Source organism: Mytilus californianus, unplaced genomic scaffold, assembly GCF_021869535.1.
Source record: "Mytilus californianus isolate M0D057914Y unplaced genomic scaffold, xbMytCali1.0.p SCAF_4, whole genome shotgun sequence".
Taxonomy (NCBI): Eukaryota; Metazoa; Mollusca; class Bivalvia; order Mytilida; family Mytilidae; genus Mytilus; species Mytilus californianus.
The window spans coordinates 120,525,644-120,597,732 of NW_026262690.1; the positions used below are offsets into that span (position 1 = coordinate 120,525,644).

The window sequence follows — 72,089 nt, forward strand, 5'->3', positions numbered from 1 at the left end:
TAAGCATTAATAAAGCCAATAGCGAAAAGCAGTTAACTAATAAAGCTAAGCTAAGCTAAACAAAGCAAAATAACTAAGCTCATAAAATAATAAGCAACTACAACTGAAACACTCATTCTTACCTCGTATGAGGTACAAAGGTTATGCCTCAACGTATTACTACATCATATGCAGAACTCTGTCATAAAACCTGTATAATTGATACTAAATTATAGTTACTATGCACAGACTTTTATAGTACTTAAAATCTATTAATCTGAGACAAAAATGTTATAAAGACTCTGAAAAGTATTTATCAAGTTAACATTTTACTCATTTACTCTCGGACTCATTCTGCTCAAATATTCGCCATTCGTTACGTTTATCTTTACACTTATTTATTTCCAGGCTTTAATTATGTAACTCAAATGTAAAATAATAATGTGCCTGTCATAAAAGTTACGTTAACCATTTAAATAATTATAAAAATAATAGCGGTATACCATCTATTTCGCAAGTTTATTGTTTTCTGTTTTGTAATAAATTTATAATTAAGATCCATTTATTACATCGGTGATCCGTTTATTTGGCAATCGCTAATGGCAGTCAGCAGGGTTTAAGAAATTTGTTGTTCGACCTTTAGTCAAATGCGTTTTGTTAAAATATACTTTTTCACTTTTTTGGTCTTTTGAAAATGTTGTTTGTGCTGTACTTAGACCCCTCTAACAAGAAATTTGTTTTGCATGTACACGTATAAAAATTGCGGTTTTTATCCAACGCAATCATAGGTTTGAACGTTCTTTTCAATTTAGACTTTATATTTTTTCGTTTGGGCTTGTATTATATTTGCCTTCGGTTTTATATGATCCGTTCATCCTATTTTGACTCCTCAAAATTCAAGAGTCTATCCTAAATTGACGTAAATTGTATGGCTTTCCAAATACCGTTTCGATTCCTAACATCACTGAAGAGACATTAATTGTCGAAATCCGGATATGTTGTACAAAAACCTTTGCACCTTTTGTTAGCGGTATACCATCTTTTTCGCAAGTTTATTGTTTTCTGTTTTGTAATAAATTTATGATTAAGATCCATTTATTACATCGGTGATCCGTTTATTTGGCAATCGCTAATGACAGTCAGCAGGGTTTAAGAAATTTGTTGTTCGACCTTTAGTCAAAAGCGTTTTGTTAAAATATACTTTATCACTTTTTTGGTCTTTTGAAAATGTTGTTTGTGCTGTACTTAGACCCCTCTAACAAGAAATTTGTTTTGCATGTACACGTATAAAAATTGCGGTTTTTATCCAACGCAATCATAGGTTTGAACGTTCTTTTCAATTTAGACTTTATATTTTTTCGTTTGGGCTTGTATTATATTTGCCTTCGGTTTTATATGATCCGTTCATCCTATTTTGACTCCTCAAAATTCAAGAGTCTATCCTAAATTGACGTAAATTGTATGGCTTTCCAAATACCGTTTCGATTCCTAACATCACTGAAGAGACATTAATTGTCGAAATACGGATATGTTGTACAAAAACCTTTGCACCTTTTGTTAGCGGTATACCATCTTTTTCGCAAGTTTATTGTTTTCTGTTTTGTAATAAATTTATGATTAAGATCCATTTATTACATCGGTGATCCGTTTATTTGGCAATCGCTAATGGCAGTCAGCAGGGTTTAAGAAATTTGTTGTTCGACCTTTAGTCAAATGCGTTTTGTTAAAATATACTTTTTCACTTTTTTGGTCTTTTGAAAATGTTGTTTGTGCTGTACTTAGACCCCTCTAACAAGAAATTTGTTTTGCATGTACACGTATAAAAATTGCGGTTTTTATCCAACGCAATCATAGGTTTGAACGTTGTTTGCAATTTAGACTTGTTTATATGTTTTCGTTTGGGCTTGTATTATATTTGCCTTCGGGTTTATATGATCCGTTCATTCTATTTTGACTCCTCGAAATTCAAGAGTCTATCCTAAATTGAGGTAAATTGTATGGCTTTCCAAATACCGTTTCGATTCCAAATGTGCTAGGTAAGCGTGTATTTATTCATGATTGAATAAATATTGATATGATTTTGTAATTTGTATTTTATTTCTTATTTGAATTTACTTTAAAATAAAGATGATTTTATTCCTAATTCATATTTGTGTTTTCGTTTTCAAATAGATAAATTACGAATTGTAATTAATTATGAGTTGTACTATTCGTATTTTATATTCACAGACTTTGACGATTGACTAGTGTCGTTTTGATTGTTACTCACTTCTACTATTTTGATGGTCATTGTTTTACGCTTGATTTGACCGCACACTTTCTACTATTTCATTGGTTATATATCTTTTGGCGGTTTATTTCTATTGAAGTCTATAGTTAATTGTGGATTGATGTTCAAACCGAACAGCCGTTTGATATATTTTCTTCAGTCTTTATTTGCTGTCTCATATTTTGTATTATTTGTACTGAAGGAATTCCACGATTATTTCAGGTCAGTTTGCTTACTTATCACTTTAGATATTCTGTATATCTTATTTTCATCGTAATTTTATTACCGGATTAATCAGTATTTCACGCACGAGTAACTTTCCATTTTAGCATGACTTCGTAGTAAGAATGTGTATCGTTTGATTGGTGAATGAATGTTGTAAATTATTTAAATGGTTAACGTAACTTTTATGACAGGCACATTATTATTTTACATTTGAGTTACATAAATAAAGCCTGGAAATAAATAAGTGTAAAGATAAACGTAACGAATGGCGAATATTTGAGCAGAATGAGTCCGAGAGTAAATGAGTAAAATGTTAACTTGATAAATACTTTTCAGAGTCTTTATAACATTTTTGTCTCAGATTAATAGATTTTAAGTACTATAAAAGTCTGTGCATAGTAACTATAATTTAGTATTTGTTATACAGGTTTTATGACAGAGTTCTGCATATGATGTAGTAATACGTTGAGGCATAACCTTTGTACCTCATACGAGGTAAGAATGAGTGTTTCAGTTGTAGTTGCTTATTATTTTATGAGCTTAGTTATTTTGCTTTGTTTAGCTTAGCTTAGCTTTATTAGTTAACTGCTTTTCGCTATTGGCTTTATTAATGCTTATTTTGCTTAGACTGTTTGTTTATAGTTTTAACGGCTAATTCGTATATTATAATGTTATTGCTAAATGAGAAACTATATTTCTATTTTGCTCTTTTGACAAGTTAAATTCTGTTTCGAATGTCACAGGAAGTAATATTTTGATAAGATAAGGTTTAATTGTGCATTTTGTTAATTTCATGAACTGTGACGTATTTTACAGTCAATTGGTTAATTTTTGTAAGTATACAGATTACGTAAATTTATCATATTGATATAAAACATGTTTTAAAAGAATTAGTATATATACGTTGTTATTAAATGTGATATTATATTACAGGGTTTCATTTGATGCTTCTCGATAATAAAAACTATCCAGAACGCTACATAGTCTACTATTTATTTACGCCCCAGATAGTGCGACTACATTTTGGCGCCCACTTTTTTGGAGGATAGTGAAGGATTCACGACAAAACATCAAGATAGAAAAGGATCCGTTGGCTCCGACCGGAATATTCCAAGGAAGAGAAAATAGTGAAACCGTATCTCCGGCCGGCGTATTCTAGAATTTGTAACCGAGTGTGGCCATTGTTGACAGGTCGACATCCGGTACTCGAGTACGAAGACAACACATGGAAATTTGTGCACAATTCTATTCAAGAAAGGACCTGATATTTTGTGTTTATTCTTGTATTTGTAAGTTACTTTTCACTTATAATTGATGCATATATATATTTACCACATGACTATTGGTATTGAGTAGCGATTTATTCAGAATTTATTGAGAAATTTGAAAATATTGTCTTTGAAAATTTTGACGATTTTTCATTTGTAACTTTATTGAATATTTACACATAGATTAGAGACACTTTAGAATAGGTGACACTTGTCAAGCATTGAATGTTCATGTGAACATCACTTGGTGTTGATTGATTATATGTACATGTATGTTTACACTTTTACTTTACATTGTGATTGATACTTGATCACCGGACCACAACCCCAACCCCCTTCGAGGTCAAATTGGGTCAACACAGGTCAAGGTCAACCGGAAGTACATACACATCTTCTATATATTATATACACATTGTGACATCTTATTATTGATTGATTGTTTGAAAATTAAAAATTGAATTTTCAATACACTGATTTGCAATAGTTTGCAATTTATTTGATTTAGTCACACGAAATAGTTGTTTTTGGTTATAGCGCATACACGCATACACTTTTGTGAGATAAAGCCTCACATATAGAGACTTTACGTACACATTCACACTTGCATATAACATACACGCATAACATTTGTGCGATTATTTTTTTTTCTTTTTCGTCATTTATACCATAACACATAGGTTGTAACTTTGCGCAACATTTATTTGTATATGCTGTTGAGGTGTGATGTTAGTTACATGTACATGAGAATTATTAGACATTTTTATTAGTATGTATATTGATTTAGTTGTCTAGTTTGAGTTATATTGTTGATTATTACATAGAATTTTCAGCACAGACTTAGAAAAAATTTGATATTAGTATATTTTTTTAATTTATTGACTATAAGTGATAAATAAGTTTGCATTTGATAAAACTTAGTGTGAATCTTGGTATATGATAGAGTTATAGTGCATGTTATATGGGTGATACCATCCTTTATTCCTTTGCATGTGAACCCATCCATATGTCTGCACACATACCTACTAACAATTGTACACTTACACTTGAGTGAGATCTTAGTTAGTTGTCTGTACTATTAGTTACCATCTTTGAGACTGTTTCTGCCAGCTATACAGTTTGTCTTAGGTTAGTGCTAGTAATCTCGATTTACTTTACTACTACCTGGTCTTTGATATTTCTGTACTTAGAGTATTTCCTAGACTGATCATTGGTATTGAGTGGACAGATTAGACTTGGACTTGAGCATAGCATAGTATATTACAGTTTATACAGTGAGTTATAGTAGTATATTAGATATAAATATATATTATCCGTAGTTGTCGTACCTTTTGATTTGCTTATTATACGCTGATTATTCGACCTTTATAGCTATACTCGGATATTTTGTACGCGCATATTTACAGTTGTTTTTTTTCAGTAATGCCTGATTGATTTTGATTTTGTTCTGGATTTTCACACTGGAATTTCTACTCAACATGGCTAATAAGTTCAAGGAAGAAGACATTGTTACTGAACAGCCAACAAGTTCAAAAACACCTACAGCTGAGATGATGAAGACTTTCGAGATGTTTGAAAAGATGGGAGCTAAACCGAAAGCTGATACCCTTGAGGACTTGAAGAATTGGATGATGGAATATCTGATTTCACAAGGAGCATTCAAGGAACAGAAACCTGAACCTACTCCAAATCTTCAACCATGATGATGATGAACCATCCAGCAAAGATACAAGGAACAGAACCAAAGGCAGGCGATACCACATATGAATTATGGAGACATGAAGTCCAGTGTTTACTGAAGCAGAACTATGAGCAAGATGCTATACTGAATGCAGTAAGAAGATCATTAAGAGGGGAAGCAGGACTTGTAGCTATGAGGTTGGAACTCAACGCAACTGTTAAGGATATAATCCAGAAATTAGATAGCATATATAGAAGCGTCGACAAGAAGGAAGAGCGTTTAGCTGAGTTTTATGGTTCGAGACAACGACCAACAGAAAGTGTAACAGCATGGAGTTGTAGACTGGAAGGAATTATTGGAAAAGCAGTAGATAGAGGACTTGTACGCAGACAGGATGTGGATAACATGCTTCATGCAATGATTTGGACAGGATTGAAACCACACCTGAAGGATATATCAGGACATAAATGTGATACCATTGGAGATTTTGATGGACTACGGGTAGCTTTAAGGCAGATAGAGAGCGACCATAGCAGCAGAAGTGAAACACTACCAACAGATACCAAGACACAGATAAGCAAGGCTATTACAACCCAACCTGAGGATGAAAGTCTACAAGAAATCAAAGGTTTGATTAATCAGATCCATACCAGACTGGATTCGAATGACAAAAGATGGGAGCAAGCACCATGGAACCATCAGCAACAACCTACACAACCATCACCATGGCAACCACCAAGTCAGCAACGTCAATGGCAGCAACCCAATCAGTCATCACCATGGCAACAACAACCACAGTTTAGACAACAGCAAAACAATATAGAGGTAGAGGAGGAAATAGAGGTAGAGGACAGAACAACTATAGAGGAGGCAGAGATAACCCAGACAGAGAATACCAATGCTGGAGATGTGGACAGACAGAACATCTGAAGATAGGATGCAAGGTTAGAATGGACCATAGTCGACAGCATTTAAACTCCAACAAGCCTATGCAGGGGGAACAACCATAGGTTTACAGAGCAGCAAGGTTCCCAAAGTCAGTCAGGTAAAGACACCACCAGGACTCTTTGGCCAGCCAACAGAAGTAAAGATGAATATAAATGGTATGGAAATATCAGCCTTATTAGATACCGGCTCAACAGATTCAACCGTCAGCCAATCTTTCTTCAACCAACATATACAGACACCATTAATGGAGATTAAAACCTTGCTGGATATAGAGTGTGCAGATGGGCAGCAGTTACCATACCTTGGTTATACTGAAACTTGCATACAGATACCAGGTCAACATCAGGATTACCCATGTATACTTCTAGTTATACCAGACAGTAGATACAACAAACGGGTACCGCTGCTATTAGGAACCAACACACTTTCAACCATCATAGATACACTAAAGGTAAGTATAGGAGATAGATTTTTACAGGAAAGCAGCTTGACTACACCATGGTACCTAGCACAAAGATGTATTATACTTACAGAGAAACAACTTACGAAGAACAGCAACCGTCTTGGAATTATCAGAAGTGGAGAGATCAAGTCTATAACAGTACCACCAAATTCATATATCACATTAACCGGCTACCTAGACAAAGAAATACCGTACCATGATTCACCAGCCATGTTACAGTCATCATTACTTGCCAAGAATTACAACGATTTAAACATGGAACCGACACTTATCAACTGCCAACACCGAAAGGATGGACCAGTGAATATAAGAATTTCCAACGTAACAACCAGAACCATCAGTATACCACCAAGAGCTATAGTTTGTGAATGCAGACAGTAACCATCGAATCACCACAGACAGCATCATCAGATGATGAAACAGAAGCTATTATGGACAAAATGGAGTTTACGCAGAGTGATCTTACTGATGAACAGTTTGAAGACGGACGTGCACTTATCCGTTCTTACATGGATATCTTTTCCAAAAGGGATGATGATGTGGGTCACACCAACACAGTACAGCACAGGATAGACCTTTTAGAAGACAAACCATTCAAGGAGAGATATCGCCACATACCACGAACAGCATATGATGAAGTCAGGGCACATTTGAGACAGCTACTAGATATGGGGATTATTCGACCATCACATAGTCCTTTTGCTTCCAATGTGGTACTAGTTAGGAAGAAAGACTCAAGCCTACGCCTATGTGTGGACTACAGGAAACTTAACCAGGCCACGAAAAAAGATAGCTACGCTCTTCCCAGAATAGAGGAACTATTGGATTGTTTGGCAGGATCGACCTACTACTCCGTTGTAGACATGAAGTCAGGATACCATCAGATTGAGATCTATGAACCACACAAAGAAAGAACAGCCTTCACAGTCGGTCTATTGGGTTTCTTTGAGTACAACAGAATGCCGTTTGGTCTAACCAACAGCCCAGCCACTTACCAGAGAATGATGGAGGACTGCCTAGCTGACTACAATCTGCGGATATGCTGTGTTTTCATAGATGACGTTATTATCTTTGGGAAGACGTATGAAGAACATCTGGAGAACCTGAAGCTAGTGATGGAGAGGATAAGGCAAGTCAACCTGAAGTTAGCGCCAAAGAAGTGTTCCTTCTTTAAGAGACGTGTGAAGTTTGTGGGCCACATAGTTTCAGAAGCAGGAAAGGAGATTGACCCAGAGAAGACGGACAAAGTTACTACTTGGCCGAAACCAACATCGCCAGAGGATGTCAGACGATTTCTTGGGTTTTTAGGCTACTACAGAAGATTCATCAGGAACTTCAGCCAGATTAGTAGACTACTCACTGATTTAATGCCATCACCAACAGGCAAGAAAGGAAACAAAGGTAAGACCAAGAAACAGATAGCATGGAACTGGGGACAAGACCAAGAGAAAGCTTTTGTCACCTTGAAGCGACTTCTTACATCAGCACCTATATTAGGATATGCCAATTCAACCTTACCATCTGAGTTGCACACAGATGCTTCAGGAATTAGATTAGGAGCAGTCCTATACCAGAAACAGCAGGGTGAAAAGCGTGTTATCAGCTATGCTAGCAGAGGTCTGACAAAAGCAGAGAAGAACTACCCGCCCCATTAACTGTAGTTTTTGGCATTGAAGTGGGCCATTACAGATAAGTTTAAAGATTACCTGTTTGGACAGCAATTTACAGTATGGACAGATAACAACCCACTCACATATGTTCTGACAACAGCAAAACTGGATGCTACAGGTCACCGTTGGTTAGCAGACTTAGCCAGCTACCACTTTAACATCAAGTACCGCCCTGGGAGAACCAACTCTGATGCAGATGGACTCAGTCGATTACCAGTAGCTGAAGATAGAGCAGACATCAACATTGATTCTGTACGTGCCATCTGTAGTGCGGTTGTACCAACACCTTTTGCAGAATGTTTAGCCATCAACCTTAACTTAGTTCAGGATGAAAAGGACAACGTGTTAAATGGACCATCAACCACTGACATCGTAAATTGGAAGAAAGCTCAACAGCAGGACAAGATGATAACACGTTGGATAGAGATGGTCGAGAAACAGCAGAAACCGAATCAAGGAGACCCGATATTGAGGAGACAATTTAACCACCTACAGATTATTGATGATATTCTATACAGAGTAGTTAACAGTGAAGATGAAGTGAAGAAACAATTTGTATTACCATCACAACTTATCACCACTATTTTACAGGCATACCACAATGATATAGGACACCAGGGAAAAGATAGGACTCTCTCACTACTCAGAGACCGCTTTTATTGGCCGGGTATGGCACTGTGGCAGATGTTTACGGAGGAAAACCATCCCTAATCACAGAGCACCGCTGGTAAGTATTCAGACCACCGCACCGTTACAGCTTGTATGCGTGGATTATCTAACCCTGGAACCATCGAAAGGAGGACAACAGTATGTCTTAGTTATTACAGACCATTTTACCAGGTTTGCACAAGCTATACCAACAAGGAATATGACAGCAAGAACAACAGCTGAAGCACTGTACAACCACTACATCGTTCACTATGGACTTCCTGAAAGACTCCACTCAGACCAAGGAGCACAGTTTGAGTCAAAGCTTATTAAGGAACTCTGTACCTTAACAGGAATGGTAAAATCCACCAGTTACCACCCACAAGGGAATGGACAATGCGAAAGGTTTAACCGGACGTTAATGAGTATGCTGGGAACCCTGGAGTTTGAACAGAAGAGAAACTGGAAGGCTTATGTTGGACCATTGGTATATTGTTACAACAGCACCAGACACGATTCAACTGGCTACTCACCATACTTCTTGATGTTTGGGAGAAATCCAAGATTGCCAGTGGATATTGCATTTGGATTAAGGAAGGAAGCGAAGAATCAAGACTACATCAACAACCTTAAAGATAGACTGGAGTATGCACACAAGGCTGCAGCAGAGATGTCGAAGAAATCTCAGTTGAAACAGAAAGGAGGTTATGATACTAAGGTTCGTGGTGCAATTATACAGAAGGGAGACAGAGTATTGGTACGAATCAACGCATTTGAAGGACGACACAAGCTCTCCGATAAATGGGAAAAGGATTCTTACCGTTTTCTTGATCAACCAAACAAGGACATTCCAGTTTATACAGTACCACCTGTAACGATACCTGATAGACCAGTACCAATTCAAGACTACAGGCAGAACGAATCTTCTGATGAAAAGTCAGTGGAATTGGTCAATATACATCCAAATGCTGATGATGACAGTGACTCATCCGTTACCGATCAACATCACAGCAGGAAGAGCAAAATGAGGTATTAGAGACAGAAGCTTCAGAATCTGATGGGTACGCCCTTTCTCAGGCTGATTCAGTTGCAACAGTTGATGAGATAGATTCCGAAGAAGAACAGAGAAGCACTTTAGATGGTAGAAATGACATAGAACAGCAGGAGAATCTACCTGAAGACAGTTCGTCGTCATCTTCTCCGACTATTAGACGGTCTACCAGGGAAAGTAGACAACCAGCTTGGATGCGGTCAGGTAAGTATGACACATCGCATTCAGCTAGTTTGGTTACAGAGAAGGATTAGTACCAGAGGATCCAGTGTATTACATACATCATTGGCAGGAACCAACTTATTTGAAGATCTACAAACAGAAGCAGCAAAGACGATTTTAGATATTGTTAAAACTCCACAGAGCAAATGACGGGACGTCATTTCAGATCAGGGAGGAGTATGTGCTAGCGTGTATTTATTCATGATTGAATAAATATTGATATGATTTTGTAATTTGTATTTTATTTCTTATTTGAATTTACTTTAAAATAAAGATGATTTTATTCCTAATTCATATTTGGTGTTTTCGTTTTCAAATAGATTAATTACGGATTGTAATTAATTATGAGTTGTACTATTCGTATTTTATATTCACAGACTTTGACGATTGACTAGTTTCGTCTTGATTGTTACTCACTTCTACTATTTTGACGGTCAGTGTTTTACGCTTGATTTGACCGCACACTTTCTACTATTTCATTGGTTATATATCTTTTGGCGGTTTATTTCTATTGAAGTCTATAGTTAATTGTGGATTGATGTTCAAACCGAACAGATGTTTCATATATTTTCTTCAGTCTTCATTTGCTGTCTCATATTTTGTATTATTTGTATTGGAGGAATTTCACGATTATTTCAGGTCAGTTTGCTTACTTGTCTCTTTAGATATTCTGTATATCTTATTTTCATCGTAATTTTATTACCGGATTAATCAGTATTTCACGCACGAGTAACTTTCCATTTTAGCATGACTTCGTAGTAAGAATGTGTATCGTTTGATTGGTGAATGAATGTTGTAAATTATTTAAATGGTTAACGTAACTTTTATGACAGGCACATTATTATTTTACATTTGAGTTACATAATTTAAGCCTGGAAATAAATAAGTGTAAAGATAAACGTAACGAATGGCGAATATTTGAGCAGGATGAGTCCGAGAGTAAATGAGTAAAATGTTAACTTGATAAATACTTTTCAGAGTCTTTATAACATTTTTGTCTCAGATTAATAGATTTTAAGTACTATAAAAATCTGTGCATAGTAACTATAATTTAGTATCAATTATACAGGTTTTATGACAGAGTTCTGCATATGATGTAGTAATACGTTGAGGCATAATCTTTGTACCTCATACGAGGTAAGAATGAGTGTTTCAGTTGTAGTTGCTTATTATTTTATTAACTTAGTTATTTTGCTTTGTTTAGCTTAGCTCAGCTTTATTAGTTAACTGCTTTTCGCTATTGGCTTTATTAATGCTTATTTTGCTTAGACTGTTTGTTTATAGTTTTAACGGCTAATTCGTATATTATAATGTTATTGCTAAATGAGAAACTATATTTCTATTTTGCTCTTTTGACACGGAAAATTCTGTTTCGAATGTCACAGGAAGTAATACTTTGATAAGATAAGGTTTAATTGTGCATTTTGTTAATTTCATTAACTGTGACGTATTTCACAGTCAATTGGTTAATTTTTGTAAGTACACAGATTACGTCAATTTATCAAATTGATATAAAACATGTTTTAAAAGAATTAGTATATATACGTTGCTATTAAATGTGATATTATATTACAGGGTTTCATTTGATGCTTCTCGATAATAAAAACTATCCAGAACGCTACATAGTCTACTATTTATTTACGCCCCAGATAGTGCGACTACACTAAAATCACTGAAGAGACATTAATTGCCGAAATCCGGATATGGTGTACAAAAACCTTTGCACCTTTGGTTTGCGGTATACCATCTTTTCCGCAAGTTTATTGTTTTCTGTTTAGTATTAAATTGATAATTAAGATCCATTTATTACATCGGTGATCCGTTTATTTGGCAATCGCCAATGGCAGTCAGCAGGGTTTAAGAACATGTGTAGTTCGACCTGTTAGTCAAATGCGTTTTGTTTAAAATATACTTTTTCACATTTTTTGGTCTTTTGGAAAATGTTGTTTGTGCTGTATTTAGACCCCTCTAACAAAAAATTTGTTTTGCATGCACACGTATAAAAATTGCGGTTTTTATCCAACGCAATCATAATAGCGGCGGCGGCGTTAGCTAACTTCTTAAAAGCTTTATATTTTAGAAGCTAGAAGACCTGGATGCTTCATACTTTGTATATAGATGCCTTATGTTACGAAGTTTCCGTCTGTCATATGTCCATTGTCCTTGACCTCATTTTCATGGTTCAGTGACTACTTGAAAAAAAAGTCAACATTTTTTGTAATGTTAATTTCTTTCTTATTATGAGTAATAGGATAACTATATTTAGTATGTGCGTACCTTGCAAGGTCCTCATGCTCGTCAGACAATTTTCATTTGACCTCGACCTCATTTCATGGATCAGTGAACAAGGTTAAGTTTTCGTGGTCAAGTCCATATATCAGATACTATAAGCAGTAGGTCTACTATATTTGGTATATGGAATGATTGAAAGGTGTACATGTCCAACTGGTAGGTGTCATCTGACCTTGACCTCATTTTGATGGTTCAGTCGTCAAAGTTAAGTTTTTGAGTTTTGGTCTTTTTTTCTAATACTATATGCAATAGGTCAAATATATTTGGTGTATGGAAATATTTTATGATGTACATGTCAGTCTCGCAGGTTTTATTTGACCTTGACCTCATTTCCGCGGTTCATTTCTCAGTGTTTAGTTTTTGTGTTTTGGTCTGTTTTTCTTCAACTATAAGCAATAGATCAACTATATTTGTTGTTTGGAAGGATTGTAAGGTGTATATGTCTGTCTGGCAGGTATCATCTTACCTTGACCTCATTTTCATGGTTCATTGGTCAATATTTAGTTTTCTTGGTTAAGATTGTTTCTTAGAAACTATAAGCAATAGGTCAACTATGTTTGGTTTATTGAATGATTGTAAGGTGTACATGTATTTCTTGTTTGGTTTATCTGACCTTGACCTCATTTTCTTGGATCATGTTAAGTTTATGTGTTACTTGTAGTAAAGCTTTATATTTAGGACTATCAACATAAAATCAATGGTTAGTAAAGAAGGCGAGACATTTCAGTGTGTGCACTCTTGTATATATATACATGTATACTATAGGATTGAGGTGCATTTTGGAGATTGATGCGCCCAATAACTTTGGTTCATCAATATTTTTTGATAAATTCAAATAATCTTGATGTCGTAAATTATTATCAAAACTAAGGTTTCAACTCTATGAGGCAAAGTTGACCTTAGATGGATTTAGTCATTTTTTTTATGTCCTTTTTAGTGATATATAGCTCTTCAACTGTTTGGGATCTTATACAACCTTGGCTTTCAAATATTCGGCATTGAGCGTTCCTGGTGAACGTAAATCCAGAAAAGCGCCTCGGAGGTAGGAAATTTATTACGAGTTGTTTTCATTTTTATACGTTAAGTCTCCTTCCTTTGATGAGCAACCAAAGTGTTTATACATGTATGAACTAATTTTATGACGTCAAAGTATTCCAGGTATAATATTCTGTGCATTGTATTGGAATTTTAAGTAATAAACGTTTGTTGTACAGAGTATATTTACTTTAAACTAAGTGATTTTTGTTGTTGTTGTACAGAGTATATTTACTATAAACTAAGTGATTTTTCCAATCGGAACTTTTGTTACATAGTAAAATTCTTTGGAATAAATATTATGCTGGAACTTTAGTAACAGATATGGATTCACATAACTCTTTGAGAGATACAATACATAGGAATATCAAAATTTTGTACAATTTGATTGTTCAATTGCAACCATTTATGTTAGTGACAATACTCATTTCAAAGCAACCAACAATCAATCGATCAATCATTTCAAAACATATTGCGTCCGTCCGGTCTGGTTAGCGCTCTCTTTTGATCAATTCTTGCCAGATTTTTATAAAACTTATATCATAGGTTTATATCAGCATGGTCTTGCACCTGTCCTAAGTCAGGAAACAGTCAGTGGTTGTCGTTTGTTGATGTGGTTCATAAATGTTTCTCGTTTCTCGTTTTTTATATAGATTATAACGTTGATTTTCCTGTTTGAATGGTTTTACAATAGTCATTTTTGGGGCCCTTTATAGCTCGCTGTTCGGTATGAGCCGTGTTCAAGGCCGTACTTTGACCTATAATGGTTTACTTTTACAAATTGTGACTTGGATGGAGAGTTGTCTCATTGGCACTCATACCACATCTTCTTATATCTATTGAACGAGTTTGAAAATCAGTTCCGATGAACTATTGTTAAAAGAGTTATGCCCCTTGGAAACATTCATTATATGGACAATTGCACCGTGAGCGCTCTCATGTGTAAAATTCTTGCCAGATTTTTATGAAACTTATATCGTAGGTTTATATCAGCAATGTCTCGGACGAGTTCAAAAAATCAGTGCCGATTATTAATTTTCAAAAGAGTTATGGCCCTTAGAAATATTAATGATATGGAGAATTGCATTTTTAGCGCTCTCATATGTACAATTCTAGCCAGATTTTTATGTAAGTTATATTGTAGTTTCGTATTAGCAATGTCTTGGCCGAGTTCGAAAATCAGTGCCGATCAATAATTTTTAAAAGAGTTATGGCTCTTAGACATATTAATAATATGGAAAATTGCAGCATTAACTCTCTCATTTATACAATTCTAGCCAGATTATGAAGAAACTTATAAGGTAGGTTTATATCAGCAATGTCCCAGACGAGTGTGAAAATCAGTGCCGATCAATTATTTTTAAAAGATTTCTGCCCATTAGAAATATTAATTATATGGAAATTTGCATTGTAAGCGCTCTCACATGTACAATTTCTGCCAGATTTTTATCAAATTCATATCAAAGGTTAATATCACCAATGTCATGAACAATTTCGAAAATAATTGCCAATCAAATATTTCAATGAGTTATACCCCTTGGAAATATTAAATATATAAGAAATCGTCTCAAGTTTTCAACTCTGTAAATAAAGGCAACAGTAGTATACCGCTGTTCGAAACTCATAAATCGATAGAGATAAAAACAAATCCGGGTTACAAACTAAAACTGAGGGAAACACATCAAATATAAGAGGAGAACAACGACACAACAGAAACACAACACTAAAATTCAACACACACAGAAACGAACTATAATATAACAATGGCCATTAGTCTTTTGTATAATTTCCGGTCATCCTAGCTAGGAACAGATTTTATTGGGCTTCATGATCCAGGAAACTGTTTTATGAAGAAGGATTAAATATTATATTACATTAGTTTTCAAGAATTTTTGTTATATACCATTTTTATTGCATGTGGAACATATATTATGCAAAATAAATTTTCAGTTAAAGACACCAATATGAATAAATTACTTTAAAATAACTTTGACGAGGTTTTAAATATATTTCTTCATTCTCCTTTAAGTTAATTTTTACATCTTGTACAGTTTCCTACAGCAATAAATTTATTCTCATTCAGATTCCAAATTGTGCAAAGGGAATGAAATGATATGTAAGTGAAGGAAATTCTAGAAAACAAAAACTTTTCTTGACTTTTAGTTTGATATCAAAGTTCAAGTCGCAGGAACTTAATACTTTTCATTCATATTTCCATGTATAAATAGACTAAAATTCAGTTTTAAAGTTTTGAGTCCTTTGCTAATTGATTAACTTGGTGAAAGGATGGATTTTGATAGTGTCGATTTTGTCAGTTTTGATGGAGTTTCAATCTTTTGAATTTACCTTGGAGTTATTTTTCATATACTTTTTAATAGTCCTAAAAACATGTGTTACTTTTTTACAGAAAATATTGGACATTTGATTTGAGATATCAACGTCAGACTTCCAAAGGGTGATATATCCTTCTGCATATCGACACAAAATAAACAAAAAGTTTCCCAACTAACTACATTTGCTATGACATTCCTTTGTCTTGTCTTGTGATGCAAACAATCTGCATTTCTGTATAAAGGATACAAAAATCAACAAGATGGCGTCTCTTTCTACAGAGGAAGAAAACTATGTAAGAATGAGTTTATTGCTGACAGGTATTTCTCCACGTGCAGCTAGAGCCTTGTTTGATCGTGAATTCCACCAATCATGTTTGGACTCATCTTTAAAGAAAGCATACAACAAACTGATGGACTTGAAAATGAAAAAAGTTATAAATAAAGCACAATGGAAACTCCTGTTCCCTCGTTTTCCTGGTAAGTGCAAAGCCTCGTTTTTGATTGGTCACTTCAATTTCAATCACAATCTGTATTAACCAATTAATGAGTAAATTGAAGTTCTGTGTGAAAAGTAAACTTTTTTTTATCTATGACAGCAATCTGTACTAAATATTCAGTCCTGTAATGATTCTGTTTACAGGTTTTATTGTATAATATGCTAGTCACAGTGAAACTTTCTAATTTTTGAACTTACGGTGCAACACAGGCAATGTGAGCTATTACCGTCACTTTGTGTCTGTCGACCGTCTGCTTTTCCTTGTTTGTCACTCAGCTGTCGGTTGTCCGTAAATGAACAATAAAAATCTTCTTAAGTGGAACTGTTCAAGTGATTGACACCAAGGTATTCTGCTTCATCTGTAGGATGTTAACTGTAAAGTTTGTGATGTTTGTTCAGGTTGATCAACCAACATGGCTACCATTGCTAAAATTGGTGGAACTAATGTTTTTGGGTAATATAGAACAAAAGAAATACATGTATAGAAACCATAGAAGAATAAGTAGGGAAAAATTTCAGAAAAACCTATTGACCTGTTTTAGAGTTTTTGCCACTGAAAAGATGACAAATTGTGCATGTGTTTGGCTGTTATTTTGAATATCTAAACAGCTAGGTTTAAAATCTTTAAAAACTAGATTTTTGCCCCTGATATTGCTATTTTAATAGTTTTATCCAGTTTTTGGATGTAACCAAAATAAATTACAGTAGCGTTTAAATTGCAAATTTAATCAGCAGCTAAAAAAATCTAACATCAGCAATAAAAGGTCCATACAAGCAGAATTCACTAGGTGATTGATTCAGGCACAGATGAGCCTCTTGTTGGTACAATGGAAATAGTATTGACCAATTACAACAGAACCTCCTATCTCAAACTACTTTTACTTACCATGAGGAAACCCTTATTTTAAGGATAGGTTATCAATGTGTGGTTCGTTTGATATCTTTCTTCCTTGGTCAAAATATCATATATCAAACTCGATATATACTCGATGCAGTGGTAGAATCATATGTTTTCTACCAAAACTATGATCAACTCCTAGGATAATATATTTTTTTTATGCATTCATGTTAGTCTGGCTTATATGTCATTTGGTCTGGTCTTCTTTTTAAGTAGTCATTTAGGTTTTTTGATTATGTGTATTCCATTATCTATGCATAATAGATCATGGCACAAGACTAACAGTCTCCGGGTGCAGAATTTTCTCGCTGTGTTGAAGACCCATTGGTGGCCTTCGGCTGTTTTCTGGTTTTCGGTCGGGTTGTTGTCTTTTTGACACATTCCCCGTTTTCATCCTCAATTTTAATTTTATATATATTTTCTATGTTAATTCTTGAAATGTACATATGCAGATACATATGACCTTTAACATATCATAAGTATAGTGATAAAAGATATTGTTCGCTTAGCATCTCCCATTGTTGGTCCTCCAATACAAAAATTAAAATCAGGAAAAATAAAAGGAACACCAAAACTGTAACGATACATAAACCAAGCAAATCAGCTCTGCATTGGGAAAATAACTGTATGATCTAAACAAATATGTATATTTAGAAGAAAAAAATTGTCAACTGATAAAAGTTTACAAATTCATGTCAAGCACACAATTTTCAAAAGCATTAAGAAATTGACAGGGTTGCAAATAAACAATCAATGAAGAGTCTTAGTCATTTGATAAGACTCTAGGCTGTCATGTCTGTTTCTTTCGAATTTTATAATGTTGACTGATGATCATACAGTTAATAAATGTCATTTAAATTATGACAAAAGATTATAAAAGATAATTATACAATGATAGTTTGTTTTCTTTTTGTACAACACATCATGGTTGTTGCCTTTTGACTTTCTGCACTGTCTCTTGCTTTTATTTTTAGATATTCCAGATTCGATTTTTATTCTTTATCAATGCCTATCTATATCATGTTTTATTATTTGTAGATGTTCCAGATTCTAAAACATTTGATATCACTTTAATGATAGCATTACTGAGAAATTTGACCACACTTTCCCCTCCTCTTCGTGAATTTGACTGTTTACCTTCTAACATTGAAACCACACCTGCAGCAGATTTAGCTAGAATCAAATACTACAGAAACTACATAGCTCACCTGAACGATGCGAAATTAGACTCTGTGATCTTCAATACTTATTGGAACGATATCACCAATGTATGTAGTGCTATTCAATTATATTCATCCCCCCTTTATCCAAACATTGGGTACTACTTACTCCTACAGTTTTCATGATTGAACATTTGATACTATGCAGGGTGTTATAACATATAGTAAGGCTTACTGTTCTTATCTCTGTTTATTTTTTTTTTAAATTTTCTAAAAATAACATTTAACTTTATGGTCATGCTTATGTTTTGTAGGTTGTTTTTTTTTAGCTTTGTTTTTGTCATTATGTTAGGTTTTGTTTTTTTGACTCTTTTGCTTTGGTAATTCCTGCCTTTTAAAAACAAATTGGTGAAAATATGTGTTTGGGATACATCATATTTCTGGCCAAACAGAACAATTCTCACGCTATATCTTTTTTATCATACTGGGTGTTTGGTCTTTAGGATGTCTTCTTTCTTATGTTGAATTCAATCGTAGGGTAATGATCAATTGTAAAATATGTAGATTGGATAGCTGCCAAGCGTTATTGGCATACTCATGATAAATATGATAAAGTGTTGGAAAGTACAACATTAATTGTTTCTTTTATAATTGAAAAAAAAACATGGCAAAATAAAGAAAAGTATGGATACTGATATCTATTGATTTCTTGTAAAAATCCAAAGAATTGTTTTATGATACGTTTTGAGTTTTCATTTAAAGGGGCCAAGTCATACCTTCTATGCTACGACTGATTTTCAATAAATATTTTGAAAAATCATTGTTAAAAGTTATAGAAGAATGCTCTGTTAGATATTTAGATTATTTGAAAAGTGTATTGTTTACATCTGAGTTAAACTATTTTGATCAATCATATCATTGGGAACAATTCAAACATTTATTATTTTTGATAACATGACATTTTATTGTATGCGCCAATTAAGCCCTAAATCATACCTTCTCTTTCTTAGGATCGATTAAAGCCATTACCACTAGACCAATTTCAAGCAAGCAAACTTGAACTGAATGATCCTTAGGGTATCAAATATTAAAACTGTGTTTATTGTTCCTGTCAAGATGACCACAATAGCTATACATAGTATATAAGGGTAAAATGCATTATTTCATTAATATTTTGCAAATCATAAGAGGGAAAATATGAAAAAGTATATAAATGCTCAGTTGTCAAGATCTAACTGCTACCCATTTCCATCAAAATTATCAGATATCTCCTTTAAAGATTCATGCTCTTTAAAAGATGATTTTGTTTTCCAATTTCGAGTGTTTGCCTATTACCTTGAAAACTATTAGAAACGGCAATTTTGATCAGCAATAAATTATACCAAAATACTGGTATGACTGAAACTATCTGATGACTGCTTTTTGAAATTATTTTTACTAGTTTTTCAAGTTTCTGCCTATTATCTCGAAATTTATTATAAACTCTAAAAAGAAAAAAATTAAAGCCAAAAAAAAAAAAAAAAAATCTTAAAAAATGTCAATATGAATAAAACCACTGGATGACTCCTGAAATGTCAATTTTGACCTATTTGTAAGTTTTGTCTCTTATCTCAAAACTATAATAGATCAGCAGAAACTAGGGATATCAACTATGTGACGAATTAATTACTGGTTGGTTTTGTGGTTCTTTATCTCAAGGGGTTTTAACCCCTCTGCATTATTATCTGGGACTAGATTATAGTCCCAGAAAATATATTTCATAATTTAAAGCTCATTAATCACAATCCAAATTAATTTAACAATAATTTTAATACAATTATCCAATAGATATAGGAAGATGTGGTATGAGTGCCAATTAGACAACTCTCCATCCAAGTTACAATTTATAAAAGTAAACCATTATAGGTCAAGGTACGGCCTTCAACACGGAGCATTGGCTCACACCGAACAGCAAGCTATAAAGGGCCCCAGAAAATTACTAGTGTAAAACCATTCAAACGGAAAAACCAACGGTCTAATCTATATAAAAACGAGAAACGAGAAACACGTATGAACTACATAAACAGACGACAACTACTGTAATCAGATTCCTGACTTAGGACAGGGGTAAACATTTGCAGCGGGATTAAACGTTTTAATGGTACCAAACAGTCTCCCTTTTCTGAAACAATAGTATAACATCACAACATAGACAAACACACTATAAAATATCAATTGGAAGGCTTTACTCAATCAAAAAACGTAAATTAACACACAATGAACGAATAAATTTGACCTGTGACACCTGAATGCAAATACACAGTTAATAAAAAATTACAAGGGATAAATAATTAAAGTCAAAAGTAAATAAACAGGTTTAAACAAAGTTAGAGTATGTTATCACTGTGAAATTTCAAACAATTTATAGAAAATCATCACTTTTGAAGAAACCTGCGTCATATTATACACAGGTTAATGAAAATAATTTTGTTGTTATGTATACTTCTTCTTCTGTGTGTATAAAATCTTCCGTTTAGGAATACCAAGAAATTTCTTTAATATCAATAAAACTAATCTAACACTTGGTACATATGGGGTGAATATCAACAATAAAAATATACAATTAGTGCTAGATAAAACTTCCTGTACAGGTCCAAGAATAGCATCTAAGGAAAAATGAAATAATTTTGATGTTCATAGTACGAAGAAGTGAAAATTTGTAGTAATTAAATACCAAATAATCAAAGCTGGTATATAGACAAGATCCATGTAATGAATACAAATTCTGATCAAACAACAGTTAAATTATGTGATCGTAAAAAAAACACATTTTCAAAGGCCAGATGATTGAAGTCACTGATGCATTTAACAATGCACTGAGAATCACAAGAGAGTCTCGAGCTTAACGTGAGACCAATTTTGTTTTCATTAAGAAATATTATCATGTCAATTATTCTAGGGAAGAGTCGTTTTTTTCAGTTCGTTTTTAACTGTCGTGCATATATAAAGTGCACAAAGATATCTAAGTGACATTCAAAACTCATTATTCAAAAAAATCTGACAACGGCATGGCAAAAAACGAAAGACGACAAAAAGACACACAAGTTCAATATGACATGTTTAGCCAAAAGTTAAGTCATAGGAAAGCTGCTTCCATGTGTAGACAACCTCTAGAATATATCTCAAAACTTCGTTAGAATGTCCGAAGGGAAGATGTTGGAGGCATTTTCAATGAAACTTTTGCACAAACATACGAAACGTAGTTTTTACGATGATTTATCAGTTTAATTTTTCGATGGGTGTTATGAAGAAAACACATTAAAAAAAGAAACCAATGCCCTAACAGGAAACCGATTACTGTAGTACATTTTCATATTCGATACTTTGAATTACTGAAGAAAACAAAATCAACAAAAATATCGAATTCAAGAAAATTTCAAAAGGGGAAGTCCATAAAACCTGAAAAAATCAAACGTCAGACTAAGCTCCAGTATTCGAGTTGTCGTTGATATCCCTAACTAAAACTGTAATCCACAAAAAAACGATCAGCAATTAAGGATCTTCAAAAGGACCTATATGATCGAAACAATTGGATGAATCATAGAATTAGTTGCCCTAAAAGATGATTATTTACTAATTTTCAGTCTATTGTCGCTTAAAATATAATCCCTTACCGAAAAATAAGCCCTGCGGCAAACATTTGCCGCAAGTTTGCAGCAAACATTGCCGCAAGCTTGCAGCAAACATTTGCTGCAAACTTGCCGCAACCATTTTACCATGCAAATGAAGGTTGCGGCAAGCTTGCTGCAAACATAATTATGCAAATTAGATTTGCCGCAAGCTTGCGGCAATTGTTTGTTGCAAACTTGCGGCAAACTTGCAGGAACTACACATATACCAATGTCATGTGTGTAGACACATTTAATTTATCTCGTCAAATTACACAGCAACATTTTTTAAAAGAATTCCTGCCTGTATACAAACAGTCATTGAAAGAATTCTTGCAAACTTAAAGATTTAAGGAAATACATACATGCATTTGAGTTTTGAAAAAGGGGGCAGGGGTCATTCTCAAATGACATCATATACCTGTAGTAAGAAATGAAAAAGGATAAATCTCAAATGTGTATTGGGTATAAAGCTAGGTTATAATTGCATAACAAAATTGAACTTAATTTTAATAAACATGGTACAGTACATCAGTTACAAAATTCAAACTTATAATAGCTAATGTTTTTTCGAACACACATATATATTATATTATATAGTTGCATGCTTACTTAATTATGTATGATGGTGACATTAATTATTTTATTAAAACATGCAGTTCTATGAATTATTTGTACTTACAAAATTACATATTAAATATCCTATATTATTGAACCAAAATGCCTCTTTGATCTGTTATATGTGAAATGCATTTTCCAAACACAATCAACATGACCTAGCCACAATTTCAAGTTGTTAGCTTCCAGGAAGTGCCAACTAGGCATGCCCAGTCAATATTGTGTAATTCTTGCAATGTTCTGGCAAACATATAGAATGGTCAAAGTTTTCTGCAATCTTGCGGCAAACATATAGAATGGTCAAAGTTTTCTGCAATCTTGCGGCAAACATTCTTTATTATTCTTAACTTTCTGGCAATCTTACGGCAAACATTGATGTTTCTGCAAATTTGCCGCAAGCTTGCAGCAAAAAGCTGCAATGTTTGCCGGAAGTTTGCAGCTAGCGGCCAACATCTGCAAACATTATTTTCTGTGTTCCTGCAAACGTTTTGTTTGCCGCAAGCTTGCAGCAAGTCTGCTGCAAGTTTGCGGCAAACAATTCAGTTCCATAAGGGATAGATACGCAAAATTTGTAACAGCAAAAATGATTAATAATACACATGATATTTTAGACAGGTGATAGATTCGGGCTCTTAGGAGAATGAAGATAGATGTTTAAATGGTTCCGTTGTGCTTTGGTTAGAGTGACATCTCCTTATGTTCAATATTAGGAAAATCCAAATTTATTTGCACCATCAGGCTATAACGGATGCAAGGTTGCATGGCTGTTTTATAAAATGATCCTATCAATCAAAATGTGATGAATGGTTACATGAGTGTTTTATACCATGGTCCTATCAGACAGTATAGAATGTTCGGCTGCATAGATGGCTTGGTTGTATGAGCGTTTAATAAAAAGTCCTATCAGGCAAAATTAGATGCTGGGTTGCATTGGTGTTTTATGAAAGGGTCTTATCAGGCAATATGGGATGTTATTTCATGGGTGTTTGAAAAAGTGTTCTCTTATGCAAATTGGGATACGTGGTTACGAGTGTGTTTTAAAGCAGGTCATAACAGGTAATGTTGGCTGTGTGGTTGCATGGGTGTTTTATAAAAGGGTCCTGTCAGGCAATATGGAAAAGGATGTTGCATGGGTGTTTATTTATATTTTTATTACTACATCAATCTTAAACATGTATTTGCTTTGTTACGAAAATCAATTCACAGACATGTTATTAATATTATTCCTTTCTTATGTAAATGCTGATGTTACTAGTATATGAATATAACAATGAAAAATGCTTCAATTGCTAAACTGTCACTTTTTACCTTTGGGTCACACAATTTAAGTGTATTAGAAACAATTTATAGTATATTCATATATTCAACTTACAGGCCATTGATAGATTAGGCGGACAGGAAATGAAGAAGGAGTGTGATCATCTGAAAACCAAAACTTTAGATCAGACCAATCAAGAAATAATGCTTGATATTAAACGGTCTAATGATGAAATCAGGGAGCTGAACGAATCTTTTGAAAGTATGAAGCTGTCACATACTGAAATGAAGAAGTCCCACGAATTATTACAAGAAGATCATGCAAATGTTACAAAAGAACTTCAAGAGATAAAAACCTCTCAGAAGGATACAGTACCATGGAATGTTAGAGGTAAACAGTGGGGACACATGTATTCTCTTTCTTTTATTTCAATCTAAAAATGTGATGCAGGAAGATTGAAACCGACTTCTTGGAATAATTTTGATTATCATTGAATGGTTAGGTTGTGTGCTAAGATTCTCCAACAAGAAACATTGATGTATCATGAAAGTTTATGATCAATTGGAATCGTTTTTGTTTCTCATTTGTTTTCTTGTTTTTTTTTTGTAGGTTAATTTTTAAAAAGGATTAATTTTTCGATCACTTGAATGAGATTTTGTTTGACCAACTTTCGACCTTATTTTAGCCATTAAGCGTAGGAAATGCCATTAAATCATGATTCTTTTGGGGGATATCCATCTGAAATATGTTATACCATTGTATGAAGTTATTTAATTAATTACCTTCGGCATCACCCCGTATGAATTTTACTAACCCTCTATTGATCCGAAAGGGGTCCATTGCCAACTATATAACTTATAGTAATGAACGCAGAAAACACTATGAGATGAAATTCCCCTTAATCAGTATAATATAAGGAGATGAGTAGTGATAACTAATGATACAACTATCCACAAGAGTCCAAATTATATGGATTTAAACACTTATAATTTACAATACGACATTCAACAATGAGCAAAACACATACAGCAAAGTCAGCTATAAAAGGCCGCGATATGTCAAATTGTGAAATATTTCAAATTTAAATCCAATGGCCTGATTTATGACAAAATAATAAACTAAAAAACTGTTGAGACAGAGATGTGTTTCGCTATTTTGAATTTTGGTAGTAAAATGCAAATGTTGAAATTAGAATGGCAACATTTAAACGTGTAAACTATGCAAAACAATCAAAGTCAATGAACCATTACTGAAGGTGCAGGGCAAGATAACCTCCATGGAAATGAGAAATGTATAAAACTGCATACCAAATACCATCGACTTATCATAAGTGGTTCTCTTTTCCCTTTAAACTTACATAAACACAACTTTTAACTTTTCAATTATGCGAAAGTTTTAAAGTCAATGAACTTTGATGATAGGATGGGCCATATAATCTTCATGGAAACGAGCTTGCAAATGCTTATACAACTGAATTACAAACATCATTGACTTACCACTAATGATTTCCTTTAATCTGACCTAATAACAAACTAAGAACAGCGGTATACTACTGTTGCCTTTATTTTATACATTGGTGACGCCGCCGCCAGCAGGCTCACCCTTTCGACTTAGACACAGCAACTAACGATAACCACAGAATTGCAGGCCCCTGACTTTGGACAGCTACGTTTAGAATATGACAAGGTTAAACATGTTTATGAGCGATCATCATTGCTTTTATATTCGTCATTTGAACTCTTGTGGATAGTTGTCTTATTGGCAATCATATCACATCTCCTTATGTTTATAACAAAGACACTAGATAAAAAGTACCGATCTAAGAGCACTCATAGTTTCTGAAAGCTGGTTCAAAGCCAATAACAACTACTGGATAAATTAAATTATGCGAGACTTATGTATAAATCAGTAAACATCCATGAAGTAAAGACGTATTAGTTTAGATCAGTCTAAGAAAATGCTTACCTTTTGCAATGCTTAGATTAAGGTACATAAAATCCAAAGGCTGTAGGACCGTAAGTTTTGTTTTAACTGTAAAGCAATACATCTTACGTAAGGTGTTCAAACCTATCTATCACAAGGTATAAGTTAGTCTTCTATATTAAAAAAGTTTTAACAAAAATAACGAGCTTCAAAGTAAATTAATAAAGCAAGAAATCCATAAAACCTAACAAAATCAAAAACTCGACTATATCTCTTGTGGGACCTAAAACTACAAATGATTTAATAAATAATTCTCGAAAATTCAAGAGGCTTTTCTGCATTTAATTTTTTATTCGCCAAAGCACAATTCTATTTTTAGCACACCGGGCCCTATGTGCAACACGAGTTCCTTACAGCAGTACGTGTTGTTGTGGTAAAAAATCTTTGAAATCAATTGATCAATTCCAACCATTTTTTTGTTTGGATGAATGATTCTTGGGGTATTCAGTATAAAGTGCCATTCAACCAACATAGCCGCCATGGCTAAACATGTAATATAAAGATTAACTGCAATAATTGCCTAAGAGGTGCGTAACCAACGATTTAGACAAACAAATGAATACATTATTTTTGTTTTGAACATTTATTATAGCCGAATTTAGAAAAAAAATATTTCGCTATTAGCAGTCAGTTTGATAAAATTTTGTAAATATAAGCTCAAAGACATCGCTGATGTATTATCAACTTGCAAGTCACTATTTCACCCTCATTTGAACATCTCGTTGACTGGTTCGACATCAAAATCATTTTAATATAGGTAAAAGCAATCATACAGTTTTCTTTATCCATCAGTTTAAATCAATCAAACCTAGACAAATCGTCATTATACGATTGCACGTGCCAGTCTGTGTATTTCTATTTTGTTTACATCGGGTCGTAAACCATCGACATTCTTCGGAGGTTATCCCGATTGTTGATGAGAAGCATAGAATACACACACAATGATGATACATTATAACGAGTCCATACATTGCTAATTGTTTCTTTGGGACTTTTTATAATTTGTATATACGTTTTAGTACGATTCAATCAAATGTGAAAATTTGAGTAAAATCGATGAACATGAATTTGATAGGCAATGCCTCTTTTAATGGTAAAAATCATAGATAAGGAAAATTTTAAGATGCTAAAATGTTCAGAGTCTGCATGTAGAAATCAAAGACAGAAAAAAGGATAAGCTGAATATTAGATCTTCAAAAATGTTCGTATGACCTTCACAACTGGATGATTATTGTCCTTAAATTATGACTTTATCCTTAATCATGTTATTAACTTATTATTAAAAAAAACTCAAAAAGGATAGCTAAACAAATGATCAGCAAATGCAATTTATACGAATATGCTGATATGACCAAAACCTTTAGATGACTTCTTCTTAGAACTATTGCTTTAAAATAAAGATTTGTTTTACAAAATTTAGCATTTTCAAATTTTATTTACAAAACTTTAAACGATAGACAGAAACTGTAAACATGAATGATTATCAGCAATCATGAACAAGATAATGCAATTGACAAGTGATAGGCTTTTTCTAATGGGATGAATCCCGAGGAAATCGAAATTGTTTACACCGGCAATTCAGTTGTCAAAGGAGATGATAGCCCTTAAAAGTTGATGTTTATCCATTTCAGTTTTTCTGACAGGAAAATGTTGAGCACAATAAGATATGAGTAAATTTGACCGAAATTTTCAAACAACTCTTTATTGAAGTTGGATGACCATGAGGAATATCTGTTTCTCATATGACGAGGGATATGTTCCAATTGTCGTAACCACAATCCCGTCCTATTTTCTTCGAATGTAACATATTGATTTAGAATCATCACCGGGTTTGTACTTACAGGAGCAACACGACGAGATATGCTTACTCTTTCCGGAGCAACTACAATCAATGTTTAGTGAGATTTGTGTTGCTCTGGGTTCATATCTGTTGGCGTTTGTTGTTGTTGCACCTCAGTGTTTCTGTTGTTCCTTCGTTTTCCTCTTATAGTTGATGTGCTTCCCTCGGTTTAAGTTTGTAACCGGAATTTGTTTTCTCTCAATCGATTTATGACTTTTGAACAGCGGTATACTACTGTTACCTTTATTTTTTCAGTTTGTATGATGGTTAAATATGTTTAATGTCCAATATTTATGGTAGTTCAAGTTATCCAATTTACGTATCTTCTCTTCTCCTGAGAGTTATTAAGCTCTTTGATTAAATTGATGTTGTTTATACAGGCAATACGGTGAATATAGATACGTTCAATGTAAAGGAGTTAGTTCAGTAAGGGCCGCCGAAAATTTAGTCCATAGTATGAAGATAACATATGTTTCAAGCTAATGAAAAGACACACTAGTAAGTGAAATAGAACTATTTGTGTGCAGCTTTTCTTATAAACGTTAATAATTACAAACCAAATTGGCCAGGAGTAGATATTTTGATGAAATTAACAAAATCGTCTGGATTTCTACCAAATTTAGGCCTAGGAAAAATAGAGCGCAGGCTTCGAAATACAAATTATTTAATTCAGGTATGTAAAATATTATAACAAACAGTATGCTTAAAGATCTTTCTTGTCGACGCATGCGCTCTATGTTTCCAGTCCAAAAAATTGATAGAAATTTACCTGTTTTTTTTTTAATTTTCGTAAAAAATCAAAGTGTGTGCTATTTGTGACTTCGTGAAAAGAACGATAATACGTTAATTTTCACAGAAAGGTATATTTCCAATCTAGTTTTTGTTTTAACTATGATTCACTGTAAATTTGATCAATAAATCCAAATTTGAAATTTTAGCTACAAATAAGGGCCATTTAAGGGCTTTATCGAAACTACTCCTTTATTGATCATTTGATTGAACTTATTCTGAAGTGTTACCAAGTACAATCAATACGCCGAATATACATGATCCATTACTGAAAGTATATAAGAAATGGACATAACAACGAGAACTTACTGTGCTCACTGAACTATGAAATGAGGACAAGCTCTGGTAAATAGGGTCTAACAGATATGTAAACCTTGAAATAATGCCAAACCATTTACTATTTTCCAATTACTTATAATAAGTAAAAAAATCAAGTGATAGCTAACAATTGTGTTTTAAAACCATCGAAACATAAGTATTAGGTCAAAGAATATGTCTGACTGAAATTAAAGAACATATGCCAAATACATACAATATATAAAGTATTAAGGTTTTCTGCCTTCTGAAAAACAAATCATTCCTATGTGACATTTTGCGCATGTAATGATTGACTAATTTTGACGTTTAACGCCACTTTTAACATATTAGCTATATCTTGGTGGTCAGTTTTTATGGGTGTAGGAAGCCGGAGTGCTAAGAGGGAATCACCAACCTTCGGCAGGAATACTGACTATCCTAATCAATGAATGATGGGATGGAACGCACCTGCCATATGCAAGTTTGACCTCACAACTTCAGTTTTAAAAGGCTAGTGACATAGTCGATGAATTACTAAAATAAATTGCTACTGAGGCCCCAAGTGCTTGGTATACTTAATCAAAACTGACTATACACAAGCGATAATTATTATCCTCAATTAGCTCATTGTTAAGATAACTACACAATTTCGATATTACGAGCATACTGTATTATGCTTGACACAATAATGTGTTATGCACAGTATATGTAAACAAATGATGGTGCCCTATTAATGTATCCAACACATTATTTTGTAAAGTATAATACTGTGTCTACTGACCATGGCATTTTGGAGTTGTCTAACGATGCAGTACAGTAGCTTACGACTTGACAATATCATTCAGGTAGAACAACCACAAATGCAGCAATTTCCTAACAACTACAAACTGAAAGGTAGAAAATAATAATCGAATATGACTAATCATATTTTATATTTCAGAACAAATCAACAAAATAGTTGAAGACTGGAAGAATAATGACCAGATGTTTATAATCACTGAAGCCGCCAAGCACGTACTGAAATGTATAAAGGAGAATAGTTGTGTAACTATTACTGCAAGTTCTGGTGCAGGGAAGACAGCAACATTACGACACGTCGCTTTAAAAATGTCAAATGAATATGATGTTCTTCTTGTTTCTGATCCAGTTGACATTATTAAGTTTTACAATCCAAATAAGAAAACATTGTTTGTTATTGATGATTTATGTGGAAACTTTTCTGTTGATTTAAGTGACATTAAAAGCTGGGATCCACTGATTGTGCGTATAACAGAAATTCTTGAAAACAAACAAACAAAAATAATTGCAGCATGTCGCTTACAAGTCTTTCAGGATCAAAAATTTTGTATTTTATCAATTTTCAAGTCATGTGCATGTAACCTGTTGTCAGTGGAAATACGTTTGTCAAACACTGAAAAACAGTCAATAGCAGAGCTATATATGAAATCAAAAGCCCCTGAGATTGCCGACTATTATGATTTATATGATTGTTTTCCACTTTTATGTAAAATGTTCCATGATAATCCCAATTTTGATGTAGCAAATTTATTTCAGAAACCATTTTCAGTTTATGAAGCAGAAATTGACAAGTTGTTTCAGATTGGGCTATACACTAAATATTGTGCTTTAGCTTTATGTGTTGTGTTTAACAATCAATTGAAAGAAGAAATGTTGACAAAAGATGTGGATGCAGAAACCAAACAAATCATCGAGAACACATGTCAGGCATGTAAACTGGACAGAGGAACTTCTCTGTTGGTTATACGGGATGAACTTGACTCATTTACACAAACATTTATTAGGAAGGTACAAGGAAATGTCATAGGGCAAGGTGAAAATTATTATAAAGCCTTACATGATAAAATATTTGACTTTCTAGTTTACTACTTTGGACAGAAAATAATCGAATGCTTGATAAAGAATGCAGACAGTTGTTTAATCAAGGAGAGATTCTTATTAGAAAGAGAAGATGTCCTGGATCCGTTTATTAATGTTGTACCACCAACATATCATCAGATGTACATACAGAGAATGATTGATGATTGGTCAATTGGAAAAGTTCAGGATATTTTTAGGAATATCAATATGAAGATACCTCAGTTCAGAAAGAAATTTTTGTTTCATTTGACCAAACTTGATACAACTTTGCAGAGACAACTGGCACATACCTTTGACAATAAATGCCAACGATCTGCAGATTATTGGTTTGTTGGTTATAATAAATACGACACTGTGTTATTACATTGCTGTTTAATAGGAGATATAGATTTGATCCAGTGGTGTTTAAACCATGATGTTGATGTGAACAAGTGTACATATGATTATCAGTCACCTGTAATGATAGCTTCTGAACACGGTCATACAAAAATTGTTAGAATGTTGTTGGACAAAGGAGTAGACTGTGATATATGTGACATAATGCGTAAGTCAGCATTAATGAAGGCTTGTGGACATGGTCATACAAAAATAGTTGAAATGCTGCTGGATAGAGGAGCAAACTTTGAATGTGACCATGCGGAACGGTCACCTGTAATGTTGGCGTGTGAAGGTGGGCATACACAAATTGTACGAATGTTGTTGCACAGTGGAGCAGTTTGTAATAAGTTTGACGATGAAGAATTGTCACCTGTAATGATGGCGTGTGAAGGTGGTCATACAGAAATTGTCCAAATGTTAATTAACAGAGGAGCAGACTGTAATAAATGTGACTTTGATGGTCAGTCACCTGTATTGAAGGCTTGTGCATACGGTCATAAGGAAATAGTAAAAATGTTGGTAGATAGAGGTGCAAAGTTTAATGAATGTGACAATGATGGTAAGACACCTCTACTTATGGCTTGTGAACATGGTTTTATAGAGATAGTAAGGATGTTGTTAGACAGAGGGTTATATTATAATAAATCTGATAATAATGGTTGGACACCTTTACTGACGGCTTGTGAACGTGGTCATACAGAAATAGTAAAGATGTTGTTAGATGGAGGGGTATACTTTAGTAAATCCGATAATGAGGGTTGGACACCTTTTTTGTCTTCTTGCAGACATGGTCATTCAAATATAGTTAAAATGTTGTTAGACAAAGGAGCAGATTATGAAAAATGTGACAACTTGGATCAATCACCTGTAATGACAGCCTGTGAAAATGGTCAAGCAGAAATAGTAAGAATGTTGTTAAACAGAGGGATAAACTATAATGAATGTAACAACCATGGTATAGCACTAATATTGAAGGCATGTCAATATGGTCATACAGAAATAGTCAATTTATTGTTAGACAAAGGGGAAGACTATAATAAATGTGACATGTGGGGTAAGTCGCCTGTAATGTATGCTTGTAAACATGGTCATATAGAAATAATTAAAATACTATTAGACAAAAGAGTGGACTATAATAAATCAGACAAAAAGGATCAATCACCTATGATGGTTGCTTGTCGATATGGTTATTCAAATATTGTTCAGATGCTGTTAAATAAAGGAGCAGACTATAATAAATGTGATAATCATTATAAGTCACCTGTAATGAAGGCTTGTGAACATGGTCATACAGACATAGTTAAGATGTTGCTGGAAAAAGGTGTGGATTGTAATGAGGTCGATATCTTAGGTCAGTCGCCTCTAATGAAGGCTTGTAAGCATGGACATACAGCTATAGTTGGAATGCTATTGGAAAAAGGGGTAGACTATAATAAGTCTGACTTAAACGGTTTGACATCTTTTGCATTTGCTTGTTCTCATAATCAAAGAGAAATAGTAAAAATGCTGTTAGATAAAGGAGTTAACTATGATAAATTGGACAGTGTCCGCCAGTCACCTTTTATGAAGGCTTTTATCCATGGACATATGGAAATAGTAATGATGTTGTTCAAAAGGGAAGTAAACTATAACCAATATGACAGCAAGGGAAGGTCACTTCTAATGAAGGCTTGTTCAAGTGGTCTAACAGAATTTGTCAAGATACTTTTGGACAAAGGAGTAGACCATAATAAATGTGACAAAAAGGGCCAGTCTCCTTTGATGTTTGCCTGTAGACATGGTAATAGACAAATAGTAAGAATGTTGCTAGATAGGAGAGTAGATTATAATAAATGTAACAAATGGCGTTGGTCAGCTGTACTGTATTCTTGTAAATATGGTCATCAAGAGGTTTTAAGGATGCTGATACTCAGCGGAGCAAACATTAATAGATGTGATAATAATGGTTGTTCACCGGTTATCATCGCTTGTAAACGTGGCTATACAGGAATCGTTGAGATGTTATTAGATAAAAAAGCAGACTTTATAAAATGCAATAATAAGGGACAGTCACTTCTAATGTATGCTTGTAAATATGGTCGTACAAAAATAGTTAGAATCTTGGTAGAAAAAGGGGTAGACTATAGTAACTGCGACAAAAAAGGTATGTCACCTCTTATGCATGCATGTAAACATGGTCATACAGTTGCAGTAAAGATTTTGTTAGATAAAGGAGGAAACTATAATTCTAGTTATGCTGACGGTTCTTCTCTCATTATGCATGCTTGTAAAAATAATTATTTAGAAATTGCAAGGATGTTAATACACAAAGGAGCAGACTTTAAAGAACGCGACAAAGATGGTCGATCTGTGCTGATGGAGGCTTGTGGGCACTTAAATGAGAAACTAGCATGTTTGTTAATAGAGAAAGGTACAGACTTAAATAAATGTGACAGATGGGGTCTATCACCTATGATAGCTTGTGAAAATGGTAATGAAAAAATTGTAAGTTTGTTATTAGACAAAGGAGCAAATTATGATGAAATTGACAGAACTGGTACGTCACCTTTAATGAAGGCCTGTGAAAATGGTCACACAGAAATAGTGAAGAAATTGTTAGAGAAAGGAGCAGACTTAAATAAATGTGACAGATCCGGTCAAACACCTGTCATGAAGGCTTGTATAGAAGGTCATGAAAACATAGTTAGTATGTTGTTAGAAAAAGGAGCAGATTACAAAGAAATTGACAGAAAGGGTCAGTCACCTATAATGAAGGCTTGTGAACATGGTCACACTGAAATAGTAAAGAAATTGTTAGACAAAGGGGCAGACTTTAATAAATGTGACAGATCAGATCAGTACCCTCTAATGATAGCTTGCGAAAATGGTCATCCAGAAATAGTATGGACGTTGTTAGACAGAGAAGCAAACTGTAATAAATCTGATTATAATGGCAGCACACCTTTAACAAAAGCTTGTAGAATCGGCCATACAGAAATAGTGAAATTGTTAATAGACAAAGGAGCAGACTTGAATAGACGGGATTTTGATGACTTGTCGCCAGTAATGATAGCTTGTGAACTTGGTTATACAGACATAGTAAACATGTTATTAGATAAAGGGGCAGAATATGTTAAAAACAACGTTTTTGGTCAGTCACCTGTGATGATAGCTTGTTACAATGGTAAAAAAGAAGCCATGAAGTTATTATTAGATAGAGGAGCAGACTGTAATCATAGTGACAGTGAACATGCCTCACTTTTAGTTAGGGCTAGTGAAAAAGGGCATACCGACATCTTAAAGATGTTGTTAGAAAGAGGGGCAGATTGTAATATAGTGGATAAAAATGATCAGTCACCTGTGATGAAGGCCTGTGAGCATGGTCATACAGAAATAGTAAATATACTGTTAGACAGAGGAGCAGACTTTAATAAAGTGGACTTTAATGAACAGTCACCTTTAATGACGGCTTGTGAACATGGTCATACAGAAATAGTGAATTTGTTATTAAAAAAAGGAGCAGATTTTAATAAATTGAATTTGCAAGATCAGTCAGCCCTCATGAAAGTTTGTGAGCATGGACATACAGAAATAGGAAATATTTTGTTAGATCGAGGCATAGACTGTAATAAAATTGACTGGCATGATCAGTCATCATTAATAATGGCCTGTAAACATGGCCATATACAAATAGTTAAAATATTAATAGAAAGAGGGGCAGACTGTGATAAATGCGACTACGAGGATCAGTCACCTGTATTTATGGCTTGTGAATGTGGTCATACTGAAATAGTAAATGTGTTATTAGACCGAGGAGTAGACTTCAACCGAAGTGATCATATTGGTCAGTCACCTATTATGAAGGCTTGTGAACATGGTCATACAAAAATAGTTAAAATGCTGTTAGATAATGGAGCAGACTTTGATAAATGTGATGTGTATGGTCACACACCTTTAATGATGGCTTGTATGCATGGTCATACAAAAATAGTAAAAAGTTTGCTCAAAAGAGGAGCTAACTACAAAAAATGTAACAATGATGGAAAGACATCAGTACAAATTGCCTCACTGAATTGTCAGTATGAAATAGTTACTATGATTAATACTCATGCTTTAAAGGAGAAACAAGATCAACTATCAGCATGAAATAGCTGACGCACTTTCCAGGAAGGACTTAGACCCATACGAGCAAATGTATTGTGAATTTTCTCGCTATATCTATGTTAATTGATGATTGTTTTTTACATTAACTGATTTTTTAAACGGAAAGTAATATTGACTAAATATTTCAGCTGACAAAATATACAATATTGTTTGGAAATATTTACTCGTATTATGAGGACACTTTTTTGCTAAATGGTACTATTCTGTCATTTTTTGCAATAAGTCTCAAGCAATATGTTACTATTTTAACAGTTTATACTTCAATTCCTTAACAATGTAATATCATTGTGATGAAACATGCCTGTACTGTAAAAACACTGTATGGCATTTTTTTTTTACATATGTATGTATTGAATGATGATTTTATGCATCGCAAACGTTAATGTGGATCGAGGGGGGTTGTGTTTTTGGTCCGTCCGTTCGTCCGTCCTTTTGTCCAATAGTCCATCCTATATTAGGGTAGAACATTTGGTTAAAGTAGTTTAAATGAAATAGATTTTTTTTAAATAATATATCAAATAATGATTTTGACACCGATTAAATAGTTCACGGACATGGAAATGTGATATTGTGAAATTAGTAAATTCGCAGGGTTATATAGTTTACAATGAAGGTAAGGGAAAATCAGCCAGAAAATTACTCTATATCTTTATTGTTAGGTGCAGTTTGGAAATGATATGCCATATTACTCTGAATTCACTATTTACTGAATATTAACATAGAATAGTGCAGCGGGCCATGGTGTCTTATGGACATACGGTTCTACCTAAAGCCGCACCACACATCATTGTGACTAGTAAGACACCTGCTGATATCGTTAAATGTGACAATTGTGTAATGATAATAATACTTATGAAGACAGACAGTCTTATTAGTTTAAAGAATATACTTCTAACAGAGACACATGTTGCTTTTGTAAAGAGATCAATAACGTAATTTAATATACCTTGAAAATAATTTGGTAAGCAGTGGTATTGTAAAAATATTTTATATGTTCCTCGCAGACGGGACGTATTGTGGTTTACCAATACCCGTCCGTCCGTACGTCCCACCGTCTGTCAATCCGTCCTTTCCTCCGTCCATCAACATTTCGTACGATAACTCAGACTTGCTTTGACCAATTCTCAAGTAATTTTAACGAAACATTAGAATTGACGGAAAAAAGCTCTTTTTTATTTATAGTCTTCCAGAGTTACGGGACTTAAACCGTTTAAATTCAGGCACTTTTTCAAACATCGCGCACACTCGAGTATGCCTGGATTGATTTACTCAAAGCCTTATATTATCGTTTGGATTGGTAAGAATTATCTCCCTTTTGAGATTTTTTAATTTTTCTATTTTTCCATTTTGAATAGACTATTTTTCCATTTTGAATAGACTATTTTTCACATGACCGACTTTTGACTCCGTAGTTTATAATTTTACACAGTTTACCTACTCTGTGGTAGAAAGTTTTGGTACTCTGTCAAGTAAGAGAAACTGAAAAAAAAATAAAAAGAAGCTTACAATCAGTACTATTTGGGGAAAAAATTCCGAAAAAGTATTCCGATGATTTTGTCGTGTATAGAAAACAAAAGAAACAATTATGTTGTTCCAAATTGAAACCGATTGCCTGATTTTTACTCTTACCTGGCCAATTACCACAGTGTGCTACCACAGATTAGGTAACATGTCGAAAAATTATATATTCTAGAGTCAAAAGTCAGTGATATGAAAATAGACTCTTGCCATAGCTGACTATACAGTCTGCTTTTTTTCTCATTGTTCAAGGCCGTACGGTGACTTTTAATAGTTTTTGTTTTCGTCATATAAACTCAGATGAATAGGTTCACCGGCAATTATTCCACTTCTTCTTTTTTTATATTAAGACAATTTTTCACATATCGCGCACTTACTCCAAGCCTGGGTCGATTTCCTCAAAACTTTATCTTATATCTGGGTTTGATAAAACCACGCTCTCTGTTGATTTTAAATTTTTCCGTGTTTCCGTTCCAGAGTTACGGGACTTTAAATGTCAGATTTAAATACATTCTTTCACATATTATGCCATAACTTGAGTTACGTTGAATTGATTTACTGACAACTCTGCAGAATTGCTGGAATGGATAACATGACACGCCGTTCGAATAACAATAAAAAAAAATCAGACATGTCATTTTGACAGTCATATAGATAGAAGGCAATTTTTTAAAATGTAATGTACTAGCTTTAGTTTGCTTGGATCAAATTACAAAAAACTTAACACTTTGGAGTGGTTGTGATTGATGAATGTGCACAAGAAGGGCGTATCATGCGCTATTGGCACAGCTGTATATTTACTTTTGCAAAGAAGTTATCCAGAAGCATGCTTCTACTTTAAGAAGACACATGCTTATTTTCAAAAAAATATACTAGATATTTTACTTATGGAAAGTGACCTGTGTATAATGTAAGCATATATCCTTTAGAAATCCATAACAAATTGACATTTGGTAAACAAGTTCAGTTTAACTCCTCCACTAAGTTTCACAATCACAAAAAACTGAGTCTTTGTCATGTTAAAGAGAGTAATTCATTTTTACTATCATATTGTATACAATTTTAATATGTATCTACGCTTTTGTTTAAGAATTTGAACTTATTGAACAATAAGTATGTTTTTCTCATATTTATTACTATCAATTTATTCCATTTAGAAACTTACTCCTCATAATTTCATTTTTGTGTTGTCTACAAGTAATGCAGCTTGGCTGAAATAGTACTCCAATGTTACAAATAACGGACATTGATGACGTTTAATCATTTCATCAGCTTTCACTGTCATTATCAGCGTATTTTGGACATATTTGAATTTTTCTAGCTTCTCGAGAATCGGACTTTTAGCATTTTACGATTAATCATTTACCTAAAAGAAAGAAAGATTCGAACGCCCTCAGACAAAGCTGACCTGTTAAATTTGTTATTTTTAATAGATATAAGAAAAATGTGGTATGAGTGCCAATGAGACAACTCTCCTTCCAAGTCACAATTTGTAAAAGCAAACCATTATAGGTCAAAGCACGGCCTTCAACACGGAGCCTTGGCTCACACTGAACAGCTAGCTATAAAGGGAAGAAAATGACTAGTGAAAAACCATTCAAACAGGAAAACCAACAGTATAACCTATATAAAAAACGAGAAACGAGCTACACTTATGAACCACATTAACAAACGACAACCGGTGAACATCTGGTTCCTGACTTAGGATAGGGGCAAACAACTGCAGCGGGTTTAAATAAAGGCAACAGTAGTATACCGCTGTTCGAAAGTCATAAATCGATTGAGAGAAAACAATACCGCGTTAAAAACTAAAACCGAGGAAAACACATCAACTATAAGAGGAAAATAACCAAACGACACGGTAACACACACAGAAACAAACTATAAGATAAAAACTGCCATTTTCCTGACTTGGTACAGGACATTTTAAGAACAAAATGATGGGTTGAACCTGGTTTTGTGCATAGCCAAACCTCGTGCTTTTATGGCAATGTTAAATATAACACTTAAAGGACAACATTTCATGACAGGACTACAGTACAAATAAATGCAAGAACATTAAGAACAGAGAAATACACAAATAAACAATTCAATAATACATTTCGACATGCTTATGGTTATCAAAGGTGCCAGGCTTATAATTCAATACGCCAGACGTGCGTTTCATCTACATAAGACTCATCAGTGATGCCCAGACCAAAACAGTCAAAAAGCCAAACAAGTATAAAGTTAAAGTGCATTGATGACCCAAAATGCTAAAAAGCTGTGCCAAATGCGGTTTAGGTTATCAATGCCTGGGATAAGATAATCCCTAGTATATAAAACAAATGACCATACAATTGATATTCATGTCAACACCGAAGTGCTGACTAACCACAAAATAAAAACGAACACGTAAAACAACCTAGGGCAACGTTTTAATAGGCGTCAACCTTCATCCTAACCTGAAAAAAATAGTGTTACATCACAACATAGAAAGACACACTATAAAATATCTATTTAAGACCGTTTTGGTGATACATGACGGAAGTATTAAAATATTCATTATACAACGTTGGCTTTGCAATCATTTGTTTTAGTGGTCTTGATGAAGGTAAATGAAGAAAAGCGCTCTACTCGCACCAAATAGTTATTTGTTTTGCATATTTGAGATTTATATGTGATTTAAATGAGTAGTGAAATAGGTTTTATCTCAGTCATTTAACAGCCAGATCCACAGAAATGGCTCAAATTTTTGTTTAAGACATCTTTGGGTCCACATTTAGTTTTCAACAACCGACACGTGTATATTCAATACTCCAAGCTCCAAATCGGTCTTCGTTCGAATTTTTTTTTTTGAGAAATTAAAAAGTGACTATTAACACCTGCAAATTTGTAGCTGAATTTAATTATGAGTTCATTGAATCATCAATATATTATTGTACATTGTATATTGCATAATTTTAATCCTCGTGAAATAGTTAAATATAGTAATATTATAAATAAAAAAGAGATCTGTTTTTTCCCACTTGGTTTGAACGATTGTTGTATGCAGTAAAATATACCCATGACTTAATTTAAGCTAAAAAAAAAGTAAGAAACGTCCAACGCATAATTTTGATAAATAATACTCATTGGTTGAAAGGAAATATCCTGATTTCTCATTGAAATAAAAACCGATAATTTCCCATGTGATATCAATCCGATAACTTCATTCCTCTGGCGTCAAACAACAATTGTGTTGAAATAAATTCTGTGAAGGTGTTGTCGATGACGTTGAATAAAAACAAATTGAGAATTTGTAGAAAAAAACGTAGTTCCTTGTATGTGCTAATTCATTTCCAAAACAGAAATCTGCCATAGATCTGGAACCAACAATAGATGATAGTCGGACAAATATACCAGGCTTATAATTTTGTACGCCAGACTCACGTTTCATCTACAAAAGACTCATCATTAAAAGAGGGACGAAAGATACCAGAGGGACAGTCAAACTCATAGATCGAAAACAAACTGACAACGCCATGGCCAAAAATAAAAAGACAAACAGACAAATAATAGTACAGATGACACAACATAGAAAACTAAAGACTAAGCAACACGAACCCCACCAAAAACTGGGGGTGATCTCAGGTGCTCCGGAAGGGTAAGCAGATCCTGCTCCACATGTGGCACCCGTCGTGTTGCTTATGTTATTACAAATCCGGTAAATAGTTTAATTCGGTGAGTCCCATTCGTGAAAAGGGAAGGGTATTGTAGTTACGACATAAGGAACATATCCGATATCATCTGTGAAACGGTTATTCCATAACGGTCAACCAACTCGTGATGTCTTCCGTAAAATTTACGAAGGAACGATTTCAACTTCACCATTTGGAACTCTTGGCTTAATAGCTTCCTTGTGAGCAGCAATCCTCTATCAAGGAAATCATGATAGGAAACACAAGCCCGGGAATATCGTATCAATTGTGAGATATATACTCCGTATGCAGGCGCTGCTGGAATGTTGCTACATAGAAATGGAAAGTTCACAATTGGGAAGCTGAAATCATCTCTTTTGTCGTAAAGTTTTGTTTTCAACCGACCCTCTTTGTCAATTTTTAGATGTAAGTCAAGATATGAGGCAGACTTAACTGTATCTGTAGTATCCTTCATCTCTAGTTCGATGGGATAGATTCGTTCAACATAGTCACCAAATTTTGTATTATTTAGTGAGAGACCATCATCTATATAGCGGAACGTAGAGTTAAAGGATATTGCTTCTTATCTTTCTTCCTAAGACGTTCCTGTATGAAGTCAGCCTCATAATAATAAAGAAACAAGTCGGCAAGAAGAGGGGCACAATTGGTTCCCATTGGAATTCCGACAGTCTGTTGAAAAACACGTCCTCCAAACGTAACAAATAATTGTATGAAGTTAAATAGCACTGAGCAACCAAATTCCGAAAGATTCTGCCAAATACAGCTACATGTAAGGAAGTTTATTCCTAGGGTAGAACATATGTAGTTTTTAGAATAATTCAAAATTTTGTAAACAATTATTTCATAAGTATGACCATATCAATGCTAATTCATTTCAACACAAAAAGTGCTGACTACTAGTACTTGAAAGTTAACCCATTACCAGTGTCATATAATTCCAAAGATGATGAAAAACGAAGTCATTTTGATGAAGAATTTGCTAACAGGGGTTTGGATAACATCAATATATGCAATTGTTTCCACCAAAAAGTCTGCAGAAAACAATACCGGATTTATTGAAAGATAAAACTACATTTGTCATTTCATATACCTACAACTAACCAATTGCTGCATATTTTTACAAATGCAAGAAGGCATTAGAGACCTTTAACTTCAGGAAATGTAAAATGCAAAACTCCCGTTTACTCATATGCTACTGCAATTATAGTCCTGATGGTCATGTTATAACTGAAGACCTTGACATCGTTAACAATGAAGAACTTGGAGTTGTAAGTCAAAGGGCCGAACTATAGAATTCCACAGTCTATCCACTGGAAGAGGAACTCCAGGTTACTAATGAATGCAGTAGAGGGTTATGCCAGAAAATGAATAAAGTGGAAGTCAGAGGAACCGAATATGAAAACGATCTAAATGACCAAAGCTGTTTGGTCATGTTTTAAACGGCGCAATCAATGTACAACACACTCACGTGTATTTAACTCTTTTAAGAAGCCCAAGATTGTGGATGAATAATTTTTATGGAATGTTTTACTAAAGATCTACAGAGTAAACTCCGGAATCCATTATATAACGACTTAAGTGGAGATCTTAGAAAATCATAAATAAGTCCTTTTCTCCTTTAAAGAGGAATTAGCTGTGAAATTCATGATCACCGATTTGACTCAAGTTCTTATATTTCATTTGTATCATACTGAAATCTTTATCCAAATTATAATACGTCTAAAAATAAACAATTAACAATGCATGGACTCGATAATATATATCAACATTTCGTGTGTCTTGATGTGTAGACGCCAAATGTCTAAATATAGTGATCCATGAATACGAATTTACATGAAGGTTTTTTAAAACTTTAATTGCTGTATCTTAAATTGAAATTACATGGATTGTATCGGGAAAAAAACAAGGATTTGTGTAGTAAAAATGTTATAGGTTAAAAATATAAGTTTTTCATCTTTTTTTTATCTGTATAAGAATGATTTCTTGTGGATCGAATCAGTTACTGAAATGGTTCATTCACTTGCAATATTGATATTCTTTTCCTTTTAATAGCTAAACACGCCTAGTACATGCGTCACCCATCTCGAGCTAAGGGTTTACATGAATACGGTTTCACATGAGTTCAAATTATTCACTTGCAAGTCAATAATACACCAGCGATGCTTTTGAGCTTATTTTGACTAATTCGGGCCAAACTGAATGCTTAGAAAGAAATTTTTATTTAAAAATTACGGGTCGTCAAGATGTTCTAAAATTCTTACCACCATTCATTCTACATTAAAATCTGGCCTTCAGGAATATAGATTTTGATTCTTAAAATTTTTAAAGATTTACTCAAAAAATCTTCAATCGCAATGATCTTAACAATTTTGCAGTAATATAAAAAACTTTGATTGTTTGATTATACTTCTATTCTCCATGCTCAAGTGATTAATCGACTACACTGATCCAGAAAATTGGGAAACAAAGGTAATAATTCCTTATTTAGGGTGATGAAAAATCTTACTTTGTGAAAAACCATACTAATTCCCAAATCAAACAAACCAAATATGATATCAAAAATTTTTGATCGACAACATATTTGTTGAGTTTGGCCGTTTGATATGTCAGCAGACAGTCAGTATTCCAGGGACATTCATTGTGCCCCTTTACTGGCCGACTTGTAATGGTACTGATGTGAAGCAGAATTCATACAGAACCTTCCCAAAGACAAAACACAATTCTTGAAAACTTCTTGATTTCACTTTAAAATACATTTTATGTTGATGATGTTCTGTCACTCAATAACCCACATTTCAATGAGTGCTTACAACTCGTTTATCCTAGTGAACTTGAGATTAATCATACTACTGAAAGTAGAAGTTCTGATTCATATCTTTATTTTTCTTCTATATTGACATAGATGGACGACGTCAAACTAGAATTGATGACAAACGTGATGAATTTGACTTCCTTACTCCCCATTTCTTAGCAGAAACAAACCTTCTGCTCCATCGTATGGCGTTTATATATTTATCTCAGTAAATACGATTACGCTCGTGAATGTTCACACTATACGGACTTCATGAACAGGGGTGTTATCCTTACACAACGACTGCTCAAACAAAGTCATAAGGAAACAAGATTGAAACCGACACTACATCAATCTTATAAATTTGTTGACCGATTCGATAATTAGGTGTCCCAACTCACTAGGGACATGTTTTCGCGGTCTTATATCTATAGATACTGGTATAGTCGTCTAAGGTGTAATTTTATCGATTGTGTCCTTTTCCCGATTGGGACAGTTATCAAGAAAGTAACTCTGATGGTGGAGGAAGCTGGAGAAACCTGAGAGAAACACAGACCTTCGACACTAAACTGGCTATCTTTGTCAATTAAGATCGATCGGAATCGAACACAGCTTGTCACGAGCGGGATGGTAACTCACAGTATCACAGTTGACAGGATTGTAATCACTGTTTTTTCCACAAGAAGATGAACTGCTTAAACCACTATGTCAACGAGCCCTCCTATCGCGATAAGATTGATTATTGATTGCTTTACATCGAGTCAGAGCAAAATGGCTTTCTGATTAGAAGTTTGCTGATTATATTGTATAATATTATCATAGGCGATAGGAAACCTTTGATATTTATTTGTATAAATCCATGTATTTCGTTTTATCCTATTCATCCATTTAATATCTTATTATCAATAGAAAACCAAAAAGAAGACATTTATCCGGAAATCAAACGTAAAAATTGAAATGTTGAAAAATCGAGGCCTGCTTACCACCAATAATTTTTTATTATCTTATCATTATAAACATGCTGTTCTATGTATTATTGGTCAATAATGAAATCATTGTTGTATATAGTTTTTAATATCATTTTCTTTTATTTTGTTGTTGTTTATTTGTAGTAAATAATTCATGCATGGAACACTTTGAAATTATCAGACGTCAATGAGACACGCTGGAAGAAGTGCCTTAGCTAAAGGAGCAAGAAATTACTGGAGCCTAAATGGTAGAGGGGTCCACTTGCATTTATTCACTATGGCGCATATTAATCTTCAACAACATTTCGGTGAATTTGTTTTACCGGTATTTTTATCATCACATCAAACCATGCACAAAGCATTCACGAATCAATATACTTTTCCCACAAATTTGTATCTGAAAGGCATACGATTATTCCGCATTTTGTTTACCTGTAAATCGATATGAATTTCAACTCAAATATAAAAAGGTCACAGTTTAGTTCTTAAATCCATGTATCTATTTTAAGAAAAGCTTTAACGTTAATGTACGGTATGTAAACATATGTGTATATATTCATAAGAGTACATTATACAATCCACAGTCACCACATGCTATGTTTTATGTGTATTTTTTGGTCTTGACAGCCTTTGGACGAAAACTACGATCAAAAATGTTCTGCAACTCAAAGGTGATATTGAATCTCTAACACAAACTCTAGATCAGGGATTGCGGCCAAAGTAACTTATGCTAAAAGATGGTTATAAATCAGGGAAAAATCTAACCGAAATCGACTTAACCATGTTTACAACACAAAGAATTAAGGGTGTGTTACGTTTCTCCAAAATTTGAAATTTTTGTACACAGGTAAATAAACTCATCATAGATACCAGGATTAAAAATTTGTACGCCAGTGGGATCGACCCGTAATCGAAACTCATCATAGACACTAGGTAAACAAGTTTCAACAATACAACTGAACTCCAATGTAAATTCAAAAAGGTAGAGTAAATAATATCTGACATAATCAAACGCTCGACTATGTTAAACAAACGTAAAGAATGCCAAAAAAAACTCTTCAATGGTCAACACAAAACTAACTTACAGTTTCACCGTCTTGAGCTGGTTGATATACTAAGTCTGCATCAATGTATTATACCGTAATAGTGTTGTAAGCTGAAAACAATTACATTCCTTTTATGTAACAAATGGTGTTTCAACCAAGGAGAAATTTATATACATATAGATACACGAACAATATCAAGGGCAACAATTTAAGTCAGACCTATTTCCATTGCAGTAAATATTTTCACATATTACAGTACTAAGTCATAATATTTTACTATCCTATTCATTTTAGTATTTACCAACATTTACTTGATCAACTATTGGAGTTTGTATTCGATCTATGAGTTTGACTGTTCCTCTGGTATCTTTCGTCCCTCTTTTTGGAGGAATATATAGAGGAATGAAGAAGATCATCAGATAATAACATAGGAAAACCTGATTTGTGAAAAGGAAACCAACTTTGTTACAAGTGTCAGAACAGGAACCATACACAAGCTACAGATTATAATCAGTTCTAAGTCATACAAAACTAGCAATAAGGAAGATAATGATGAAGGATACAGAAATATGTGGTTAGTGAAAAATACCCCCTTTAAAGTTTGATATCGTAATATTCATTTTCTAAATGTAAAGCTTTCAATTTTGATTAACCATTCAGGTTAATATTTTCCACACACCCTTTTCTTATTTCTTCCACGTACCAGCATGGCATGTTTAAAGCGAGTTATCATATTGAGAAATGAAGGTAAACGTTATCTTTGTTCCTGCAGTCCTTACGTACAAAAATGTACTTACTTACTTCATTTAAACATGACTTACTTGACAAGAGTTTTACCAAATTTAAAAACATATACAGTAAAAAATAAAGTTTAAGAAATAACAGATATACTGCATATTGTTTTTTACGGTTCATGACCCCTTTTTTGAGGAAGTGAAATATAAAATTGTCAAAGTTCAATTATATCAAATCAAAAAAGAAAATGGATTACATAGACAAGTTATTATGTACACATACCATAAAGAAACATTGGTCACAGATATTTAATTTTTTGTTTAATTCCATTTAATGTTAAATGAGAATATATGTTGGCAAATCACATAAAACACACAGACTTTATTACAGAGATTTTTATTCTTACATTTTAAACACACAGCCAGGGGTAAAAAATATTTCATCATTTGAAAACTCTGTTATATGTTTCGTATAAAATCACATTTAAATAACAATTCTACTCATTTTATTTCTTGTTCGAATTGAATGAGTTTTGTTTCCATTAAGTACAGAAATGTCAGCATTTTCTTGTAATCATTCTGAAATATACTTATAATTACAACTTAAAAAAATACTGTTTAAAAGAGGAGTGAAAGATACCAGAGGAACATTCAAACTCATAGATCAAATATAAACTGAAAACGCCATGGCTAAAAAAGAAGAAGACAAACAGACAAATAATAGTACACACGACACAAGATAGAAAACTAATGACTAAGATTACGAAACACGCCAAAAACTGGGGTGATCACAGGTGCTCCTGCTCCACATGTGGCACATGTCGTGTTGCTCATGTTATTACAAACCCGGTAAATAGTCTAATTCGGTAGGTCACATTTGTTAAATGGGAACGGGATTGTTGTTACGACATAAGGAATATATCTGATATTATCTGTGAAACGGATATTTCATAACGGTCAACCAACTCGTGATGGCGTCCGTAAAATTTACGAAGGGATGATTTCAACTTCACCATTTGGAACTCTTTGTTTAATAGCTTCCTAGTGAGCATCAACCTTCTGTCAAGGAAATCATGATAGGAAATACAAGCCCGTGAATATCGTATCAATTGTGAGATATATACTACGTATGCAGGCGCTGCAGGAATGTTGCTACATAAAAATTGAAAGTTCACAATTGGGAAGCTGAAATCATCTCTTTTGTCGTAAAGTTTTGTTTTCAACCAACCCTCATTGTCAATTTCTAGATGTAAGTCAAAATATGAGGCAGACTTAACTGTATTTCTAAATATTTTAAAAACTATTATGAGTTTTTGCACGAAAAAATCATATGGCTTTATAATAAATGAATTGCACTTTATTTCAATATTTGTATATACATAATGATTTTTTATAGTAATGACATGTCACAATGTTGTTCATAGTAATCATAAAAACTGTACACATTTATAAGTTAAACAGGAAAAGTTTCATCAAAATCGGAACTTAATAAGTGTTTGACAATGTTTAAAAACAACGTGTTTTAATTTGAAATATATTAAGGGGAATTTCGGAGATCGGAAACACTTATAACTATATATATATTTATTTTAATTTTGTCCCGAATATAAACTGAAATCAATTAAATGAATTGAATAAACAGTATTCAATACTTGTTCATGCCGTACGAAATAACCCCCGGGAACTATCAGGTTTAAACCACCATTTTCTACATAAGGAAATGCCTGTACCAAGTCAAGAATATGACAGATGTTATCCATTCGTTTGATGTGTTTCAGCTTTTGATTTTGCCATTTGCTGAGGGAATTTTCGTTTCGAATTTTCCTCGGAGTTCGGTATTTTTTGATATATTACTTTTTTCATAATTCTATTGTGGTGTACATGGGAAGTGTCCGTTGTAATTCTGTGCTTAACATGTCTATTGTACTATTATATTATTCATTTATGTATTTTTCTGTCCTGAGTGTTCTTGCGTTATTTGCACTACTGTATTTCTGTCACGTAATGTTGTCATTTTAGCGGTATTTTTTACAATGACACACAAGCGGGAGGTTTGACTAGCCATAAAACTAGGTTCAACCCACCATTTTTTCTTAAAATGTCATGTTCCAAGTCAGGAAAATGGCAGTTGTTATCAAATAGTCTGTTTCTATGTATGTTGGCGTTCGTTTTTGCAGCAGTTCAGTGTATCTGTTGTTCCGCTGTTTTCCTCTCATAGTTGATGTTTTTCCCTCGGTTTTGGTTTGTGACCCGGATTTGTTTCAGTTTTATGACTTTTTAACAGTGGTATACTACTGTTGCCTTTATTTGAGCTTTTGATTTTGCCAATTGGTAAGGGACTATCCGATTTAAATTTCCTTGGAGTTCAATATTTTAGTTATTTTACTTTTTGAATAAGGGGATACATAGGTATATTCCCGGAAAAAAATGACAATTACCGATTTCGTTTGATATGTATGCAAATTGTATAATCATTACAACTGTATATTACTGTTTATGTTTTTAATCTCATTAAAAAAAATTGGAATGCCCAGGTGATGTTCATACAACGAACTGTAATAAATGACAGAACATCACTGCAACCGATCAATAGTATAAAACAAATCTGCGTGTCGCGTGCAGAAGGTCGTCCCTCCTGTAACTGTTAACTCAGTTTATCATATTCTTTGTACATGTTATGCTACCATTTATTGCTATCAAAAAGTGCTAGACTATGATAATAATGAGGCACTCAAGTCAATAATATCAAAGAAGGTTTACGGGCATATATCATATTTGTACTTGTGTATGATTTATTTTTATGTATTTAAAACATGTTTAAGGGAAATCATTGACAGCACTGCATGCAGTAATCCTCTATCAATTTATATATATGTACCGAATTCTTAAATATAAGCAAACATATGCAGACACTAAAGGTGCTGCATCATAAGTCCTCTGTGTTGAAACCAATTTGCAATTATTAAAAATACATTTAACAATAAATGACAAAAGTTACTGGCTGGGGATTAGAGACAATTTTATTATCCATGAAACATTTCAGTTTAACTTAACAAACAAGCTGAATTGCATTGTAAGTGTTCATGAAATAGTTAACCCAGGTATTATTTTCATTGCTTTGTATTGGTATTATTAGTAATACAGTTATTCTAATATGGTATATTGATGCATAAACTAAGTGAGTTTTTATTCACAAACTAAACCTAATTTCACGTGACTTTAATCAATGAGTCAGTCAAGTTTGCACAGCAATAAAGTCCTTCGAAATAACTTTCAATTGGGCCATAGATATATTTCTTGATTCTTTTTGTTATCGTTTATTGTTTCCTTAAGATACCATTGTTCTATGAATTCTATTTTTGTATAACAGATTCCAAAGTGCTCAAAGGAAAATACAAATTTTCGTGGATTGAGGAAAAATTGTATTTTTTTGGATATTTGATTTCGCGGTTTGCCAAAATCTGCTTATAATCCTGTACAGTTTCTTACTTTATCTGCCTTTAAAGTCGTGATTTACCTATACCCACGAAATCTACGAAAATTGGTAATGAATCCTTAATAATTGGTTTTCAATACAATCTTGGTGGAAGGATGCATCTTATGGTTTCCACTAACAAAAGTAAAATGTAGCTTAATTGTACCATGTTCCTTCATAGTCCTAAAAATACATGTGTTACTCTTTTTCAGGAAATATTGGACATTTGATTTGAGATATCAACGTCAGACGTATAAAAGGTGATATCATTTTATTCATATCAACATTAATGAAAAGAAGGTCATAACCAACTGCAACGTTTGCTATGACGGTCCTTTGTCATGTCTGTGTAATACTATTCAACAAGATGGCTTCTCTTTCTCCAGAGGAAGAAAACTATGTTAGGATGAGTTTATTGCTGACAGGGATTTCTCCACGTGCAGCTAGAGCCTTATTTGATCGTGAATTCCATCCATCTTGTTTGGACTTTTCTTTGAAAAAGGCACACAATAAACTGTTTGACTTGAAAAAGAAACATGTTATAAATGCAGCACAGTGGAACCTTCTGTTCACTCGTTTTCTTGGTAAGTTCAAAGCCTTGTTATTGATTGGTTACTTCAGTCCCAATCTGTATCAACCAAATCCTGAGTAAATTTAAATTTTGTAAACTGAAGTATTATGTCTAAGACAACAAACAAGCTTCATACAAAATGAAACTAGTTCTTTTTACAGGTTTCACTGTATGATAGGCTAGTCACAGTGAAATCTTTTCTTTTTGACTTACAGTGCACAAAGGGCCATGTGAGCTGTTGCAATCACTTTTTGTCTGTCAACCGTTTGGATGAACATTGTCTGTCTATCATCTGTCTGTTGTCCGTTAATTTTTTTCAAAATCTTCTTTCAAACTGATTTAACTGATTGGAACCAAAATGTGTCTCTGCTTCATCTGATGTCTCTTTTAAAAGAGAAGAGAAAGATACCAAAAGGAAATTAAACCTTAAGTCGAAAATGGCATAAAGCGAAAAAGACCAAAAGACAAACAACAGCGTTAACGTTTGTGATTTTCGGTTGATCAACCATCACAACAACATAGCTATCGATGCTAAAATATCTAACAGCAGTCAAACAGCGGTTTTTGGTAATATCTAACAGTTATAGTAAGAAAAGAAAACTAAGAAGCCAAAAAATAGTCATCATGACATGCTCCATATACCCTGTAAATTTCAGAAAACCCTATTTACCTGTTTTACAGTTATCGCCTTGATTGTTGATTTTTAACTTTTAAAGGTGGTATGGGAGTATAAATGATAAATGATATAATTGGTTCATACTTTTCCAAAATGTAGTAAATAAAGTGATATGTTCAATACCTAAAATCTGATACCTTGTGTAGATAGAGTTCCACGCTTTCTGCACGTTACGAACTCTCGCAACAACTGTTTTAGGGGTCTGTAGGTGGCATCTTTAAAAGCCAAATTTTTTTACGTATCTAATATACATCAAGTGGCTGTCCAAAGTGCTCGCCCTTTATCAAGATCAATATTGTTACAGAACCTACCTATTATTCTTATCCTGCAAATGTATGAGATAATAACCACTGAAAGGAAAGCAAATAAAAAAAGCAATCATTCATTGTTTCTTGCTTTTGTTTCTATAGTATTAAGATTATTTATATTTATCAATGTCAAGCTTATCATGTTTTATTATTTGTAGATCTTCCAGATTCTAAGACATTTGATGTCACATTAATGATAACATTACTGAGAAACCTGACAACAATTTCCCCTCCTGTTTATGGATTTGACAATTTACCATCTGCCATGGAAACAATGCCTGGTGCAGATTTAGCCAGAATCAAATACTACAGGAATTATATGTCTCACCTAGGCAATGGCAAAATAGACAAAGCGTTCTTCGATACTGCTTGGAATGATATAACTAGTGTATGTAGTGCTATTTAATAATTATATGCTCATTTGCGTGTTTCTATCTCTGTTCATTTGTAAAACATAGGGTACATGGAAAACTTTTTCTACTTACTCCTACTTCATTTTCAAGCTTGATATAATGCTGGGCGATAGGACACATGTACAAAGTTTTTTTTTCAGTATTGTGAATATCTTAAAATCTAACAAATGACATGGTGTTAGACTCTGCAGTCTTTGTGAAATTATTTACCTTTTCAGGTATTTGATTTGTGGCAATTGTCTTGTCGGTTTTTCTTTGACATGATTTTTGAATGTCCCTGCCCAAAGTTTGCCTCCTTTTTTTGTCTTTACATAAAAATCGTGTTTCATTTGTCACTTAAACGACAACTTTCAGCCATTTGATTAATCATAATGATTTCTAAAAATTGTTAATGGTGTTTTAACCTGAAGGGGATTAACACAGAAATTCCTAAAATATTAAAGATTTAGATGCAATATTTTATTATAGTCTATCCACATACAAACACCAAAAACGATTCACAGAATAACACATCAAACAGTACATCCGTATACTACTATTGCACTTATTATATGCACCACTCTTATAAAGATTTATGAAAGACTTTTAAGACACAAGATAAACATATTAACATTTTTACAGATTTACATTTGAAATTTACAATGTTCATTTATACCACATGAATTTCTTAAAACACCACATTGGATTTCAAATATTTTGTGATGATAATAATGATGATGAAGATGATTATGATAATGATGATGCATCTTTAAAGGCAAATCAAATGCATATGTAGGACATCACATAGAAAGATATCAATATGAATGTTATGTACTAGACTGTCATCATGTGCCATATTTTTAATGACTCTTTCAAAACTTTTGAAAAGGTAACAGTATACAGGAAGACAGTTTTCCCTACCAGGACACATTATTTTGACCTCTAGTCTACCAGTCTTTGCTCTTACTCCTGAAAGCCGTAGTGGAGGTTACCAATTTTCAAACAAATATTTTACAGGCCATTGATAGATTAGGTGGACAGCAAATGAAGCAGAAGTGTGAATATTTGAAGACCAGACCTTTAGATCAGACCAACCAAGAAATAATGCTAGACATCAAACGTTCAAATGATGAAATCAGGGAGTTAAAAGAATCATTTGAAAATCTGAAGCTGTCACATACTGAAATGAAGAAATCCCATGATTTGTTACAAGAAGAGCATGTTGGTGTCACAAGAGAACTTCAAAAGATAAAAAATTTTCAGAAGGACACAGTACCATGGAATGTTAGAGGTAAACATTTTGGAGTACTCTTAGGCTTATTTGAATCTTGAAATTTGATACAGAATGGTTGCAATTGACTCCTAGGAATACTTTAGATTGACATTGAATGGTTAGGTTGGGTAGATTTCTTAGGCAGTCCAACAAAAACAATGTATCATGAAACAGTTGATGATAAAGGTATATCTTGGGTCTCAATTTAAAACGATAGCATAATTTGAATACTTTGCAAAAATAGAGTTTTTATAATGCTTCTTAAAAAATATAATAAACGTTTCGGTTATAAAGCTATCGTTCAAGTTAGAGGTTGCACAAAATTGCCAGATTAAGCATTGAAGAAAACTTATTTTTATGCGAAAAGAAATGAAACTATAGGATAAAATTCTATATTTAAATGCGAGAAGACAGCTTTTATAATGTGCTTTCATAAATTAAAGAAAAATAAAGATAAATAAGGGTCACAGATTATCTCATTTTCTTGCTACAAAACAAAATATGTCAAAAAGTATAACAAAAAATACCGAACTCTAAGGTAAATTGAAAACAAAAGGTTCATGAAAACTGACAAAATTAAACATGAGACTTTATCAACCAACGGACCGAAAAACTACTGTCATATTCCTGACGTAGTACAGGTATTTTTCGAAGATGAGGGTGGCTTAATCCTGGTTTATAGTTTGCAAAAACTCCCACTTGTATGGCAGTTGTTTAAACCTCCATTATCTTGACAAAAATGGGCGAGAAACCAAAACAGGCATAGTAGTTCAATTTGTAAATTCAATGAACATTATTATTTGTGTATGAAATAAGTTCATCGGAGTTATTTCCACTTATTTAGCTAAGTTAGAAAAAAGAATGAAGCGACAAGTTTGTATACTGGTAAAACAGTTGAAAGAATACAATAGATACATATTTTTTATTCATTTGAATTAAACGACTACGTATGAATTGCATTCCTGTCTCAAATTTTCGTATTTCATTAAAGATCTAGACTATTGTGTTCTCCTGTTTTACTAGTACTGGATATTTACGGTATTTAATAATTTTCTGAAGCACTTTTGGACTTTTTAGCTCACCGTTACGAAGGAACTGTGAGCTTTTGCCATCACTTGGCATCCGTCGTCGTCTGTCGTCGTCCGTCGTCCGTCGTCGTCCGTCGTCGTCTGTCGTTGTCCGTCGTCGTCCGTCTGGTGTAAACTATTTCAAACATCTTCTCTGAAACTACTGAAACAATTCCAACCAAACTTAAGCTGAATGATGCTTTTGCCATCACTTGGCGTCCGTTGATATCTGTCGTCGTTCGTCGTCCGTCGTCGTTTGTCGTTGTCCGTCGTCGCCCGTCTGGTGTAAACCATTTCAAACATCTTCTTCTCTGAAACTACTGAACCAATTCCAACCAAACCTAAGCTGAATGATGTTTAGGGTATCTAGAATAAAGTTTGTGTTTTATTTACTGTTTCGTCAAATAACATGACCGCGATGGGTAAAAATAGAACATAGGGGTAAAATGCAGTTTTTGGCTTATATCTCAAAAACCAAAGCATTTAGAGCAAATGAGACAGGGATTAAAGTGTTTATTAGGTGAAGTTCTATCAGCCCTGAAATTTTCATTAGAATCTGATATTCCATTGTTGGGTTGCTGCCACTAAATTGGTAATTTTTAGGAAATTTTGCAGTTTTTGGTTATTATCTTGAATATTGTTAATGATAAAGATAAACCGTGAACAGCAAAAATGTTCAACAGGGTAAGATCTACAAATAAATTCCTATGATCAAAATTGTCAATTGACCCCTTAAGGAGTTATTGCCCTTTAAGGACAATATTACACAATTTGTTTATCATAGATATAAGAAGATGTGGTATGAGTGCCAATGAGACAACTCTCCATCCAAGTCAAAATTTATAAAAGTAAACCATTATAGGTCCCAGTACGGTCTTCAACACGGAGCCTTGGCTCACACCGAACAGTAAGCTATAAAGGGCCCCAAAAATTACTAGTGTAAAACCATTCAAACGGGAAAACCAACGGTCTAATCTATATAAAAAACGAGAAACACTTATGAACCACATCAACAAACGACAACTACTGAACATCAGATTCCTGACTTAGGACAGGTGCAAACAAATGCAGCGGGTTTAAACGTTTTAATGGTACCAAACCTTCACCCTTTTTTCTGAAACAATAGTGTAACATGACAACATAGAAGGACACACTATAAAATATCAACTGAAATAGCTTAACTCAATCAAAGGACATATTAACACCAGTGAACAAACACTGAACAAATAAATTTGACCTATGATACAATGTAAATACAAAATAAATAAACTATGGGAAGAATAATAAAAGTAACATGTTATATCGTTGATGTTCATGGTACGAAGTGAAAATTTATAGTATTACCAAACACTTATCAAAGCTGGTATATAGACCAGATATAACCCTGAATAACATTAAATAACAAAAAAGCATTACAATTAGTATCAACAGGTCAAATTAACAAGAAAGTACGATATGAGAGTACTCGCAGTTACTGACAGCTAGTTAAAAGCCAAAACAGTTAATAATAAAAAATCATGCATCAGAGACTAAAATCAACTAAAACACATCCCAGGGATTTAGTATTTTAACGTCATGGACAGTCAAAGAAGACATGACTAGTGCAATGCCAAAAATAAATGTATCGACAGACAGTAGGATAGTTAGGAGTTTAACCTCTTTATAGATCAAAATGAACGTGGGTGTGTCTTTATACATCCCGTTTGAAAAGAATACAAATTTAGTTATGTTTTAATTTGCTGATGACAAAATCGATATTAGTGCCAATGTAAACTATATTCAAAGATATAATTACAACATTGGTAAGATAACCTTTAATAATAAGTTTGTTTAAAGGTTCGATGAGTTTACACGGATCACATAGTGATTTCCGCGCTTTAATTACAATATTACCGTAAAATTTAGGATGTGAAATACCGTTTTTAATCAGTTTTCTACAGGTGCAGCCAAATTTACTAGTCAAATCTTTGTATCTATGAAAGAACTTAGCAAAAGTTTTACGTAAATTATGGTAACGAAATCCCTGACTTAATAATTTACCAGTGATGCATTGATTACGTTCGTTAAAATCTATGACATCACTACACACACGGGCATAACGAACGAGTTTGGATATATAAACACCGTATGATGGAGCCAAAGGAACATCGCCGTCTAAAAAAGGAAAATTAACAATAGGGAATGAAAATCGTCTCTTTTGTCGTGTTTTCTAACTTTAAAAAATATTCTTCTCTGAAACTACTGAACCAATTCCAACCAAACTTAAGCTGAATGATTCTAAGGGTATCTAGAATAAAGTTTGTGTTTTATTTTCTGTTTCGTAAAAAAAACATTACCGCCATGGCTAAAAATAGAACGTAGGGGTAAAATGCAATATTTGGGTTATATCTCAAAAACCAAAGCATTTAGAGGTAATCTGATGAGAGGTAAAAATGTTTATTAGGCCAAGCTTTGTCAGCCCTGAAGTATTCAGACGAATCTAACAATCCATTGTTGGATTGATGTCACTTAATTGGTAATTTTAAGGAAATTTTGCCGATATTGGTTATTATCTTGAATATTATTAATGATAAAGATAAACCGTAAACAGCAAAAATGTTCAGCAAAGTAAGATCTACAAATAAGTGGTAGTATGACCAAAATTGTCAATCGTCCCGATAATGAGTTATTGCCCTTTAAAATCAGTTTTTTCACAATTTGTTCATTTAGTTTGCTTACTTTAAAAAATCTTCTCCTTTGAAACTGCTGAATCAATTTCAGCCAAACTTGGGCTGTATGAGTTTCAGAGTATCTAGTATAAATTTTGTATTTTATTTTCTTGTACGTCAAGAAACATAGCCACTATGGTTAAAATGAAACATAGGGGTACAATGCATTTCTTTGATTTTGAAGAAAATATGACAGATACAAAGAATATTTCAATGGAAGTTTTAAGCCATTCCTTAATATATATTGAAAAGCAAAAACAATCATTGATGAAAGATTTAAGCAAAAAATTACAGGTGAGCGATTCAGGCTCTTGAGAGCCTCTTGTGTGATTAAATCAGATCAATGACATTTGTTTTAGGAAAATGAATAAAAAAATATCTATACAGCCCATTCCGATGTAATAAGACTACTGACCAGTTCATGTTTTTGAATAAAAGAAGACATACTGAGTTGATACCAAATTAACTGATTTATGATAATGACATATAATTTTCATTATGAAATACAAATATGGCCATTTTAAATTGAGTTAGGCCAATTTTGTTATACATTTGTACAAACTATCCTGAGAAGTTAAGGCTTCTGATTATACCCCACACAACAAAGTAGCTGGGTATATAGTTTTTGACTCATCCGTCAGATTTAATAACTCCTTTTTTTCAATGGTATTTTGATCCCATCACCATGAAAAATTGATCTCAAACCCTCCAAAATGGTCAGAACTTCCGTTGACACTTCTTAAAATTCTCTTAACACTTCAAAACGTGTCTTTCTTAAAAAATATGTACTTGAAAAGATTTTGAAACACTTAATTAGGAATCTGGGTCAGTTTGTCCTGATTCATATTTTTATAATTTTCTTGTTGTAAAATACAATAAGATATTATCTAAATAGAATATATACTGCCTGAATTTATAGTGTGTTAAAACTTTTGATAAAGGGTCATTCCAAAAAAACATAAATACATTTGGCACACTGATGTTGTAAAATGTAATATTAATGTTGTATTGCTGCTACCACATACCTATTTTTCCTTTGATTTGGACTGTCGTGTACAGGAATATAAAGTATTTCATATAAAACAACCGAAGATCAAGCTTTCTGTATGTATTTATCTTTTATTGATATAATTTGACAATCATTCAAGACATTCATAAACATAGTCATAACTCTATTTTGTCATTCAAATCACACGTAATTAATGACCTTTCAATAGCGAAATGTCCGTGTAATAACTTGATAACGCTTCGACGAAATCTTTTCAAATTTAGATATGTTGTTTCCTGTGACTAAATGAAGGTCAAGTTCGATTTTCATGATTTTCATGATTTTACATTTTAGTGTTGTTGAGTTGTAGACATTTCAATAGCGAAAAGTGATACTTAGAGCGTTGTCCGGTCCGTGCAATAACTTGATAACGCTTCGACGAAATATTTTCAAATTTAGATATGTTGTTTCCTGTGACTAAATGAAGGTCAAGTTCGATTTTCACGATTTTAGCTTTTATAGTTGTTGGGTTGTAGACCTTTCAATAGCGAAAAGTGATACTTAGAGCGTTGTCTGTGCAATAACTTGATAACGTTTTGACGACAACTGTTTGGGTTTCTGGAAAGTAATTAGAGTGACCACAAATATCTTTGGTTTCATATCAAATAAGGTTATAATTCCATTAACATATTTCTTTCATCATTGACTTCATGACTTCTTATTCCTACCCACCCCTGCTGAACTATATACCTTCTTTAATTCCAATATCATGTCTCTTATAATAAATAGATCAGTTTGACCTTTCCATTTCTGAACCCTACAAAACCTCATTTATTTTTTTTACCTGATCGTGTATGGGGGTTCAGATTTCCAAATATTTTTTTCATACATGAAAAATCCGGTTTGTTGTCAATTTGACAGCCTCCTGTTTAAATATTGCGACCGAACCATGGGCAAACACAACTCGAATGGCGAACGTACCTTTGGCAAACAGACGCATGGCAAACATATCATCAGGGCAAACGGACATATTTCTCTTAGCATGACACTTTGACCCCTAATGGAACAACCTACCCTAATGGGTCCAAATTTGCTATCGACAACAGCTTTCAAACTACTTTAAGTAGTTATTATGTCATAATTTGGATCTTGAAAGATATATCTACGTTGGAATAGATTTAGGTTCAATCTTATTTATTGTGGCATTTTGAACCTTTTCCATCAAGTCTATTGAAAATTGAGATGTCAGAATTTCAAATTAGCAAATAGAAATCTATATTAAGCATCTAAAATAAAAACATATCATGGAACATTTTTTTTCTTAGCCATGGTATTATGACACCTATCAAATAGTTTTAAATTTGTGCAGAAAAGTGGTTTCTGATACTAAATATAATACTTCATAAAGGGATTGCAATTATATTTGGATATTTGATCATATATGATAAGAGGAAGATTCCTATTCATTTTGAAGTTACTACGTTCAAAGTCAGGGTCTCAGTTACTAAAGGTAGACTGATACTTAGAGCGTTGTCCGTGCAATAACTTGATAACGCTTCGACGAAATATTTTCAAATTTAGATATGTTGTTTCCTGTGACTAAATGAAGGTCAAGTTCGATTTTCACGATTTTAGCTTTTTTTAGTTGTTGTATGCTGAAAAGTAGTTTCCGGATTGTAAATCAAATAACAAATGTGATAACAGCTTTACTTGGGTATTGTTGTTGAGGTCTTAACGTTCAAGGTCAAGGTCAAAGTAACTAAAGACTGACTTTTCTTCGGAAATGTTATTGAATGCTTTATCTAACACTACAATTGGGATAACAACATTACTTTGATGTATAGTAACATAATAAAAGAGGAAGAGCTTTGTTTGTTAGGTCACCACATCACAAATAATGGTCAATGCTACAAACAAAGACTAAAATTGTACACCGAAGAAGTTGTCTCTAGATGCCAAATCGAATACTACATATGAGTTTACAACCTTACTTTGATATATGTGGTCACAAATAATTATAGGAGATTTGTTTTGATATTGAAGTCCCTAGTTCTGAGATCAAGGTTATAGTTACTAAACATGATTTTTGTACATTTTGTAATTAAATATAACGGCCTACAATCAAATTATCATATCTTAAAGTTAACAGAAAAAAACCCAAAATATTGGGGGTATAGTATGCCAATACTCAATACTAGTGTCCTTTTATTATCATACAATTATTTGAGTTACCAAATTTAGTGATTCAGCCAAAGAACTTTCATTTTATAGTACAAATGTTGTGATCATTAGTTTTGGCAATCATTTTTAGCTCACTTGACGTAAAAGACCATGTGAGCTTTTGTTATCATCGTTCATATATGTATAGCAAATTTCACAGTTTAAACATATAAGTCTAATAAAAAAAAAATAGTTCTAGCATAACTGAGAGGAAAAAAGGTCCAGCAAGTCAGGGTTTTCTCTGAAGAATTCTCTGAAGAATTTTTATAAAATTGGACAACCCATTAACAAGTTATTGCCCCTTCGATATCAATTATTAGGAAATTTACTTTTTTCAAGACTATCGAAGAAAGAGAGAATCTTAAACATATAAAAATTACAAGAACAATAAGATATAAAATATGTCAAGATGACCAAAATCGCCAATTGACCACACTTAAAATCAGGAAGTGTTTTTCTGTTATTATAGAATGTCATTGAAAGACAAATTATCTATTTTGTTTTTACAGAAATTTAAAAAAAAGTAGAAAGAAATTGTAAACAGTAAAAATGTGAAGCAAAATCAGATCTACAGTTATGCATCACGGCAAAAAGTGTATATTGACCACTTATAGGAGTTATTTTCCTTGAAAGATAATTTTGAACTCTTTGAATACTTTGCAGAAACCATAAAAGAAATAGAGAAATATGATGAAGACATAATTTGTAATCAGTGTAATTAAGGTCTAGAGCTGGCATGTCAGTAACTGCTAGTAGTCCTTTGTTAATTTTTGTATCATTGTCATTTTGCTTAGTTTCTTTTGTTACCCATTCTGATATCGGACTCGGAATTCCTTTGAACAGAGTTTTACTGTGCGTATTGCTGTGTGTTTGTTTATTTTACTTTGGCAAGAGGTATAGGGGAGGGTTGAGATCTCATAAAACATGTTTAACCCCGCTGCTGTGTTGAAGACCCATCGGTGGCCTTCGGCTGTTTTCTGCCCTTTGGTCGGGTTGTTGTCTCTTTGACACCTCATTTCAATTCTCAATTTTATTTAAGCAAACTACGATCTACAAGTAAGTTAACACGGCAGAATTTGTCAACTGAATCTTATCAAAGTTAAACGCCAAGGAAAAAACCCGGTAATTATTGGAACGCAGTCTCTAGTAACAGAGAGAAATTAATAAAACGAAAAATCAATATACTAATGAAATCAAAATCGTTAACTTTTTCTTTAAACTTTTTTCTAACAGCCAAGCTTACTCGTTACCCTGTGCCTGTTCTGTTGATGCTGTCATGTTGTGAGTCATACGATTTCCCGCAAATTTGTATAATCAATTACCATAAACAATAGTGAGGACGAACATTTTGGACTTATTCTGTTTGTGTTCGTAATAAAATGAGTCTAGAGCTTATTCAGCAAAGATTTGATAGCAAACTAAATGAGTTTTCTGAGAAAATTCATCTCAAAGCAATTAGGCAGATACAAAAATCAGTATTAAGCCGACTTTACATATTCGTTGTTTTTATGTATAACATATTTTTTTTCAATTAGAATATTCTTTAAAACGAAAAGGAAAACAAATGCTACCTAAAAATAACGTTTTTATGTTTACATTGGAAATGACGTCATACATAAAATTCATAACAATTGGACCAACATCGGATACGCTTCCGTAAATCATTTACTTTTTCATCAGAAATATGCTAAGATTTTTGTACAATAAATTTTTATATATATAAATCTGCTGTTCACGGGATATCGTTAAGTTTTTAAGAAAGGTTTGCTGACTTACATTACGTATAAGCCATTCAACTAATGCTTTTTAATTAAGATATTCGTATTGATGACAAAATGGAGGTCAAGTTCAATATTTTCGATTTTCCATTTTCTGGTCCTTTATATATTGGAGAAAATGCAACTTTACGCTGTTTCCTTGCACTTACTTATGAATTGTTCAACCTATACCTTTAAATTTTTGTTTCTGATGCCAAATGCAGGTCAATTTATAATCACGACTTGCACTTTCGCCGTTCAGGTTTTTGGTCCTTGAAAAGTTAAAATATAAGCACCGAAGGTGACAGGTTAAACAAACCTGAAATTCTTTCAAAATACAAAACACTCTGTTTACTGTCAGTTTGGCAACTTATTTCTTGTTGTTTTTTTTGGCAAAATAAGATAGATTGAAATAAACTGTAAAACGCAGAAATATAAAGCATCTATAACAGATCTACAAATCAGAAAAAAGCCAAAGTCGTAAATCGAAAATAGAATGTATAGAGAAAAAAAAATTAAAACACCACTTTATAAATTTCATGCGTCCGAAGCAGAATATTTTAAAGCCAATGATGTGAAAGAATCAAAACAGTTAGAGAGCTGTATGACCAAAAAAGACATAAAAATATTAGCAAAATCTATCTCAAGTCAACTTTGCCTAAGGAAGTTGAAAGCTTTGTTTCTTAGTAATGTATAAATTTATAAACGGACAATATAGAAAGGTTTGTTATAAATTTTATCAGTACCGAAGTACTGACTACTGAGCTGATGAAATCCCAAGGCACTGATAGTCACCCAGCAGTTTATATATATATAGTATATACATAGTGCTTTAAAAATTTAAACACCACTTTATAAATATGCGTCCGAAACGCTTTTCTTGTTTTAACTTTCATGAATCCTCAAGCCAAATATTTGAAAGCCGATGATTTATAAGAACCGAAACTGTTGAAGAGATATATAACTTAAAAGAACCTAAAAATTGATAGCCATATCAATCTCAGTCAAACTTTGCCTGAAGGAGTTTAAACCTCAATTATGTAGAAGTGGTTAAATAGCAGTTATGTATAAGTGGTTAAATAGCAAAGACGTAAAATCAAGGGTAAATCTGACCATGAGCTTTTTTTCATTATTTATGAATAAATGTAAAAATTTTCGTTGTAGGGGTCTGTTTCTCAAATACTTTAACCAATTAGTGAACTATATTTGATGTATGGAATAAATGCATGGTAAACATATTGTCTGGAAGGGTTCATATGACCTTTACTTCATTTTCATGGTTCATTGGTCAGTGTTAAATATTCGTGATTAGGTCTGATACTCTATAATTACAAGTAATAGGCTACCTATATTTGGAGTACATACTGATTGTAAGGTGTACATGTCTGTCTGTTACAGTTCATCTGACCATGACCTCATGAACGTAGACCATTGATTGGGTTAAGGTTGTGTATACTTGCAGGAAAACCTCCATATTACCGACTTTCAAGATGAAATCAGTATATGACAGTTTTACTGTGTGCACTATGGCTTAAATATAGAATGCTGCTACAATTTCCAACTAACCACAAGTTGAGGATAATGGAAGACAAATAATTCATATTTAATATTTCAGAACAAATCAACAAAATACTTGAAGACTGGAAGAACAATGGAAAGATGTTTATAAACACAAGAGCCGCCCAGCACGTACTGAAATGTATACAGGAGAAAAGTTGTGTAACTATCACTGCAAGTCCTGGTGCTTTACAAATGTCAAATAAACAATATGATGTTATTCTTGTGTCTGATCCAGTTGACATTATTAAGTTTCACAATCCGAATAAGAAAACATTGTTCGTTATTGATGATTTATGTGGAAACTTTTCCGTTGACCAAAGTGATATCAAAAGGTGGGATCCACTCATTGAGCGTATAAAAGGAATTCTAGAAAACAAACAAACAAAAATAATTGCAGCATGTCGATTACAAGTTTTTCAGGATGACAAATTTAACACTTTATCAATTTTTAAGTCATGTGCATGTAACATGTCATCAGAGGAAATGTATTTGTCAAAAGCTGAAAAACAATCAATAGCAGAGCTGTATTTAAAATCAAAAGCCTCTGAGATTACTGACTATTATTATTTATATTATTGTTTTCCGCTTCTATGTAAAATGTATTATGATAATCCTAATTTTGATGTTGTAGATTTATTTCAGAAACCATTTACTGTTTATGAATCAGAAATTGACAAGCTACTCCAGATGGGACATTATACTAAATATTGTGCTTTAGCTTTATGTGTCATGTTTAACAATGAATTGAAAGAGGAACTATTGACAAATGATGTTGATCCAGAAACAAAAACTGTTATTGAGAACACATGTCAAGCATGTAAACTGGACAGAGGAGTTTCCCTACTTGTTATACAGCATGGACTTGACCCACTAACACATACATATGTTAAGAAGGTAATGAGCATACGTGAAAACAAATATTTCTACAGAACTTTACATGATAAAATATTTGACATTTTAGCATACTACTTTGGACAAAAAATAACTAATTGCTTGATAAAGAATGCAGAAAGCTGTTTGATCAATAAGCGATTCTTATTAGAAAAAGAGGTGGACATGGATCAATTTATTACCATCATTCCCCCAAAATATCATCAGATGTACATTTAAAGATTAATTGATGAATGGTCAAAGGGAAATGTTGGCAATATTTTTAATAATATTAATATGAAAAAACCTCAGTTCAGATTAAAACTATTGTTACATTTGAAAAAACTTGACAAAGCATGTCAAAAACAACTGGCACAAACCTTTGATAACGAAACTTATCAAAGGGCATTTCTTTATTTTTGGTTTCGTAAGGATATAAGATATTCTACTGCTTTGTTACATTGTTGTTCAATAGGAGATATCCCTTTGATCAACTGGTGTTTAAACAATGAAGTTGATGTTAACCAGTGTTCATTTAGTAATCAGTCATCTGTTATGATTGCTTCGGAACATGGCCATAAAGAAATTGCAAGGCTGTTGTTAGACACCTTTAATGAGGGCTTGTATACATGGTCATATGGAAATAGTTAAGATGTTGCTAGACAGAGGAGCAGACTACAATAATTGTGACAATGCAGGTCATTTACCGGTAATGAATGCATGTGAACATGGTCATACAGAAATAGTTAAGTTCCTATTAGACAAAAGAGTAGACTTTAATGATTTTGATAATTGGAGACGGTCCCCTATGATAAAGGCTTGTGAACATGGTCATACAGAAATTGTTAAAATACTGATAGATAGAGGTGCGAATTGTAATAAATCTGATTATTTCGGAACGTCACCTCTACTTATGGCTTGTACACATGGTCATACAGAAATAGTAAGAATGTTCTTAGACAGAAGGATATATTATAATAAAGCTGATTATAATGGTTTGATACCTTTACTTACGGCTTGTGAAAATGGTTATACAGAAATAGTAGAGATGTTGTTGGATAGAGGGGTAGACTTAGATAAATCTGATAATAAAGGTTGGACACCTATCATGTTTTCTTGTAGATACAATCATTTGAAAGTAGTAAAGATGTTGGTAGAAAGAGGAGCACTTTGTGAAAAATGTAACAGCTGGGGTCAATCACCTGTTATGAAGGCATGTGCACATGGTAAAACAAAAATAGCGCGATTTTTATTAGACAGAGGGTTAAACTATAATACATGTGACGAACCTGGTATGTCACCGATAATGAAGGCAAGTAGATATGACCATACAGATATAGTAAAGATACTGTTAGATAAAGGAGGAAACTATAACCAATGGGACCGGTCACATGTAATAAATGATTGTGATAATACAGAAATGGTTGGAATTTGGATAGACAAGGGGGTAAACTATGATAAAGTTGACATTCATGGTAAATCAGCTTCAATGTATTCTTGTGAAATGGGTTTTATCGAAATACTCAATATGCTGTTAGTAAGAGGCGTTGATTATAATAAATGTGACAAAAACAATCGATCACCATTTTTGGTTGCTTGTCGAAATGGTTTTTCCGAAATTGTTAAAACATTGTCAGACAAAGGAGCAGACCGTAATGAATTTGATAATCTTTATAATACGCCATTAATGGAGGCTTGTAAAAAAGGTCATACAGTCATTGTACAAATATTGATAGAAAAGGGAGTGAATTGTGATATATCTAACATCTTGGGTCAGACGCCTCTAGTTAAGGCTTGTGAACATGGTTATACAGACATAGTAAGAATGCTATTGGAGAAGGGAGTAGATTATAATAAATCTGACCTTAACGGTTGGACTTCTATTGCATTTGCTTGTAGTAAAGGTCATACAGAAATAGTAAAGATATTGTTAGACAAAGAGGTAGACTGTAATAAGTTGAACACTTTGAGTCAGTCACCCATAATGCATGGTGTTGTCTATGGAGACATTGAAAAAGTAAAGATGTTGTTTAACAGAGGAGTAGACTGTAACCAATGTGACAGAAAAGGAAGATCACTTCTTATGGAGGCTTGTTCCACCGGGCTAACAGAATTTGTCAAAATATTGTTAGATAACAATGTAGACAATAATAAGTGTAACAGAAAGGGCTGGTCACCATTAATGTGTGCTTGTAGAAATGGTCACGAAGAAATAGTAATGATGTTGTTAGAAAGGAGAGTGGACTTAAATAAATGTAACAAATGGCGTTGGTCAGCTGTACTGTATTCTTGTAAACATGGTCATCAAGAGGTTTTAAGGATGCTGATACTCAGCGGAGCAAACATTATAAATGTGATAATAATGGTTGTTCACCTATTATTATCGCTTGTAAACGTGGCCATACAAAAATCGTCGTTGTTGGATATTAAAGCAGACGTTATAAAATGCAATAATAGTGGGCAATCACTTCTTATGTATGCTTGTAAATATGGTCAAACAGAAATAGTTAGGATCTTGGTAGATAAAGGGATAGACTATAGAAGCTGCGATAAAAAAGGAAGGTCATCTCTAATGTATGCATGTAAACATGGTCATACTGGTGCAGTAAGGATTTTGTTGGACAAAGGAGGAGACTTTAATTTCAATTATGCTGATGGTTCTTCCCTCATAATGCATGCTTTAAAAAATAGTCATAGAGAAATCGTAAATATATTAGTATATAAAGGAACAGGTTTAAATGAATGTGACAGCAGTGGTCGGTCTCTGCTAATGAAGGCTTGTGAATATAATAATATTGAAATAACCTGTTTGTTATTAGACAGAGGAGCTGACTTGAATAAGTGTGATATATTGGGTGAGACACCTCTCATGAAGGCTTGTGAACATGGTCATGAACAAATTGTAAGTTTGTTGTTAGCCAAAGGAGCAGATTATGATAAATTTGATAGAATTGGTCAGTCACCTATAATGAAGGCTTCTGAACATGAACGTACAGAAATCGTAAGAAAACTGTTAGATAAAGGAGCAGAATTAAAAAAAATGGACAAATCCGGTCAATCACCTGTTATGAAAGCTTGTAAACAAGGTCATGAAAAAGTTGCAAGTTTGTTGTTAGATAAAGGAGCAGAATATGATAATTTTGACATATTGGGTCAGTCACCTGTCATGACAGCTTGTGAATATGGTCACACAGAAATAGTAAGGACATTGTTGGATAAAGGTGTAGACTTTAATAAATGTGACAGATCAGGTCAGTCATCTATTATGAAGGCTTGTGAAAATGGTCATCCAGAAATTGTATGGATGTTGTTAGATAGAGAAGTAAACTGTAATAAATCTGATGATAAGGGAAGCACACCTTTAACAATTGCTTGTGAAATTGGCCATACAGAAATAGTTAAATTACTATTAGACAGAGGAGCAGACTATAATTACTGTGATTTTGATGATAAATCACCAGTAATGATCGCTTGTAAACAAGGTCATACAGAAATAGTAAACGTTTTATTAGACAGAGGAACAGAATATATTAAAGTCAACATGTCTGATCAGTCACCTGTCATGGTATCTCATTGCAGTGGTCAAATAGAAGCAATCGAGATGATATACGATAGAGGTGCAGACTATAATACAAAATGACAGTGAAGGCTTGTCAAATGGGCATACAGAAATAACTAAATAGTTGCTACACGGAGTCAAATGTATTCAAAGCATGTGAACAGGGGTATACAGAAATAGTAAATATGTTTTTAACAAGAGGAGCAGACTTTAATAAAATTGACTGGACTAGTCAGACACCTTAAATGACGGCTTGTGAAAATGGTCATACAGAAAAAGTGAATTTATTATTAGAAAAAGGACTGGAATGATCAGTCGCTCTTATGAAGGTTTGTGAACATGGTCATACAGAAATACCGAGAATATATTTAGACAGAAAGAAAGACTGTCATAAAATGAACAGGAGTGATCGATCATCATTAATGATGGCCTGTAAACATGGTCTTTCGATTGAGTTAAGCCATTCCAATTGATATTTTATAGTGTGTCTTTCTATGTTGTGATGTTAAACTATTATTTCAGATAAGGGTGAAGGTTTGGTACCATTAAAACGTTTAAACTCGCTGCAATTGTTTGCACCTGTCCTAAGTAAGGAATCTGATGTTCAGTAGTTGTCGTTTGTTGATGTGGTTCATAAGTGTTTCTCGTTTCTCGTTTTTTATATAGATTAGACCGTTGGTTTTCCCGTTTGAATGGTTTTACACTAGTAATTTTATGGGGCCCTTTATAGCTTGTTGTTCGGTGTGAGCCAAGGCTCCGTGTTGAAGACCGTACCTTGACCTATAATTGTTTACTTTTATAAATTGTGCCTTGGATGGAGAGTTGTCTCATTGGCACTCATACCACATCTTCCTATATCTATTCATATACAAATAGTAAGAATGCTGATAGAAAAAGGACAAGACCGTGATAAATGTGACTACGTGAATCAGTCACCTGTGTTTATGACTTGTGAAAGTGAGCATGCAGAACTATTGAAGATTAACCGATGTGATTATATTGACCAGGCATCTGTTATGAAGGCTTGTGAACATGTTCATAGAAAAATAGTTGAATTGCTAATACATGTAGAAAGTGGAGCAGACTTTAATAAAATGTGATGTGTATGGTCACACACTTTAAATGATTGCTTGTATGCATGGTCATAAACAGTTGTAAAAATGTGACTGGATATAGGGGCAAACAATAATGTATGTGACAATAATGGCATGTCAACACTACACATTGCCTGTCTGAATTGTCAGTAGGGTATATTTACTATGATTAATAAGCATGCTTTAATAGATAAGAAATATCAAAAGTCAACACGAAATAAATTATGCACTTTCCAGAAAGGACTTAGACAACTGAGTAAATGTATTTTAAAGTATTTAGCTATATCTTTGTTAATTGTTTATTTTAATGATTTCTTCAATGGAAATAGATATTGATTTTATATTTCAATTGATTAATTATATATATGATATTGTTGTGAAAATATAAGCTACTATTATGGTAACACTTTTTTGTTTAATATTCAAAATTTTTTAAAAAAGCTACTTTTTAAATTTCATACATTTATTACCAATGTAATATTCTTGTGATGATACATACTTGTACTGTAATAACACCGCATGACATTTATTCCACACAGTTATTTAATGAATGAGTATTTTATGCCATGAAAACAATATTGGGGTACCGTTGGTATTGTAATTTTTGGTCCAGTCTTTCGTTCAATAGTCCTTCATTTGGTTTAGGAAGTTAAAATGAAATTGTAATCATTACTATGTGAACTTTCTAAATGATTAAACAATTTATGGTTTTGACACCGATTAAATAGTTCACCAAACATTAAAATAATTATGCTTTATATAGTATACCATTGTGATTAGATGACTTCAGCAAGAAACGTACTATATAGATATATGAAGATGTGGTATGAGTGCCAATGAAACAACTCTCCATCCAAGTCAAAATTTATATATATCTTCATTGTTAGGTGATGAGAGTAAATGATATGTCATATAACGCTGGTTTCATGGTTTACTGAATATTTAGAGATTAGTGCTAATGGGCAAGGTGTCTTATGGACATGTATTCTTTTTGAAAAAAAAACACACATCATTGTGATAAGTAAGCCACTTTTTATACTTTTTAGATAAATTAAGAGATAACTGTATTGCATTTTAAGTTTGGCTTTCGTAAAACGTAGATTTTACTGTCGCAAATTGGGTTTACCCTGCGACGCTTGCTCTGGACGTCTGACAGGAACATACTGAGGGGTGTTTAAGTTGTTGTGAATGCTTAACCCTCTCCTTACCTTGGACATTGAATAAACAGCACAATACAATAATAAACTAAACATTAGCATGATTAGTAAATGAAAGCATATTCAGGGTGATAATCTCTTACAATGATATGATATGTCCTTTAAAAACAGACAGACACAACAAGTCAGATTGTTATCTTGCCTACAAGGAAAGTCGAAAAAGATAAGACAATAGCATTATAATACGTCTTTGGGGGCAACAGCGTAAACTATTTGTTTGAAGCTTTATATTACACAAGGTAGACTACCTGGATGCTTTACACTTGTATGCAGATGCCAAAAGTCGCAAAGTTCCGTCTGTCATATATCCATTGTTCTTGACCTCTTTTTCGTGGTTCTGCGACTGCTTGAAAAGTTTTTGTTGTCATAAATAACTCACTTATCAGTTATAGGATGACTATATTTATTATATTGGATCCTTGCAAGTTCTACACGTGTCCATCAGACAGTGACCTCATTTCACGGAATGGCGATCAAGATTAATTTTATGTGGTTTGTTCTATTTCTCAGATACTATAGGCAATGGGAACACTTTATTTGGTTTAGGGAATGAATGTTTAGTGTATATGTCAGTCTGGAAGGTTTCATGGTATACATATGTTTAGATGGGTTCATATGACATGAACCTCATTTTAATGTTTCAGTGGTCACTGTTAAATTTTAAATTAGATTTGTTACGCAGATATTTTAAACAATAGGCTGACTTTATTTGGTTAACATGTGTGTATGGCATGTTTCATCTGACCTTGTCCTCATTTACATGGATCTTTTATAATTTTAAGATTATGTGTTACTTGTAGTTAAACCTTTCTTATTATAGTTCCCATGTTGTAAAGAGACCTTTATATCGTCCGTGACCGAGATTTGAAATCATTCATCAGTAAAGATATACATATCGCTGATAAGGTTGGTAATAATATCATTATTGTTTGACATGAATTTTACATTGAGGTTCTGCAAAAGGAAATCACGAATTCACAAACATTCCATCTGACTCCATTTTCGGAAAATGGCATCTTTAACAAATATAAACTTTTAGCTACTTCTTTACAAGCAGAACCAAATACAATGAAAGTAACAACTATGCATGGGTTCCAAATGTGCACAAAACACCTGACACATATAGATTTTTTTCGTCTTCAAGTCTATTCTAGTTACTACTACACTAAATTGAAAATAGTAGAATTAATTACTTAAGGAATGTCAACAATTCGTTGAAGGTTCTTGAAAAATTGCATGCTTATGATTTCAAATCTGTTCAAAGTTAAAAGTTTCTACCCTATATATCACTTCATCTCATAATCTTATTAAGAAAACACTTCACACACCTTATTAAATGGGCATTTAAAAATCAGAATGCAAATATATATGTGTAATCTCGTTTAGGTCATTGTTACTAACAACAGACAATCTATATTTATATCTTTAACGGGAAGCTTGAGACCAAAATATGAGATGAAAGAGATGATTTTTCATTTCCTGTTGTTAATAATCCATTTCTAGACGATTGGTTTGTGTATGTAACAACGTATCTGATTTCAACGAAAGAAATCTCTGTATTTCATATTCTGAAATCGGATGTTGACTTTTTTTGAACTGCGTTTTACTGTGCGTATTGCTTTGTGTTTGTTTTTCTACATTGGCTAGTTGTATAGGGGGAGGGTTGAGATATCACAAAACATGTTTAACCCTGCCGCATTTTTGCGCCTGTTCCAGGTCAGGCGCATCTGGCCTTTGTTAGTCTTGTATGAATTTTAATTTAAGTTCTTTTATTTGGTTTGGAGTTTAGTGGGACATCCATTTTCACTGAACTAGTACACATGTTTGTTTAGGGGCCAGCGGAAGTCCGCATCCGTGTTCGGGATTTTCTCGCTAGGATGAAGACCCATTGGTGACCTTCGGCTGTATTTTGCCCTTTGTTGGGGGTGTTGTCTTTTTAACACATTCCCCATTTTCATTCTCAATTTTATTCTAAATACTAAGGATTTTCTTATCCCAGGCGTAGAAAACCTTAGACGTATTTGGCACAATTTTTTGAAATTTTGGGTCATAAACGTCTTTAACTTTATACTTGTTTGGCTTTCTGACTATTTTGATCTGAGCATGAATGATGAGTCTTGTGTAGATAAAACGCGCGTTTGGCGTATCAAA

At 33.4% G+C, this 72,089-nt stretch overlaps 2 protein-coding genes across 2 annotated transcripts; both read left to right on the forward strand.

The window, feature by feature from the left end:
- The first annotated feature begins 2,742 nt into the window (after positions 1-2,742).
- LOC127699177 (uncharacterized) lies at positions 2,743-38,113 on the forward strand. The gene is made up of 5 exons (XM_052202912.1): positions 2,743-2,968; positions 16,156-16,558; positions 18,514-18,743; positions 24,275-24,548; positions 30,008-38,113. Exons 2-5 carry the CDS (start codon positions 16,342-16,344, stop codon positions 35,446-35,448), a joined length of 6,162 nt encoding a protein of 2,053 aa, XP_052058872.1. The 5' UTR covers positions 2,743-2,968; positions 16,156-16,341; the 3' UTR covers positions 35,449-38,113.
- Positions 38,114-66,489: 28,376 nt separating this feature from the next.
- LOC127699200 (ankyrin repeat domain-containing protein 50-like) lies at positions 66,490-69,125 on the forward strand. The gene has a single exon (XM_052202966.1). The coding sequence runs from the start codon at positions 66,542-66,544 to the stop codon at positions 67,706-67,708; it is 1,167 nt and encodes a 388-aa protein (XP_052058926.1). The 5' UTR covers positions 66,490-66,541; the 3' UTR covers positions 67,709-69,125.
- The last annotated feature ends 2,964 nt before the right edge of the window (positions 69,126-72,089 follow it).

Bases quoted from the DNA above. Each gene is read 5' to 3' on its own strand.
- LOC127699200 (XM_052202966.1), top strand. From the start codon at position 66,542: ATGTATGCTTGTAAATATGGTCAAACAGAAATAGTTAGGATCTTGGTA.
- LOC127699177 (XM_052202912.1), top strand. From the start codon at position 16,342: ATGGCGTCTCTTTCTACAGAGGAAGAAAACTATGTAAGAATGAGTTTA. The intron at 16,559-18,513 runs GTAAGTGCAAAG...TATTATTTGTAG, and splicing joins CCTGTTCCCTCGTTTTCCTG to ATGTTCCAGATTCTAAAACA. The intron at 24,549-30,007 runs GTAAACAGTGGG...TTTATATTTCAG, and splicing joins AGTACCATGGAATGTTAGAG to AACAAATCAACAAAATAGTT.